The sequence below is a fragment of the Scomber scombrus genome, chromosome 19 (assembly GCF_963691925.1).
Source record: "Scomber scombrus chromosome 19, fScoSco1.1, whole genome shotgun sequence".
Taxonomy (NCBI): domain Eukaryota; kingdom Metazoa; phylum Chordata; class Actinopteri; order Scombriformes; family Scombridae; genus Scomber; species Scomber scombrus.
The window spans coordinates 20,264,243-20,324,239 of NC_084988.1; the positions used below are offsets into that span (position 1 = coordinate 20,264,243).

The 59,997-nt window shown below is 38.9% G+C and overlaps 5 protein-coding genes across 5 annotated transcripts; 1 reads left to right on the plus strand and 4 right to left on the minus strand.

The window, feature by feature from the left end:
• Positions 1-12,581: 12,581 nt before the first annotated feature.
• Positions 12,582-23,143, minus strand: eif4eb (eukaryotic translation initiation factor 4eb). The gene is made up of 7 exons (XM_062439762.1): positions 23,088-23,143; positions 20,904-21,007; positions 17,330-17,425; positions 17,130-17,193; positions 15,427-15,540; positions 13,336-13,475; positions 12,582-13,245 (listed from the first exon to the last, which is right to left on the minus strand). The coding sequence occupies exons 1-7, from the start codon at positions 23,103-23,105 to the stop codon at positions 13,131-13,133; spliced, it is 651 nt and encodes a 216-aa protein (XP_062295746.1). The 5' UTR covers positions 23,106-23,143; the 3' UTR covers positions 12,582-13,130.
• Positions 23,144-23,244: 101 nt separating this feature from the next.
• On the plus strand, positions 23,245-34,705 carry metap1 (methionyl aminopeptidase 1). Its single transcript, XM_062439763.1, has 11 exons — positions 23,245-23,361; positions 24,705-24,756; positions 25,001-25,110; positions 25,545-25,605; positions 29,522-29,613; positions 29,742-29,825; positions 30,583-30,721; positions 31,517-31,648; positions 32,010-32,153; positions 32,245-32,310; positions 32,823-34,705. Exons 1-11 carry the CDS (start codon positions 23,245-23,247, stop codon positions 32,987-32,989), a joined length of 1,164 nt encoding a protein of 387 aa, XP_062295747.1. The 3' UTR covers positions 32,990-34,705.
• A 3,951-nt stretch (positions 34,706-38,656) lies between these two features.
• On the minus strand, positions 38,657-44,664 carry LOC134001336 (alcohol dehydrogenase class-3 chain L). Its single transcript, XM_062440901.1, has 9 exons — positions 44,627-44,664; positions 43,898-43,999; positions 42,618-42,759; positions 42,440-42,527; positions 42,107-42,326; positions 40,415-40,675; positions 39,933-40,068; positions 39,040-39,178; positions 38,657-38,765 (listed from the first exon to the last, which is right to left on the minus strand). The coding sequence occupies exons 1-9, from the start codon at positions 44,642-44,644 to the stop codon at positions 38,741-38,743; spliced, it is 1,131 nt and encodes a 376-aa protein (XP_062296885.1). The 5' UTR covers positions 44,645-44,664; the 3' UTR covers positions 38,657-38,740.
• A 2,451-nt stretch (positions 44,665-47,115) lies between these two features.
• LOC134001337 (alcohol dehydrogenase 1-like) lies at positions 47,116-51,223 on the minus strand. Its single transcript, XM_062440902.1, has 9 exons — positions 51,139-51,223; positions 49,698-49,799; positions 49,288-49,429; positions 48,851-48,938; positions 48,497-48,716; positions 47,967-48,227; positions 47,730-47,862; positions 47,486-47,624; positions 47,116-47,386 (listed from the first exon to the last, which is right to left on the minus strand). The coding sequence occupies exons 1-9, from the start codon at positions 51,154-51,156 to the stop codon at positions 47,353-47,355; spliced, it is 1,137 nt and encodes a 378-aa protein (XP_062296886.1). The 5' UTR covers positions 51,157-51,223; the 3' UTR covers positions 47,116-47,352.
• A 3,700-nt stretch (positions 51,224-54,923) lies between these two features.
• LOC134001335 (alcohol dehydrogenase 1) lies at positions 54,924-59,060 on the minus strand. Its single transcript, XM_062440900.1, has 9 exons — positions 58,939-59,060; positions 57,558-57,659; positions 57,052-57,193; positions 56,784-56,871; positions 56,286-56,505; positions 55,749-56,009; positions 55,441-55,573; positions 55,149-55,287; positions 54,924-55,041 (listed from the first exon to the last, which is right to left on the minus strand). The coding sequence occupies exons 1-9, from the start codon at positions 58,954-58,956 to the stop codon at positions 55,008-55,010; spliced, it is 1,137 nt and encodes a 378-aa protein (XP_062296884.1). The 5' UTR covers positions 58,957-59,060; the 3' UTR covers positions 54,924-55,007.
• Between the last annotated feature and the right edge of the window lie 937 nt (positions 59,061-59,997).

The following is a 59,997-nucleotide window of genomic DNA, read 5'->3' on the forward strand; positions in this document are numbered from 1 at the left end:
GCTGAGGAAGAAATGAACTATAACCTAAAATATCTGTGGCTCTTTACACTTTTTATTGCTCCATAATTCATTACACTTCTAGTCCTCATGATACTAACATCAAATAACTCTTCTCTCAGTTTGATGCATTGTCCTTGTCTCAGCATTTTCTGTTGTAAAGCAACTTTAATTATATTAAGCTGTAAGGGTGGTATAACAAACTTTTAATTTGATGGATTGAACATCACTGTAACACCTCAATTAAAAAGGAATGAAAAACATAATTATCACATTAAATGAGAGGAATTAATCCTCCCATTAGCTTCTTTTTCTTTTCAAGGCAGTCCTTTGTATCAACATGCAGAGCTTAAATAAGGGTTAAATAAATAAATCACAGAAAACTGTTTATTCACAAAAGCTTTGACAGCATTGTAACAAACATGTTGCTCTTCTTAGAAACAATTCTGCAATCCAAAATTTTCAATTAAAACAGCATTTGTGTGTAGGCTAATGGGATGCATAAGAGGCTGATGATAAATACTTTTTGTATTTTTTTGGACATTATATCTATGTTTGGATTTATGATAAAAATGTGTCCATCTATTGAAGCCTGTAGTATATTCATTTAATCTGTGTTGAACTGCCTGTATGTCTGGAATATCTGTCATGGTAACATACTGGATAGATTTTTTTAACCTACAATTTTAAGTGTTTTTTTTTAAGTGCTTTTTTCTATTCAGATATTTTTTGGTTTATGAATTGGTTCTTTATTTGGATTGTATTGGACCCAGAAACTGATAAACCAGGCATACAACATTAAAAAAGCTCAATGATCAAGGTAGTACAAGGCAGGAGTCATGAACACACAGGCAGGTATAAGTGGAACAGAGGGGTGGAACGTCAAAGCTACAGAGCACAATGGGCGATCTTGCAAATTCCGAGAGAAAGGAGCTGGTGTACTGTATATACTGAGTGGCTAATGAGGGAATGAGGGGCACTTGAGCAGGTTGGTGTGGGATTCTGGAGACAGAAGATGGCGGGAGCATGCTGAGGGAAACTACTGGAGAGTTGGAGAATGACAGGAGAGGTTATTGACTGAGTGTTTTGCCCATCCCACTTAGGATTATAATATCTCAAACACCAGAAATACAACAAGGCATCTTTAGGTAAAACACAAGAAAAACACCACTCATAACCGTGTCAATCCATGAGCCAAACCAACAATAAACGCATCCTACTTACAAGTAGGCTATTGTGTGTATCCAAAGCCTGATATTTTGTATCCCTCTATGTGGTAGGCCTAGGTTGCAACAAAAAAACCACACTGTTGCACTGGGTGACATGTTCCTTCACCCCACAATGTGGTTATGGTAGTTTATTTAGAAATGGCTCCAAAGACTAATAACTGTGATCACATTTTCAATCTTAGGAGAGTTGTTCCTCGTATGGCAGAAACAATGCGAGAATATGGTTCTGTTAATTTGCTCTGCATATTTTTAATAGTACGTACTTTTTTTGAGCCATTGCTACCAAGTTTCGTCTGGATGTGCACTGCATAGTGTATATCTGAATGACAAATATAAATCTATCTATCTATAAGTAGATCAATTAATTGTTGGCTTAGCTCTGCACATGGAATTTGTTAACAATAATGAAAACATAGAAAATCACTAGCCTTAACTTTTAAATTTAACATCTCCCAGGCTTTCTCCAAGAAGCCAACCCCCTCTTTGTAAATCATTCACATTTTAAAAATCTATTTCTGTTATTATCTAACTATACAAAATATCACATGGGTCAATGTGAAAAGGACAATGAAAATACAACAGTCCATGTTAACAGCATTAACAACAAATTCACCTTGTGCACCAGCCAGGTGTTAATCAGCCCCTAATTAAAACTACAAAGAAAACCAGCAAGGCTAAGTCATAAGAAGTATCGAGGTAGTAGATGAATCAACAGAGCATAATTAAGCAAATAAATATTGCTTTCATTTTTCTTTTACAACCCATTTTGCTAATGATGTGGCAGTTATTAGTAAAAATATTCTCCTCATGCCTGCACCTTTTCAGACTGTAGGATGTTCTCCTGACTGCACATAACAGCGTTGGCGAGGTTGTAAAAATAAGCGGCTTGCATCTTGACATTTTGAATTGATAAATAATGAAATATTATTATTATCCAGAGTGATTAAAACATAGGGTACATGCCATTTCAATCTTCTGTTTTTGATATAACTCAAAAGGTCAGATGAGGAGACTGTAAACTTAATTTGAGAGCGACAGCCGTTTCATAAACGAGGAGCACACACTGCCAGACCTGGATGGCAGTAATTATGCCTTATGAAGTAAAAGTCACTTTTGCAATCATCTAATATGTCCTGAATTAATACCAATCTGTTTGCTTCACCCACTCTACTCAGCAAGCTCATTATTTAGAGGATGAGCCAGGGAAAAAATATTTATAACCATGGCAAGAGCTTCCAAAAATGGGTGAATTGAAAATGAAACACAAAGAAAAACCCAATATGCATTTGTCAGATTCCAAATCAAATTTGGCTAACTAATAGCATGCAATGTTGATGTTCATTGTGGACGTTGTGAGGAGAATATTCGATCATTAAATTTAGACTATTTATTCACCCTAATACACTAAATGCAATGAAAGTGTTCTGGTGCAACTTAAAAGTAAAGTAAGAAATACATCTAATTTGAAACATCTAAAGAAGCTGAGTGACAGGCTGCAGATCTGTCCCTCCTCTCAACACGACTTCACCGTCCCAGAGCCCGGCGGCAGTGGAGCCTCGGGTCACAAGCATCTGGCCTAGATCATAAATGTCGCCTGTACTCACGGAGAGGTTGTGCAGAAAGGCAGAAACAACAGGGACAGAAGGCACACCATTTGGTCTCAACTTCAAGGCTTTGAAGAAAACAATGCTGCCATCTTGACTTTATTATGACGAAGGTACTCTGCGTCGAGTGAGCCCGAGCTGGCACGACGCTCGGTATACATTGTTGAAATCGCACTCCTTTGATATTAACTGTTAGCTATGCTTAAGCACACCAGTGTTGTGGAAAGATGGGTATTGCTTGAGGCAATTTACGTTTTTATGTTCATTTAGGATTGTTATATAAACCCCTACGCCTTACACAGGCCTGTCTTGTGCTGGCTTATCTCTGGCTGATGCTTGACCAGCCTCCTGGTGATCTTGTGTACTACAGTCGGGTTGCATAAGGCTGGAGATGTTAGGTCATGTGACAGCTCAGCTTTAAACAAACAGAAGCATCTTCAGCTGATGTCTGCAGTCTGCCATGTTTGTTGTTGCTGTCCAGGGGTTGAGTCAGGTTGTGTATCGCCACTCTGGGCAGTCAGAAAGGTGCTTATAGGTCATGATCCAAACTAAATACACAACACAGAGATGGCTGGTTCAGTCTGGTTTATTATATATTCTCGGTAAAAAGTGAATGTTGTAGATTGTAGAAATTATTTTCATGGACTGGACCAGTCTTTTTAAAGGAATAGGTTTTTGGAAAGCTTATTTGCTTTCTTGCTGAGAGTTAGATGATCATATATGTACATTAATTATAGAGCTAGAGTCAGCAGGTGGTTAGCTAAGCTAATGTTAGCTGTACAGCTTTGCATAAAGCCTGGAAACAGCGAGGAACAACTAGCTTGGCTCAAAAAATATAATAGTCTGGCTATCAGCACATCTAAAAACTAGTTGACACATTATACATCACATCTTTAATACATAGAAACACCATAGACTGCACTCAGACAATAAGTCTTGCCAGGACGTAATTCTTCATAAAAACATGCTTGTACTATATGTTTCAGGTTTGGTTTTTGAATTAAAAAATATAACATGTTAATTAATGTAATTTAAAGGCGCCGATAGGCACTGATTTTTTTCCCCTCCTTGCAGGCAGCTTCCCTCTGCCTGCATTCTTTTTTTTTCTTTTAAAGATTAATTTTTGGGCTTTTGTAAGTAAAGTAGTTGGCAGAGAGGCAACAGGAAACAGGGAGAGAGAGGGGTATGATCTGCCTTTATGTGGCATACCCATGTGCTCCTGCTTGCATTCTTTAGGCAATGCTAAGCTAACTGTTTCCTGGCACTAGCTTCATTTAACTACTTTATATGTGTTTTTGTGTTTTCCAACGTGTTAAACTATTTGTGAGACACCATACATTTTGATTTTTTAATAAGATATAAGTGAGCTTTAGAGGGGCCGATAGTATTTTTTTTAACCATTAGATATGCTATGCCATGCTAACCTCTGCCTCTATTCTTCTTAAGCTAATATTGTCTCCAGGCTCTAGCACTTTATTTACAGTACAGATATGAGAGTGGCATCTATTTTGTCATTTACTTTTTTTGCAAGAAAGTCAGTATTTCTCAAAATGTCAAACTGTTCCTGTAAGGGAGACACTGAAACAATTCAGGTGTATGAAATGGTATAGACAATATATATTGTATTGTATTTCCTGCCATTGTATATAAATACAATATATAAATATACAATGGCAGGAAAAAAGAAGCAAAGCTGCATTCTTTTAACTGCACATTGAACAAAGATCTTTTTTTAAAAAGAAGCCCACATCTCTGTAAACATCTATACCACAACAACAACAACAACAACACACACACACACACACACACACACACACACACACACACACACACACACACACACACACACACACACACACACACACACACACACACACACACACAAAACTATATAATAGTGCACTGTAATGCTGAATTTACAATAACCCTTAGAGCTTAAAGTATGACTGTCTAGCTCACTGTGGTATAGGATTTTCCACTAACTGCACATTTTTAAGAATGAGCCCTGAGAAACAGATGCAGGGTCCTGGAAGGTAGATGATCTAGTGTCTGGTTAGTATAGGGTGCAGGAACATTTACCACTCAGTCACTGGTCAAGCATCGACAAGGAACAATGCAGCCTTCCATCCTTTTATCTGTGTACAAATTGGTCAGGAGAGAGCAGCAAAACCTGGTGACCTCCTGTTATAACAAGTGGATGTTCAACATGTGTAATGAAATGATTTTACCACCAATGCCTGGTTAATGAGGACATGGAGACAGTGATCAGAGGATGAGGAGTCAGACCACAGAGTAATAAACAAATCATTAATTGAATGACATCAGAGCAGCAACACTGAGCTCATAAAATATTCAAATTTAAAGTAGTAAGTAAGCCGGGATCAAATCTTTATAAATGTTTCGTTTACAAGTGAAATGTATTTACAAGGCAATAAGACGTGCATATGAGCATAATAAATAAAATAACTTATTTAGCCATCTTTCCCTATTGCAATACTGTACTACCGTGTTTATAATTACTTTAACTGTTCATTATCTTGAGTTACGCTCTCAATATTGTATAATTTCAGTGGTGGTGGTGTAACTCAAGCTAAATCCTGCACCAAATATGCCTGAGGAGCAATTAAACAAAAAAACAAAGCCAATTTATTGTGCACATTAAATCGAGACAAACTCAATCCTTTATACAGTCTTGCACAAATGTACTTGTTTGGGAATTACTGAGAGATAACAACCATGAAAATGTGACAAGTGGCTCCGAGGTGGGCGTTTGAATGGTTGGAAGCTGCGCCAGTTGATGAAAGCAAGCCAAGTGCACAAAAGCAGCAGAGTACTGGAGGCATTAAAAACAAGCAGCGCTAAAATGTCATTGTTGTCAATGAAATGGAGCTGCGTAAACTTATTGTATACATTCACTCAGGCATTATCAAAATCTAAGTATCTCAATACATTTGAAAGAAAACATTTCTTTCAAATCAGACTGTTATTTGTATTATGGATCAAACTTAAATTATTTTCCCCCTTCTATCCCAGTAAAGGGAAAAAGAACTCAGTGTAACATTACTATTGGGTTAAGGTTATGGCTTCCCTCTTTGTACCTCCATGTACTGGCAAAAGCACTCAATCACATATTGGTACTTGATAGAAAACAAGTACTGTCTCTTCAAAAAGGGAGGCTGTGTCTTGAAGGGTATCTGTGCTTTTACCGTTAAGGCTGCAATAATGCTGTTGATGCCTTTATAAGAGCATTTGTTGCCTAGAGGCTAGATAATCTGTGGAGAACATATATTTTCTGTGCTGTGTTTCTGCCTGCAGATATCACATTATTTCATGATTTATTACCAACTAATTTTAATATTTTTCTCTTTAGTTCAATAGTTTTGTCACAACTTTCTGTTTATTGTATCTTTGAATTGCTTTTCCCAAGGCTCTTTATATCTTTTAAGCCTACTGAGACATTAGCTTTGTCCTAATTCCATACTATATCCAAACCAAGCACAGTATTCACTATATGCTAATTATCATAGTATACGTTTTTGTTTTTTGCTGTTAGGAAAAATAATACATATGAGACTGCAAGTAGCATATTTTTATCTTTTGTGTACTTGATTGTACACATGTAAAAATCAACATTTTTTTTAATACTGACTCTTTGTCAATTCCCAGTGTTAACACTCAAAACTTTAATAAATGGTAAAGGAGCTGCATTTATTTAAGCACCTTTCAAGTCTTCCAATCACTTGCACTACAAAGTGCTTTGTACTGTATGCCAACATTCACAGTTCAATTTGCAGATGTAGATTAGTGGATGACATGCTATACCTCTGAGCCACAGCCACCCAATAGCCACTCATAGAGTTAGTACTGTATGTAGTGTAACTGGGATACAGCTATTGTATGTGAAAGGGAGCTGTGATAATAAACTTGATTTGAAATATATATTGTATGTAAAGGAACAGGCAACCTACTGTGAAGGACCTGAACTTTGACACCCAAGTGATGTCACTGATTGGTCAATTGTTCTACTCAGCTACATTAACTGTTTAAAGCTGCATTAATCAATATTGTTATCAATACTGTGTATAATCAAAATGTTAACAATGGATTAGATTACTTTGAAAGCAGTCGCTTATATTGACAAACTCAAAAAGACTTTTCACCAGACTGTAGTCTGGATCGATCGATCTAATTGTAATCATTAACCCTCTTTTCAGCTAAAAAAAACTCTGCTAAAGCCACTGTATACCACAGTCAGCAGAAAAGACAACACAGACCAAGTTAGAGACTAGCTGGTGAACGTAGTGGAGAATTTAGCGGCAAAATGAGCAGATATTTCAAAAAAATAGCAGAGCGGATAACAATCAGGACACCAGAATTAATTAGCGTTGCTCCGTGCCTGCATGATGCATACTGTTTAGGAAATTGATTACTACAATATTTATCATTACAACTGTATAAAGTGATAATATGTCAATGTTTGTCCAATGTGTTCAACTTGATTTGCTGCCCCCAAGTGGCAAGAAAAAATGACTTAATGCAGCTTTAAGTCTTTGGTTAGACAAAAAATCTGAGGATATCTGATGGTACTCCTTGGTACATATTCTTGGTTTATGTATTTGTGTAATGTGAAAGAATCATTACATCTACTGTAACTATCACTACAGTTACAACAAAGCAAAGTTTATTTAGTCACATTCACAATGAAGGCTTGTGCTTTGAAGCTGCAGCCATTTAACCAACAGCAGGGAGAACAGCCATGCTTATGATTGTTACATTTGCGGTAGATTTTGGGTGTGGCATAACCAAATGTGATGAAATTAAATAGTAGGAAAACATTCACCTCAATGAATCGAGACAACAAATTAAATGACTACTGAATCTCTCGAGCTTATTTGTCACAGATGAATGACGCAGGGAGTGCATAGGGGGCTATTATTAACAGGCAATTTAATACATAACTGCCAGTGAAAACACAATGAAACTTCACAAAAGGCTATGCTAATTATCGCCAGTTTGTGTGAGCCCTGCCAGTTGTGACCTCACCATCCTTTGAAAGTTAGATGAATGCACAGCTCAAATTAACGAGAAAATCGATTGATTGAATATCTTTAGGTTGTTTCAAAAGTGCCCGAACTCATTGACTGACTGACTTGTACTAGGAGGAATAACCTTTTAAGTTTTTTTTTGTCCTCACTTTTCCTGTGGTCCTGTGGATTCTCAGCCCAGCTGGTTTTAACTCCAGCCATCTAATGAAGGTTGCTGGGTGAATGTAATTAACAGCAATTGACCACCTAGTAAGATAGATAACCAGCAGCACTCTGGGTCCTGAGGACAGGATTGAGAACCACTGTTTTAAGGAAACAAATCACTGTGCTAATTAACACAATACACACTAAATGTCAATTTGGCAATTAGTAAAGTAAAGAAGAAAAGGGCAAAGTGGTTTGTATCAATGAAAAGTCAAATTCTTAACGTTACAAAATGATCAAGGAAAACAGATAGTGGGGAAAATAACAATGGGGGAATAGTTTAATATACTTTGGGACATCTTACTGAGAGTTAATGAGAAGATTGATAGCACTGTCATTTTTTGTGGTTTATAAGACATCGCTGGGGACTTTCTCTATTTTCAGTTTTCTCCAAAGGTTATTAAAACCACATGTTCCTTTTCCCAAAAAGAGTATGGGTACAGTAGTTTGTTCAGAAATGGCTCCACAGGCTAATAAAAGCTATCACGTTTTCAGTCTCTGGAGAGTAGTTCAGTGTGAGGCAGAAACAACTGCACACATGCAGGAACAAGTTTGTGCTACACAACCGCTTGACTTTATATTGAAGTTTTTTGAAATATACAATATAGCACAAAGTCAAGAGGTTGTTATATATAGCACAACAAGCTGGCCAAGCACAGTAAACCGAACAAAATTCTTGCGCAATCATGTCTGGCAAAACAACTCTCTGGTTACTGAAAACGGGCTGTCATTAGTCTTTGGAGCCAAGAAATTGTCAGGCACCTAAAAATAATAAGAATAATAGTTTTTGAATAGATTAAACAAATGAAATACGTGTTAATTAGAGATCTTAAGAAACTGTGGTTTTTTCCAACCTTTTGAACAGAGACTAGCTATTTCCCCCAGCCTGCAGTCTTTGTGCAAATTTACCTCCGTAGCTTCATATGTAACATAAATTGTGAGAGTTTGTATCAATTTTTTGATCTGACTTTTAGTAAAAAAGCGAATAAGTGTTCTCAAAAATGTGAAATTGCCCTTAATGAATATGGGGCCAGGTACTAAAATTTCAGGCTTTCAGAACTCACTTTTCATCCCCTTTCAACTGTTCAGAGTCAGTATTAAAGCAGGACACAAAGTTGGAAAGTTGCTTCTGGGACCAGAAATTCTTATGCAGCCCCTTGGATCTCACAGGCAGTTGAAAGTCAAGAGAAATAACTAGGTGGTAGTCCAAAGTAATCAATAAAATGTTAAAATCAATCCTACACTGCTCTGGGAGGCAGCTATGTGAAACAGTGGGATAATATGCTGTTTCTTCTTAGTTGGCTGTCGGGAGTTTACCGGCTCAGACAGGTGTACAGGGAGTTTGGATCAATACCAAAAAACCCCACGATGTGTGCAATGGACTGCTTTGCACTGCATGATTGTGCTCTGTGTTTATGTCCTGATGGCGTCTCGAGGGTCCTTCTATATATATGTTAAGTGTATATGTCCAGGCTTTAGATGTAATCCAATTATTTACGCTTAAGATCAAAGAGCAGGCTATCGCCTGTCTGATTACCCTTCATTCATTTAATCTGGGTTAACAAATCCTGCCATTGATCCTTACACCTTAGGAGAGAAATGATCATCAAGATGGACCCTGGGGAAATTGATCAGCTATCTACATAATGGTAAGCTGATAAAGCATTAAGCTCCACAAATGGCTGTGGCTTAGATCCCTTACTTGTAAGGGTATCACACAATATAATGTCCTAATTATAGCTGCAGGCAACATATACCATATATAACACACACATCTTTGATATTAAACTCCTGGTGTGCACCATTTCTATGAGTACTGTTCACCCACCGCTGAGAGTCAGTGCGTGAACCTTTACAGTCAAATCCACACATACTAAAGTTTTTGATGTTTTATACTGTTATTGTCTGAGATTCCCCCCTCACCTCTGTGCAAACATAATACATTTTTCACCTTATGTTGCTGGCTAAGTTAATTTCTTTCCCTCTGAATTGTGAGCTGCCATCATCAAAGCCCAAGATAGGAAATATCCTGGGAAGACAGACATGACCGCAGTGCAGTCCAGACAACAGTGAATTCTAAATCACTGCCTTTTAAGATGAAAGCCTGCAGGGTGTAGACTTAGGCCTGTAAACAAATCCATTCCTGTACTGCCTACTGGCCATGGGGTTGCAGCTCCTTCCGAGTGTTAAGTGATGGACAGCTGTGAAATGATTACCTGTTAAAAACCTGCCTGCCACACAATCAACGAGAATAGTCAGCGCAGTCCTGGATAAATACACCACAGTAATAATATTTTATGCTTGGCTATTTGCTGTTGTGTGTCATTTCACATTTCTAATAAAAGATCAGTGTTAAGGCTGTGAAACAGATTGCTTTAGCAGTATTTTTCTTTTTGAAGTGTATTCTGATTTGAGCCTCCATTATGTATTTCCCATGCTGGATTATGTTCCTCTGTTGGATTGCTTCGACCTGTTGTGCGGTATAGGAGGGTTTGGGATTTTGATAAGCGCCTCTGACTGGAAAACAAGGAAGCCCTGCGGCTACCGAGGCCGACTGGAGACTGAGAAACTGTGCTCAATTCAATTCACCACATTGATTGCATTCATTACTGCCAAGGTTAGTCTGTAACCCCATTTAATTAAGTGACCATGTCAGTGGCCTTGTGTTTACCTGTCTACACAGACTGGGACGTTTACTTTAACAACACACTAATTGGAAATATGATGTTGATGGGCAGTTTTCAATGAATGCAGGATGCAGACACATTTGCATTATTTATAATGTAGTAAAATAGTTACATTGCATGATAATAATTTTACAAATAATATAATGAAGAATATACTGTATTTTTTGCATTTCATTAGTAGTGTAAATGTAAAATTAAAAGATGAATCTATTGTTATTCATTCCCCATTCATACAAATCACAAGAAGGGGATGTAGTTGAGTTACGGACTTGTACAGACAGACCTGAGACATTTTAGCTGTGGACTGGGCATAAGGCTTTAATAACATTTATAGATGTTGACAGTCCTGCCAACATTACAAGAACTGAGCATCCAGATTACCCAACTGTATGTCTTGAATTCCAACTTTTAATTTGATCTAACAAATCTGAGCCGTGGGACTGTTGTGAAGAAGTGTTATTGATGAGCTTGATACTTCAGTCTTGACTATGAAAAAAAAAAAAAAAATCTCAAGGTCCATTTATTTGGTAGTTCTGGAGCAGATTATTATGAAATTGAAAATGTTCAGTTTATTTTATCATGGTGAACACCTTTAGGACCAGAAACTTTTCCAGCTGGCTTAAATAGTTCATGCTTGACCTTGGAAACAGATGAAGACTACTGCCTAAAATAAGCGAATAAGTGGACCTTAAGTAGTTTTGTTCTTTCATGAAGCATTTAGCTTTTTTTTTATGTCACATGTAACATTTATTCTTTTAACTCTTGATATATTCAGTTTTTGTAACACTGGTGCTGCTTTTTTGAATGTGTACTGTGGTTATTTGATTTTAAAGACACCTTTTTTCCTTTGACCACTATATTGTGTAAGTAGTATTTTTTTATACAGGTATTAATACAGTAGGTTAAATGTTTGAATTGTTGAGTTAATTTGCAATATTAAAATCGGTGCATTGTCGCTTGTAATTACAGATATTAAGCAACTGTTAAACCAGTTAAATGATCTGTATGGTTTCATGAGCTGAGTGATGATTTTCTGATTATTTGAAGGCACCTCCGCTGATGTTTGGCTAATTTGTGTTCATAGTTTACCGAGGTGTGTTCTTGAGAAGGATCCTACATGAGAGATCATCTGGCCTTTGAAGCTTGCTACCACAACTGTGTTGCATCTTGAGCAGAACCTAATGAAACTTCTACAGTCACTTCATGCTTCATCAGGTCAAGAAGGATCTCGTTGTAGATGCTTCGCCAGCTGGCTTAAAGAACGCTGATCCTTGAGACTGTGATGACATTTGTCATGTTGAAGTGACATTTTTAAAGCTGCCCTGGTGGCAATGAACTGAGAAGGAAAGCCATGTTGCCCAAAGTAACCTTTTCTTTCAAAGTTCTTTCTGTTCTGACATTTTAAGGGATCTCAGGATGGGGTTTGGGGTGGTGGATGGGTTTTGAATTTGGCACTTTCACACCAGCTAGGGCTAATAGTAAATCCTAAACTGCTTGGAAGCTGAGAGGTGGACTTTTCCTGAGATTAATCATGTCTCCTTTAGTATTTTATTTTACACGGTTGGAATGTCGACCACTGGCAGAAAATTATTAGATGGTGTACTATAAATATTTTTAAATGAGGTGAGTAACAGCCTGGATTTACGGTCATCCTCCGCTTTTTTGCCTTCCAATTCATGGCAGATTAAAGTCAAGTCACTATTAAATTGATATCCTACAATACAGCACTACTGCAAGTCAGTAGTAACCACTTAAATCAAGGAATGTACTAAATACAAGTTGCAAAACAAGAAAAATCCACAATTTAACAGCTAATAATTGCAAAACCAATGTTTTAATTATATTAACACTCAAATTAATATGAGTCATGAAATACTTTAAAAAGGCTGATTACGTGCAACAGTTCAAGGCAAAAAAAAAAGAAAGAAGCAGCATAAAATAAAGGCCTAGCAATCTAATATATATGCAGGCTAATTAATATAATAAATTAAAAGGGGTTTACTTTCATTAAGGATTACAGCAAACAAACGATGCTGTAGAAAATGGGAAATATACATTGTTTTTGCATTTCAGGATTGCTTGCCATTAAAAAAGAAAAAAAAAGAAAAGAAATTAACACAAATTTCTTTAGTAGAGTATGAACACTCTAAATATCAACCACTATTAATACCTCTCATTGTTAGTGTTTTTCGTGGGGTTTTCCCTGTAGTTCAAGTCCTGGGTAGGTTATGGAAACATTTGGCATGTAGTCTTGGATTAGGTTTGTCTTCCCGAATGCGTTCCGCAGTGTCTTTGCAGCAAAGTAAACATACGCACCAACAACAAATAAGACAAGAGGATGAAAGAGGCACATAGGGGTATTTCTCAAACGACAAATTTGTTCTTGGTGGTTGAACCGCTTTTGGTAGCTGTGTCTGCGTGAGATTGGTAGCCGATGGTCATCTTCAAGGGAAGGCCCAAACGCTCCTTGTAAACTTTCCTATTGACAGGGGAAAATGACACCGTAAGAGGATGCAGGGACATCATTAAAAACACATATACTCAAGCCAACACTGAAGGACTGCCTCACCCTATGTGTGTTACAGCTTCCCGGTTCTCGTAGTCTGACGTCCAGACAGCTATTTTGTCTCCTTTTGTGCGGATGTTGACCACGGCGCCACAGACTTGGTCGCTGTAGTCGTCAAAGGCCTCTCCAACTAAGCACAGGAGCTGGAGTGGTGATGAAGAGGAACAAAAACTATTAAACTATTGATTATTTTTCATTTTTGCTCAATTTGTCAATCATTTACTTGATTAATCAATTAGTTGTTTGCTCAATAAAATGTCAAAAAACTGTGAAAAAATGTCCATCATTGATCCCAAAGCCCAAGATGACGTCCTCAGATGTCTTTTTTTGTCCTGACCAATTCTCCAAAACTAAAAAAAAATCTGTTTACCATCAGAATACTGAATGAACCAGAAAATATTTTTATTTGAGAAGCAGGAATCTGAGAATCTTCACAAAAAAAATTGACTCCAAACAATGAATCAATAATCAGAATAGTTGGTGATTAATCTAACAGTTGGCGGCTAATTGATTAATCAACTAATCATTACAGCTCTTGATGCGATTATTTACTTGACATCTTGAATCCTGCACATTTTCATGAAGGACGAAGACCTTAGACATGAACATTTTCAGTGTGTGCTGCTATGGCGTAAAATTAATGTATTAAGTTTAAGATAAATGGAAGTAAAATATTAACTTTCTGTAGTTACAAAGAACATTGACTAATAATCCAAATCCCTAATAATCCAAAATCAGATTTGTCACGTCTGACATTCCCACCAGAACTTTTTAGTGTTTACATGATGACCAAAATGTTATTTTAACAAACAGTAGATTAGATAGAAATTATCAAATCAATTACATGAGACAAGAAATTAAAAGCTATATGCAGGATTTGGTCTGACAGAACAAATACAAAGATTTGGTTGATCAGGACCAAGGACTATACTACATAGCATGGTCCTGTGTGGACCTCACAATGAAATTATACTGTTAACTTTTTATGGGAATAATGTTGGAAACACTAACTCATTGGATGATAGGAAATGTTCTTTGCAAACTAAAAGCTGTAAAATCAACATCACGCTGCTGTAAAATAATTGACTCTGATAAGAATCTGGACTCTTTTCTGTCAGCATATACTGTAAAAACCATGAAAAAAATCAAAGATGTTGCAGGGGTTCTTTTGAGCGCTCGATGTGGCCACTGATGGCCTGAAGGAGTATAAATGAGATTACGTTTTATTCACTGGTATTGCTGGAAGGAAGGATAGGTGGTTCAAGACTCTGGAGACACTTCTCTGTCAGAATAAATCATGTTTTTCTTACTTTAAAGCTTTCTGACCTATAGGGTGCTAAGAGGATTCACCACCATGTGATGAGTTTGTGTTTTCAAAACTCTCCTGGTGAGACGTTTTATGAGCGGATCTTTGACTGTAATATCCAAGTTCTCAGCCAGTACCTATGCAGGACTGTAATTTGTTGGTCCTTGTTCAGGTCTGAGCATCACCTTTCATCCTTCATGACAACCTGGTATCGGAGCTGAAGAACTGTTCATTCAAAACTGTCCGTGGCCATTAAAAAAAATGTGAATGTCACTCCATTCCCGAGAGGTCAATGGCTACAGTATTGACAGCACAGTAAGTGCTGTTTGCTCACTGGCAAGTCATAGCTTGCTAAATGTCTGTGTATCACTGTCAGTGACCTTTAGAGCAGCAGGAGAGTACACCACAACTCTGCGTGATCTGCAGACTTAGCTGCAAGCAATCTCATTTTTAATTTTGCCCATTTGACTGTGTTTTGAACCCTCATCATCCGCTCTGTATACAGTCAGTAACATAGCAGATTTTCTCATGATAAAACCTCTGTGTCTTAAAAAGAACATTAAAGACCGTCTGATCACTCTGCATTTCAGTTGAGTTTTCAAAAAGATATGATAGGATGTAATCACCCCTTTCTACAGCGTGACTAATGTAATGATAGAGTGGTAGAACTAATTATGGATGCCAGCAGGTAATAAGTGTACTCCTTTGGGAAGGGGCTCGAGATATGATTAATGGTGTCACTTTGTTTGAGTAGGATACAAAGCACCGCAGGCCGCAGCCAAACCTACAGTTTCCAGCCAGAAGCGGTCCAGGTCTGATCTCCTCTGCTGCTTGTTGAGTGTGATCAGCCAGCGTCCGCCACGCTTGTTCCTCTCATCCTCCCACATGGGTTCGATGCCGTCCTGCAGCCGTGGTTCAAAATTGTCAATACACACATCCTAAACCATCGCAGCAAAACTTTAAAACAGCTTCTTAAAATAAATCAGGTTTCAGCATGATTTTAATATTTGCCTGTAAGAAATGCATCTTTTCTGGCTCTTCAATAATCCCGGCAAAAAAAAGTCTTGAAATCTGATTAGGAGTTGCAGCTGGAATGCTAAACAGGTACCAAAAACTCAACAGCATCAAGGGATGATTAAATATTTGGTAAACATATTTTTTTCCTCTCTGTTTATGCCTCAGAATTCAGATTTTTATTGCAGTGTTTGTTAAAATATTGCATTTTCCAAGATTTCTGATGAGTAAAATGCGAAAAATGTTAACTTTCTACAGGCGCTGATGAAGTAATTCCACAGATATAATTAAAAATAGGGCTGGTTAGCCTTTGACAGAGATGATCCAGCTAATGATTTCAATAAAAGTGCAATAATCAGAGGCTTCAGTCACATTTGATTACTGCCTCATTTCAAACGCAGTGTAATTAGTGGCTGCTAGCTGCCCCCTGCTATTCAACTTACTAAACTTCCACCCACGCTACCTATTTTCTATCATCACGTCTGGTGAAATGAGCTGAATCAAGTGCAGTTGGAAGTAGGCAGAGAAAAATCCTTGCATATATCTGTCCTTGTTTGCTGATCCTTTTGTTTTGACTTTTGCGTCAATGATTCAATCCAGTATTGTTCTTGCCGACACTTGTAGTGCTATATGACGTGGTGAAGCGGCAACCAATTATATGTTTTTGTTACATCATTTCAACTTGCTGTTCCGTTCTGTCTAAAAATTTTAATTTAAACTCATCTTTACCGTTTGGGTTCAGCAGCAACTCGGTGACAATGTAGCTTTGTCGCTCATAGTGTGGATTTGTGTTTTTCTTTTTTGATAAGCTGCTGATAAAAAGCTTACATTCAAATTTTAATTTGATGCCCTTTTCCTCAGTTGTAAATAAAATTTTGGATTCTATTTTGAGACCAAATGACTTTTTTTCCCTGTATTCACAGTGTAAATGACATTGGTTGCCACATGAGGCTCAGGCATTCATTTAGTTTGAATTATCTGATGTTTGGGTTTTTCTATACGGGTGCAACTAATGATCATTTTTATTATTGTTTAATCTGCAGACCTTCTCTTTGACTAATCAATTAATTGTGGGGAAAGGTGGAAAGCCCTTGTTCAGGTTATTTTGTCCAACCAACAGTGTAAAACTCAAAAGATATTCTGTTGACAATGACATAAAACAGAGAAAGCATGCCAATCCTCACACTTGATATGTATAATGTTACATATTTTTGTCAGATCTCATGTCAAACAGTGTTAATGAGACCTTTCACTTTTAAGGAATAATGTTCATAGTATTTTACATGGTTCCTTTATGAGTTATAGTGTGAGAGAGAAAACACTGTTCTTCTACATAGTGTTAAAATAACAATACAGTAATATGGCGTGTAAAATATTTAAAAAATGAACTCAGCACCAAATAGGATACTGACATGAATCAGTATCAAAACTACCTCTCTCTGTACATTTACATAAATGGTAAATAAATCAAACGTACCTTGAAAAGAGAGTAATCGCAGCCTGACATGAGGTTGCTTGACAACTGGATATGGTTGTAGAGGCTATAATAAAAGAGAGTACAGCATTAACAAAACAGGTTGATCTCATAGTATTCCAGTATACACTTGTATGATTTTACTGCTACAGTTCCTCCACGGAGGTTAAGGAAAAAAAAAAAGAGGATTTATTTCTTCTTACGCCCAGAAATCTTCAACCGTGTCAAATTTGGAGATGAGTCGCAGGTTGGCCTGCCATGTTTTGCTCTTGTCATTCTTGAAGAACCAGAGAGACCATCTGTCGGGGTGAAAAGCAGAAAAAGGAAGAATTTGCATAAATGTAACAAAAACCCCTAATTAAACACGAGGTAAACAAAAGCAACCGAAAGCCACTGAGCTTTCTGAGCAAAAGGGGGGGGGGGGGGGGGCACATATGGATGCACCTGGATGCTGCAGACGCAAACTGTTGTGTAAATCACGCCGTTGCTCTGGTGGTCCAATTAATTGTGAAGCTATGACATGCTTGTTCGTTGCTGAATCCTCTTATGGCTCAGCCACTGCCTTAAGCTCTTAAGGTTGAGGAATAATATAGGAAAATGTGACTGTTTAACTAATTATGAAGCAGCCAGTCTGTCAGTGGGTGTAGGTGCTGTTTTTAAAAGAGAGCACAGTCAAATAAATGCGAGAAAAAGGCACATTTGTGTAATCGTTGTTCGCTTGTCTAGTAAAACATTTAAATGTTTGATGATCTGCCTTTGATGGACCTCTTTAGGGTGCTTCTTTGCCTTCCAATGAATGCTGGGATACTCATGTACCCCGTGTCACTGCAAAGAAATATATGGGTCAAAAACAAAACAAAAAAAAAAGTGTAAAAAATCATGTCTGACATACTAATTTATCCAAACAAATGATAAATAATGAAGGCGTTCCACTAATTTTGTGGGAATATTTTTAACTTATGTTACACCTCACTGTCAGGCTGACCTATAAAGAAACTAAAAAAAGTGTTTAAGTTACAACTTTTCTTTTATCCGACTGGCTTTCTGTTGAGTTTGCCTTTTCTATTTGACCCTTTTGGATATAAACATCTTTGTGGAATTTAAATATATATTAAATATGCATTCAACGCCTATCTGTATTCAGCACCATCATGGAGCTGGAAGCTATGTGAGTATGGACGGAGCAGGATGCAGTGACACACTCCGGACAGGTCAGCAGACCATCACAAACAATCACAGTGTTTCTGTGGGGAAATAAAAAATCTCCAATCCAGCCGACTGCAAGTGTTTGAACTGTGAGACGCAATCCACTTTAATACTAAAGACATAAAACACACAGACAGACCAGAGCCACAGATCACACTGCTAACCTACAACTATTGGCACAATGTAATCAACGTTATTAACAGTATTTATATCATTACATTTATTGCTTTTGTACGAGCCTAGAATTAGAGAAATTAACAAAATGTAATCACAATTATTTTCTCACATTTTTACGAGTGTTGATATTTTGACAAATGAAGCTGAAAATAGATAAAATAACCAATCAATCTATCTAGTAAGTGAACATTTTTCCCCATCTACTTAGTTTTTTTGACATTTAGTTTTTATCTTGTGGAGTGCCCAGCCAGTTTTGTGAATTGCTCCTCTTTCTCCTTGAACACTGCAGTCATTGTATTTTTTTTGGTGAATGGTCAATTCATGTCTCGCTTTCCCTTCTGTAAGAGTGTGTTCAGTTGTATGGAGGAAGGGTCGTGTTCTCAGGCGATGCTGAGAGATCAAACAATAGTGAGATATAAAAGTCACCAATCTCCTCTTTGAAGCTGCTGATGCATATATTTCACCTCACTTCACATTGATATAGCTCCACATACTTCCATGTGGGAGCTGCCCAGCACAGCCAGTGGCTGATTATATACTGGTGTATGTGAATGTCATGTGTAGACACGACCAGTGTGTGCCAATTTTCTCTTCTGCCTTCTATGAGTAAAACTTTTAGAAAATAACTAGGATTTATTTTAATTACATTCTGATCCAACTTTTATTAATTAAAACCCAAACGATTCAACAGGCAAGCCGAAGCAATTCGTGCATTACTACTGACCAAAGTCCATTACATTAAAATGCTTACATAACTGTGACTTAAATTAAAAACAGAACATTAGACTAAGCTTGGAACATAATGATTATTTTCATTATTGATTAATTTGTTGAAATGTCGAAGGACGTGTTCACAATTTTTCAAGTCTATCTTAAAGCAACACCCAGGAGTCCAAATAAACCTTGAAACAGTTTTTTTTTCTTCCACACAATCATTCCTCCTGTTCATACTGACCATTATCAGACACCCTTTATGATGTACGTACAATGTAAGTGATAGAGGACAAAATCCACAGTCCTGCTTCTGTGCAAAAACTTGACCTGAAGCTAATATGAAGCTTCAGCTGTCCAAATGAGTCAAATCAAGTAGATATCTTTCAATTTTAGTTCATTGCCAAGTCCCTCTTTTTGTTACTATACTTCCACCACAGCTCAAAAAGGAAACACAAACATGGAATTTGATTCTAAAAAAACTGTAAATGTATCAGGTATCCTCTTGATATGTCTAACTCAGACTGCTGAATCCTAATATAAGCTTCACATCTACTTTTATATGCATTTTTGCACTAAATAACTGTTTTTTGGGCCTAATCACTTCCACTGAAAGCACATTTGAAGGAGATCTTCTATAGTCAGTATGAACAAGAGGAATGATTACAGCGAGGAAAACCTCTTTCACTGTTCATATCTGTACCTGACTGCTGTTTTTTAAGACAGACTTTTTTTTTGTAACCTATCCTTTAAGTAATAGTGAAAAGAGCAAAAGCTGACATCTTCAAATGTCAAGTTTTATCTGATCGTCAGTCCAGAACCTAAAGTTATAGAATTTACAATGATATAAAACAGAGATGATAGAAATAACAGTATAAACTCTATTCATCTGTGATTACTTTCTCCTCCCTCTCTGCCTGTTACCTGCTGTCTCTGTGGGTTCTGGAGGTGGGCGTGACGGAGTGTCATCAGCAACATTGGCTGCACCGGGGCCCTGTGTGCCAGTTCTCCTTCAAAACCACTTTCTGAGCTCAGTTGCTGTGTGCTCTCATTCCGTGACACACCAATTGATTTTTTGGTTGGCGTTTGGTTTGTGTTGCTGCATCTACACACTTCCCCACTGATGCACTCACCTTCACTGCTGATCTTACTGATTACACACACACCATTGTTACTTTAGGTTCCTCTCTTCTTTCTCTTTTTCAATAAACAGTTTGTTAATTGGCTTGGTTGTGTGCGTCTCCCTCTTTCGTCATGGCTGTGCGTCCCAGTATGTGACACCATCCATCACAGTTATGTAAAGGCAACAATATTGTTTTTTTTTTATAAAAGTGAAAGATGAAAACTTTCTATTTTACCTTTTGGTGTAAAAAAAAAAGTTGCTGATACAGCAGGTGTTAACATGCAGTAAACCTTCAATTTTGGCATGTTTTTCCGCTTGCTCACAAAACTAGTATGCAGTGCAGCAATTTCTATGATTCAAATGATTCATTGATGCCAGGTGAATGTCACTGTGCTGCTTCACATGGTGACCTTCTTGACACTGTAACTGCTAATGCCATTCTGATTAATTCAAATGTCAGATCAAATATGTGCGCTCAGAAGCTCGCCTTTATCAGATAGACACTCGCTGCGTTATATACATTTTTAATTGTGAGCGTGAAGAGAAGAGCAGTCTCTCACTTGTTCTGGAGGGGGTGTTTGATGTAGGCCTCTGGGCTCACAATCTCCTGTCCAGTCTCCTCAGCTCCATCTTCATCAGGCTGAGGTGGACTTGGGTTGGTTTCCTAAAAAAAGCAAACAAACAGTGGGGTAGAGATGTGATCGTATTTTCAAGTGTAGGTTTAATGGACATATTGTTGTCTAACCTGGGCTGGATTAACCATTTATTGCTTCATTCATGGTCAGAAATAACAGATACAACATGTATAAATCACTTGATTTTGCTTTTATTTATCATTATTCTTATTAATAAGAATCTGAATAATAAGTATAAGAAAACAGTTGAAATATAGCCACAGCTGTGCGTCTTTCAGCACCATGGAGGTGTGGAGAGCAGCTGAAAGAGAGAGGGAGACGCTGTTTATTTCAGTAATAACAGCATTACACCATTTTACTAACCCAGCCTCCTGTGTGGAATAAGTAAATCTTCGTATTTTTTGAGTTTAGTTAACTATTTTATTGTCTGTTTGACAAAGACCAAAAGGAAAATCAAGCCTTTGGAAATGTTCGATCTGCCGCTTCTGAGCATTTTCATCTGTGGATTGTGAAATGAAAATTAAATATATATTCTGTTTTCATCACTTTGGTTTTGTTTCTGTTACCATGACAGCCTACTCATTTCAATACATTATCTCAGTGTGCTATTCCTTATACCATGACATCACCTCACCTGGTGCCCTGTGATCTTTCAGCTGTTGAAGTGGTTGCTTGCAACTGTCATTACTAGGCTTGCCATATTTGGTATATGTGTGTAATGATCTTTTATAGACATAGTCTAATGGTTTTGCATATATTCCTCACACAGACCATTTATGATGCAGATAATATTTAGCATGACGTGTAGTATTGGATGTGAGATCAGTGTACGGGCTACATGGCATTTGTCGGCCCATGTCTATACATGGTGTCAGGCCCTTTCATTATGTCTAACATGTTTTCTGTATACGTGTTTTGAGCCTGTACTTCAGCATTACATTCATGTAAATCTACAGTCTGTACACACTCATGGTAAACTTCATTTTTCACGTCTACAGTGGGAGGAGGGGCCCTTCAAATATGGTCACCCTACACCACACTGTGTTAATCTGGGCCTGCCTGTAACGGTTACATGACATTAGCCTATATGTACAGTTGTTGATTAAGTTACATAAGCAACCTAACAGCTAGTTGGTGGTAACGTTACAATTAAATATTATCCAAAACTTAGACAGAACCCGGCTGACAAAAAACAACAACAATCTCACATGAATTTAGAAATGGATTCAATACAATTAAATGATCATTAAACATTTCACTAACGAAACCCGATATGAACATCTGGTACACATTTCACTGGGATGTAGCTCGCTCCGCTGCTAACATTAACGTGACTCGCTAGTGTTGTAACATTAAAGTTAACTTCTTAGTTAGCCTGGGCCGCATTTATTCTCAAAATGATTGCAACACCGCGCAAAATTTCTTTCTCACATTTGCTCTTTTAATAAAAAAGTTGGCGATAACATGACCTTAAAACCTTTCAACAGAAATATGGAGTCATATCATACAGTAAACAGTACGTAATGACACAACTATAAACTTTTAAAAACGCCCCTCTGGCTGTTTTAACACCAACTAACGCTAATTAGCTGAATTACGTTAAACTTATTGACTAAAATAGTTAACGTTGCATCGTAACTTAGAGGTCGACAGAGAGTAGCGTCAACTCATTTTTGACAGCTGCTAAAATAATGTTTGTATTTGGTGGGTTATTCTACATGCCGAATTTACTAATAGTCTATAACAAGTATACGTATGTTAAATTATCGTTTGTTAAATATAGTTTTTTTTACGGAGAAGCCGAGCTACGTAAAAATTGGTTAATTTCGGAGTGGAGCTTGGTTTGGTAACGGAACGTCGGTTAGCCATAACGTCAGCTTTAAACTTAGGAAGTCTCCACTCACAAGCTCTTTTCACGCTTAAAGACAAACTTTACACAACTCATAACAACCCGTGTTAATGTAACTACACTCAATTTCAATTTGAGGACTAATAATGAAACACGTCAATACAACTTTAAGGTGTGACCTCGCGCTGTAATTAAAACGACAAGCCCTCCCGAAATGTTTTTTATATATTTTTGGGTTTCTTTTCAGAGAAAGTGCTCACCGGTTCGGCGGTCGCCATCTTACAAATCTGTGTTAGGGCAGCTCTGTGTTGATTGGTCAGCGCTGTGCAACGTGACCGCCCCGCTGCGCACATGCGCTGTGAGCCGCCGCTGGCTGGCTGATCCGACGCCGACTCCACCCCTCCTGCAGACGGAGGCATGGCGAGCACCGAGGCGAGAAGGGAGTGTGAGACAGACGGCTGCAGCAAGGACGCCAAACTTCAGTGTCCCACATGTATAAAGCTTGATATTCAAGGCTCCTATTTCTGTTCACAGGTACTGCTCTTTATCTCCACTCGTCCGGTTTAAATGTCGGCTGTAGCCGCGCAGCAAGGCCCCCCGTGTCTCCTCACGAGGCTGCTAACTGTCAAGCTAGGCAGACATGTGTAGGTGCTTGGTAAACCGCTAATAACGTGTTTATTTAAAAAGGTGGCGTTTAAAGATCAGCTTGTATAGTGTGTTATACAGGTGGCTGAGGATGAATAACGCAGTCATTAATTGTAACTGATGCTAACTGTGTAGCAGTTAGGCCAAGTGAAAACATTTAGCTAGCTAACGGTTGGCTGATTAGCTGTAAAGTCACTGATATTACATCCTTGACCCAATTAAAAAGCACATAGAGCAACAACCGTGTATGAAATAATGTAAATCAACTGCTTTTTAATGTATCCTCATACAAAATTAACCTGCACATAACGTCTATGTAGTTATATAGTGCTGCTAAAGTTGTCGTTAGTCACTTGCTATCCTCTCTGACCAAGCACCATTCACAAATCATTCTGGTAAAGATGAATCAATAAGTCTGTTCAGTTAACCAGTGTTATAACTATTAGCATTGACAGACCGGTTGCCACTACATCTGCCTTCCATTAAAATATGCGGGTGGCTTGCAACAAGTAGTGTGAGGCACATCTGATAGCTGATATTGTCTTTGGATGCTGCCCTGGGGCTTAATTGTCTTGCAGCAGACACTGAAGTCTTTGCCACTAAAGTCCAACATTAAACTACACTAATAAACTCGTATGGTGTGATACTCTCTCTGCAGAAGAGCTGTTTTAAGTAGATCTGCCATACGTCCTTTTGAGTCAAAAGTTTTATAAATAGATTGGTCGGGTGGCAGATGAAGTGCTCTTGTGGTGCCATGGTATTTGACCCTAGAGGCCTTTGATGTGATTGCAATTTTGGCTGTGCTACTGGACCTCGTTCTATATATTTCTAGTCTCTTACTGCTGTTAATCATTCCATTGAGGAAAGTATACCAATAAAAATAACAGCAAAGTGCAGTGAACATACCGCCAGAAACGTATCAATGAATAGTTTGCTTTTTGAATTTTAACATGCATTTTTACACAATTTTCTGACATTTTATAGATAATCTCATTCATTAAGATATCACACTTGATCCATTGATAATGACAATGATGGTTAGTTGCATCCTGAAATAAGTTTGAATGGCTTGTGTATCAGAACAGTGTCCATGATGATTAATGACATTGTTACACATTAAGTCAAGTGTACTTTGGAGCGCAATTTGCACTGCATCAGTAACGGTTAGGTATGTGCGTCTCTCGCTAGACCTCCCCTTTAAAACTTTTTATGTGTTTTTTTTTCATCTCCAGGAATGTTTCAAAGGGAGCTGGGCATCTCACAAGCTGCTTCACAAAAAAGCAAGTAGGTATCACCCATCACTGTTAGTTATATATTTAGATACATAGATGTCATGTTGTGTGGTAGAATTGCTCACAGTGTATAGTATAGATGGACAAGTTGAAATTTTAGAATCCGATAACTGTACTAGAAATGTGGTTAAGTTAGAGCTTATTTTATGCAAGTGAGGTGTAGCTGATACCCTCCATTACTGTGAAGTGTCACAGTGGTGCCAGATGCTTGACACTATTGGGTTGTGTTTCATTAGAGGACGACAAGAACCAGAATGAGACTAAGAACTGTGTGGAGAACGACATCAACACAGACCCATGGCCAGGCTACCGCTACACAGGAAAACTACGCCCTTACTACCCACTGGTAATACAAAATAATATATTTCACATATTATTTCATGTTATTATCAATATGAATAATTGATGCTACTCTTTGTTTCCAATTAGTTGTATTGTTCAAATTTTCCCAGTTTGCTTATATTTACCACTAACAGCTGTAATTGTGTGGAAATGAATCTTTTTGCACAGATGAGCTTTTGGTGAGGTCACACGTTGGTAATGAAGAGTTACAGCACATCATAAATACTAGATGCCACTACATACATTTCAAACTTTGTAAAAAAAAAAACAAAACATGGTATATACTGCTACCTGTTGCTTCATATTATGAATGTGTCAGAGGAATTTTGAAACACTGAACTGCCTCCAAAAAGAAGGCAGAACACCACACAATAAGAAATAATGTCCACATATCGATATGCTGTACATGCTTATCTCTCTTCTTGGTCCCTGATGTAGACTCCCATGAGGCCCGTGTCTGGGGACATCCAAAGACCTGACTATGCTGATCATCCCAGAGGTAACCAAGCTTCATTCACAAGGAAGCACATTAACAGTTGATCATATTGGCTCATCGTCCATTTGGAAATCATATTGATCCTTTTTAAGACCTGCTACACTATTGTAGTCTTGTGTAGGAACATCATACATTTAACTATTTGAAGGCTGTGTTCATGGAAGCACAGCCTGGGTTGTGATGTTCAGTTTGTCTCTTCAACACTTTCCCCCTGCTGGACAGATTTTAATGAAAGTTGTGTATATTAATAAATCAATTTACTATCAAACCGTACTGTGCTCATAACCATAAAATGCACTGAGCAGATTCATGCTCTCATTACGATCAGTCTTTTTAGATTTGAACGCTCCCATGAGCTTTTCCAGCGCCAACCTCAGATCAAATTACAGTTTTATCACCGGTTCTGTCGAGGCTCTAATTATAGCAGAAACCTGCAATATTTAGTTTATTTTGTCCAGTTGGTTCATATGGTGGGATGTAACAGCGAGGGGCCGCATGCAGAGCTTTAAGCTGCCGGTCTAATCATTAAGTATGAATTATGTCGTGTGGCAATGATTGATGAGCATTATAAACAATTTCCACCACCCAGCTCCAAAGTGGTGACGGCCGAGAGACTTAATGCCTAAAATCTAGCAGAAAAAACTGAAGAGGGACGTGCACATTGGAGCAGTATGTGTCTTAACAGTGGAATATGAGGAGATGAGGGTTATGATACAATTGTAAATGAGAACCAATGAAATGTTTCTCCTGTTAGTTGACAGGAAAGGTTACAAGGTTAAGCAGTGTCACATGGGCTGCTTTTGTTTTTTAAGTTTTAGGTTCTCTTGAGGGAAAGAAATGCAACAACTCATTCGCAACATGGTAATTGGTAAAGCAGTACTTGGGTTTAGATGAGCTTGCAGAGGAAGTGTTAATTAACAGGCAATCTTCAGAAATACACACAAGGAATGACTGTATACAGGGGAAGAGTACACAACGTGTAAGATAAATATTAAATGTTTAAAAAAAGACATGTTACTTTATATAAATGCAGTAGGTAATGTTCAAGTTCCTCAGGTATTTTCAAAACCACGTAAACAGTCATGAGCAGTTTTTTCCACTAAGTAGCAGGGCAGTGCACCCAAAAGCTGCGTCACAGTTTTTCGCTAGAAGGAAATAAGAACTCTGTAATGATGGCATTGCACAGTTTGTTTCCCCCTGATTTCCTCACTGCTGGTGCATCTGGCGGGGCAGCAGAACCGTCCCAGGGGAAGCACCCGGCGCTGGAGGGCCAGTCACTGAGTAGAAGCTGGGTTTCTGCCAGTCTCATTCCATCTTGTTGGTGACCTCTTTCCATTCTTTTAATGACGGGGAAGTTTAAAAGTCATAATGTAGAAATGTGAAAGAAAATCAATGCTTGTACCAAAACTACACTCGCCTACCAAACGGGATAATAAAGACAAGATTTATCTTGGTTTCCAAAGCAGTGCTGTCTTTTTAGTGACATATATTCAAAGTGTTCTGGTTTGTAAAACAAAGCAGAAACTACAACCAAGACCTTACAGTTTCTTAAAAGTTCGGGTTATAAGAAGCTCCAGGTTAGGAATAGTTAAGGTCCTCTAGTGGAACCTCTGAGATCCTTGGATTGTGAAATTACTGCAACATACCAGTTATCCACTGATGGCAGAGATTTGATAACGCACAAGTGGTCATCGAGAGCCGCCTCCTGTTGAAGGCCAGTCTCAGTGTGTTGCATTAGTCTGGACAATGCGCTCATCCATGCATGCAGCTCAGAGATAAACTGATATGTGTGCGTACGTGGCTGAAAGCTGCACAGTGCTGCAGGCTGAGGTGTCTGCTCTCAGTCGGATCAGCAGCACCAGTCTCCCTCACTCGATGTAAATTCCTCATTTTCCCTTCTCATATTTCAACGTGTAAGAAGTGTTTAATTTTCTGTAGGCACCTCGCTCCTGATGACATTTCCATCAGCAGCTGCTTTGGCCTGTTTAAACAGCCAAGCAGTATGTCACTGTGCTGACAGCTCTGCTGACATACTCTGGTTTTTATGCTTTATTTATGTCACTTATCAGACCCCCGTAATTGTAACCTGGTCTATTTACATCTATTTCTACGGGCAAGTCATTCATAGTGCAACCATGGCAACCTCTACATCCTTGTCATCTGACTGCATAGATCCATACTCAGGTAGTCATGGTTACAGTCTCCTTTCATTCTAATGTGATGCCTTTTCAGTAACCAAAGCACTATTGTTACAGGCGGATTTCTTTTTCCTTGACATAGCACTGCTACGTGAAATCCAGCATTGTTTTAAAAAAATGATCAAATATTGATTATTCCACATAAACCGACCGTGACGTTATGAAGACATCATGTTGTTCACACTGTTTGATTTTTCTCATCCTTTGTTTCTTTTTTTGAGCAGCGGCCTCAGAGCGTAAGTAAGTGTAATTGATTGTTGCACTCACGCTGTAGACTCTTTGGGTCAGAAGGAGGGCTTTATTTGACTTGTGCACAAACCTGTCTAAAGTCCGTGTTGCCTGGCAACCATTCGTGATCATCCAGCAATCATCTTGAGTTAATAAATTATAGATCAACGAATTGTTGATGACTCCAGTGCTTTGACCACATTTAAATACCGGTCTAATGCGCTTCTCAGTTAGTAACAATTTTATCTTATTGAATCTACAGTTGAATTACACCTAGTTATTTATACAACAACACACAGCCCTGCTCTGCTCTCCTGAGTCATCATTGTGAGTGTCAGCGTCATTTGCCTCTGCTCAGGTGTTCAAGCTGTAGTTTAGTCTTAGATCTTCATACTAATGAGAGATGCCTTTAGGAATAATGTAAATAAAACATGAAACAATAAAACACTACAAATAAGTAGTTATATTAATAAAAAGATGGTTTAAAAAAATTTAAAGTATGAAATGTGAAATATGATAGAGTTAAAGGGCCAGACATGAGTTTTAATGAGGGATTTACATTACACTATATGACAGTGCTGACATTTTATGCTTCAAAAAATTCCACAGATGCAACATGAAAGCAATCCTTTACTTTTTCAGGTCATTTTGAGATAGGTTTGGTTTATTCAGATTCTAAAAAAAGTCTTTCTTTTGTCACTGGTTAGAAATAAATAATTGATCTTGTATACATTTAACGTTGATGTAACCTGTGTTGATTTGGTCTCTTCTGTGTGTTTTTTGTTGTGTTTATTAGACAGATGTGATGCAAAATGCTCATATTGCACCAGATACTCTGTAGCCAAATCTCATGAGAAATCAGTGAACAGCTTCAGTAGTGTAAAATTTGACACAATGAAGATTAAACTGTACAAGTAGCAATACTAACAAAACCAGTGACTGTGTATTATCATTTAGATTTTGTTAATTAGTCGGCTCATCTCAGTCTTAGACTTTAGACATGGTTTACGCTGAGTATAGACTCTGCTATAGATAGATGGATAGAGATAGTTGATTCATTAGCGCAAAAATACTGAAGTTCCTCACATCACCTGTGCTTATGGTATAAAGCTTATTCTAAAATATCTGTTTGACCCTTTGAAGCTCCCAGGATTCGGACACCTCAGAAGGTAAAAGTCAACACGTATGCTCGACATAAAATCAATCATTTTATAGCAAAATTGTGGTAGAGACACGATTATTGTACTTTATTCCTTCTCACAGCCAGATAACTTGTTGAACAGCTGCTTTTGATGGAAAACTGGAATCGATTAGGAGAAAGTAAATCCAGCTCTGACGCTGCACAGCTCACGCTGGGTCTGAAAAAATTGATAGACTGACAGCAGCAGTTGTTTTTTTTTTCACAGAGTCCCACTTTGATTCGGCTCATCAGCAGCAGCAGCGTGTATTATTGTTAATAACTCCAGTCGTCTGTCATTATCTCCTTCCCACAGGAATGTCCGAGTCCGAGCAGTTCCTGAAGGGGACGTCACAGATCAAGATCCTTTGTCCCGAAGACATCGAAAGCATGAGAGTAGTGAGCAAGGTAAAATCCAGCTCGTCTTTTTTTTTTTTTTTTGTCAGATGTCACGACTGTTTTTATCAAAGCGTTGCCATGTTGGCGTTTTAATTTTCCATTGATCGCATTCTGGGTTTTTTGTGTCACTTTTGCAGCTGGCACGAGAAGTCCTAGACATCGCAGCCGAGATGGTGAAAACGGGGATTACTACAGAAGAAATCGACCACGCAGTGCATCTGGTACACACACACACACACACACACACACACACACAGAGGTTTTATAGCTTCTGTGCTTTCTAATAACACAAATATGCAGCTTCAATTCAATTTAATTAGAGATTTTGTGAAAATACTCATAAATGGAAAATTGTGTCTTCTCCCAAAATCATTATTTAAAAAACTCTATTTTATAGCTGTTGTGGAGCCGCTGCTAATAAATAATGAAAGAGTGCGTTGCTGCATGTAAACGGAGCCCCCTGCTGTGGAGTTTCAGTCTTAACTTCAGTTCATTATTTTCATATCCTGACATGGAAGCAGGTGATGTGCACATACACACCATAATAACAACAATAATAATAATAATATTTTCTTTATTTCTACAGCACTTATCAAAACTAAGTTAGAAAGCGCTTCACGTAGAAACACATAAAACCACGGCTATAAAAGTATATAAAAAAGTACATAAAACAGAATAAAAAGTAGAGCCAGGTGAAATCAGGGAAGGCGGTGTCATAAAAAGTACATTTTGTGCCTAGATTTAACAGAAGCCACTGACTCAACCTGCCTCATTACCTCGGGCAGGCTGTTCCTGAGCCTCAGGGCTCTTATTTCAAAAGCTCTGCCCCCCTCTCCTCCCTCCTCCTTAGTCTTTAGCTGAGAGTCAGCACGACAAACCAAACTGACCTGTTGAGCAGCTGCATGAGGGGTCACTCATCTTCGTTCCACGTCAGCCACTCTGCTAACCATTTATCACTACATGCTTTTGTCTGTTCAGGCTTGTATAGAAAGGAACTGCTACCCCTCTCCTCTAAACTACTACAACTTCCCCAAATCCTGCTGCACGTCTGTCAACGAGGTCATCTGCCACGGCATCCCGGACAGAAGACTACTACAAGACGGAGATATACTCAACGGTACGCTCACTGTGTGCGCCACACATGATTCACAGCCCACAATTTCTGCTTAAAACTGTTTATGTAAATCATATCTTGGTACTTTTTTAATGTTTTTGATTAACAGAATCCACTTAAACAAACCCAACATTGACCTTTACTTAAGACAGATTCTTAAAGACCCAATTCGTCTCCATTTGTGTCACCATTTCAAAGTCAAACCAAGTCTTTTAAGATATATCTCGGCTAAGTTTGGATGTAGGCAAATGTTTTATTACAGAGAGTAGAGGGGGCGGGGGGCGATTTCTCTTCCGTGACAAATGGTTTGTACTAGCATCCTGAAATGGTGTCAGCAGGAGTTTGGCCAATTTTAGCCTCTTTATGAATATTTCTGCTAAGGAGGACGTCTTCCATCCACCACTCCCCCTCGGAGCGTCTGATGGAGTACTTGCCAGCAACTCATCTCTCGCTGCGTGGCCCGACAAGACAAATTGTTTCATTAACCTTTACCAGTGGGGCTTTGCTAGTCAAATCCTCCGCTCTCCATCTTTCTGCTTAAGTGGGTGAAAAGTCCCAGTTTGGCCCCACTAGCAATTCCAATTTCATCAGCAGTTTTTTGGGTTGTTTTGCTCATTGCAAAACGGCTCCAATTTTTATTAAAACTGATGCTCACTCACTGCGCACGTCAATAAATGTTTATTCATAACAGAAGCCTCTTTTTCAGAAACAGAAGCCTGTTTTCGAAACATAACACAATCCATTTTGCCGTGTAGCACAATAGCGCTAACACACTCCTCCCTTTTCTCGCTCACGCAGTGGACATCACCGTCTACCACAACGGTTTCCACGGCGACCTTAACGAAACTTTCTACGTCGGAGATGTTGAGGAAGGAGCGAAGAAGCTGGTTGAGACCACATACGAATGCCTTATGCAAGCCATCGACTCTGGTAGGAGCTCAACCTTCATGATGCTGCACACACACAGAATGCTACACTAGTGTGGAGACCGGAATAACCAGACCTTTACTTTAGACTGAATAACTGATATAAGCTTATTTCATATGTGTTGGTATCTGCATTTGTATTTCTGACCTGGTTCCAAGGAGGTTTTAATATCAACTTTAAAGGTAACATGGATAAAAAGTGCTCAGATAATTGACATTTAAACATTTTGAAAGAAACAATGTCTCCTTCAGTATACATCTGGTTACTTTTCTTTATTCAATGAGAGCCTTTTTAAAAATTGTTTTTTTATGTGTTTTTTATGCTTTCTTCTCTCTTCTTGGCTTCCCCTTCTTTTTTCCTACAGTGAAGCCTGGCGTCCGCTACAGAGAACTAGGTAACATCATCCAGAAGCACGCGCAGGCCAACGGTTTCTCGGTGGTGAGGAGCTACTGCGGACACGGCATCCACAGACTGTTCCACACCGCTCCCAACGTGCCACATTATGCCAGTGAGTAGCCACGCACCTGCCAGGAAAGATACAGCTCCATTTGTAAAGCGCTGTGTGTAACAGGGTGATTTATGTTTTCATTCATTTCCAGAAAACAAAGCAGTTGGAGTTATGAAGCCTGGCCATGTGTTCACCATTGAGCCCATGATATGTGAAGGTGAGTGTTATCAGTGTCTATAAGAAGAATGAGTATAAATCACCAAAGGAGTGAAATGATGAAGATAAATAGAACTTATTTAAACAATTATCTACAATTAAAAGACAAAAGGTTACTGTCACTTTAAGACAAAGAAAAGCAGCAAATCTTCACAGTTTAGGAGCTGAAAATAAGGGAATGTTTGATATTTTGCTTGGAAAAGAAGGTAATGCATTATTAAAAGATTAGCAGGTTATTTTTCTGTTCATTGACTGATAAATTGACTTATCACTTCAGCTCTAGAGTCAGAGCTGAAACCTTAAACTCATCTTTGCACTCAAGCCTTGACTTAAGGAATTCGAACTGGTTGTAAAACTGGCACACGGGAGGTGAAATGATCTCTCGTACTTCAGACTCATTCATGCATTAAAATCGTTCCAGGTATCCGGTGAGCCGGTGCCAGACTTTCTACAACACAGTTTAATTGATAGCGTGTAAGTCAAAGCCGCGCGTGTGTGTGTTTAATATGTCAGGTGGCTGGCAGGACGAGACGTGGCCCGACGGCTGGACGGCGGTGACCAGAGACGGGAAACGCTCGGCTCAGTTCGAACACACCCTGCTGGTGACGGAGACCGGATGCGAGATCCTCACCCGCCGCCTCGAGGACAACGGTCGCGCTCATTTCCTGAGTCAAGTGTAGGCTGGAACCGGAACGAACCAAGGGACTGGACTTTTCCAGACACACTGACGCTCAGCACGGCTGGGTCTCACACACACACACACACACACACACACACACACACACACACACACACACACACACACACACACACACACACACACACACACACACACACACACACACACACATACACACGTCTCAAAACAAGAGGCACCACTCCTTTAGAGCTCAGTTTAACTGTGGCTCTCATTGTTCTTTGAATTAAATATCGGTCCCATTAAATGGAAGTACTTGAATGTGTCTTATATCAAATGTGGATTGCTTTATTGGTGAAGTGATAGGAAGTATTAAAATATTTATAAAATTGGGTTTTTCTTAGTCATCAGGCCCTGGTCTGACCTCTGGGGTCATCGTGTCACCCAGAGCTTTTACTGGCTGGCTAGTAGTTGTCTGTGGTGTGTGGAGCTCAGGGTAAATTCAACTAGCTTCTTTTCTCTCAGCCTCTGCTAACTAAATCAGACGTTATGAATTTACCAGAGATGTACTTGAAAAGAAGAAGCAGTACTAGAGACAAAAGAGGCTTCCAGGAAACGGGGTCGACAGGTCGCCCAATCTCACCAAGTAGCAACTCAGAACTTGTGTTACAGGTTCAGAAAATAACACCAGGCTGGGGGAAAAAACAAGAAGTTCAGATTTCAGGCAACAAAAAAGCATCCTTTCGCAGCCATGTTGGTTATCTTCAGTTCTTATTGCAGCAGAAGCAATTAGGGAAGTTTCTCAACGGTTATTCTGATTAATACCAAATATAAAGCTGCAGCCTAGCCTGGAGACGATTTTAGTTTAGCATAAAGACTGGAAACAGCTAGACTGGCTCTGAACCCTACTGAACTGACTGGCACACCAGAACCTCTAAAGCTCCCAAATGAATATGTAACATCAAGTACGAAAATGACATTGTGGTTTTTAGGGTGGTTGCGTGAGCTCAACCAAGAAATGAACACCCTGACCCATAAAAATTCATTAAAAACAACACATTAATTAGTTGGAAGCTGTTTCTCCTTATTTCCAGTCTTATGCTAAACTAATTTAACATCTTTTTGGCTGTAGCTTCATACTTAATGTTGAGCTCTACATGTATTTTCTGTTCTGGTTTTGATTACTTGAAAGGCAAATAATCATTTTGCCACAAGTCAATGCTTCAGGTCATGCTAAGCTGTTGCCTACCTAATAATCATAGCACCAGGTCAACTATCATGTTTCCAGTAGAAGCATTCTATCCCAATTGTTATACCCTGAAGCTATTAATAGTGCTCAGCCAGATTTCCAGTTGAGGACGTCAGCCCCCGTTGGTTGCTAGGAGACTTGTGATGCAACAGCAGAGCATCCACGTACTGAAACTCTAAATGAGAAAATAACAACATTGAGCACAAAGCCGTTCAAGCACTTGAACTTTTAAAAATCTGCTCTCTTTCGGTGTCTCATGTTTCAAATAGCTCCCGGTGTAGCAAATTGAGCCTTAAACACGTCAATGTAGGAGTTAAAACTTGCCAGATGTATCAAGTTAAACTGATGTTTCCCCCTTTATCTCGACGGTCACCATTTACCTTGATGTGGGGATTCTCCTGGTGTGAGCAGCATTCATTATTTCTACATTTTTCAGAGGACTAATGTGATCACAGTTTCTCTGCCATCTTTGTATTTCTTGGAGTAATAAATGACTCTTCTGTAGATGTGTGTGTGTGTGTGCGTGAGTTTGTCCTTGAATTGACTGCTGATGAAAATCCTGAATATTGCTTAATTCATCAGCCTTTTATTTCTAGAAATGGGCACCTGTCACCCTTTAATTCCTTTTTTAAACTCACTGGAATGACAGTAATAGTGTAATGTTAACAGTATCTGAAATGTGATTTTTGACACCATTTGTTTACTCCTGAAGTACACTAGTTAAATTCAGAAGCTAAATAGAGATACTCTACGCTTCTATTAACAGAATAAATGGTTTTTAGGTACACAAACATTCAATTTCAAGTTTTGTTTTTAAACTAGTGCCACTAAATGCCAGTGAAGCATTTAGTCTGCAGTGACTAACATAAGCTAATTGATGGCAAATATCTGAAAAAGTAACCTGAAGCAGTGAAGTGCAATCACAATCATCATTTTGCCTTGTATGAATGTACGTAGGACTTACTGTAGGTTTCTTCAAATAGTAAAAATCATAGTCTAGACTTCATGATCTGTATATTTACAGAAATACAGCATTAAATACAATACAAAGAGTCAAAGTTTTTACAGCATTTCTAATACTTTTCCTATTTTTTTGTTATTGCTATTCCAAAAATCTTGAAGAAATGACCACTGACCTTGTTTTTGATGAAAATACCTCTACCTTTGAAAGAATTTATTGTAAAATGTACTATTTTTTATCACATCAACAGAATTCATAACAAACAGCAAGACTCAGCAACATAACAAAAAGCACAACACAAAATTGCCCAAGAAAGTCCAACCCCATCCCATATATCCTTGTCTGAGAAAACTTTTAGCTTTTAGTCCCATCATCAGTCTACCATTAGTCACAGTTCAGTGTCCCTTCTCAAAGGCTTTCATTCCAGAGGACAATGTCTGATCCGGAGAGGCTATTCCAGTAAAAGCCTCCACAAGTTTATGAATTCCTGAACATTTCCTTTGAGTACAGAGTTAGTTATTTCATGCAGAAACACGTGAAAAACTTCTCTACACCACACAGTGGCAGTAGGAGCAGTGTCCTTAATCCATTTCAACACAACACATTTTACCAAAAGTAGCAATTTATCAAGTAGTTTATGTTTCAGAAAAGAAAGTGAGACACTTTCAGCAGGTAGACTAAACAAAAAGAGGTCTGGTTCTTTCTTAATTGTGATTTTAAAAACATTACTATCTTCTTTAGCTGTAAAATCCCAAAAAAGATGAAAATAATTCCCCTTTTCTGACATTTAATACACAGAGATGATAGATTATGATCCATTTTACTTCCAATAATAAGAATTTTATATTGACAATACTGTAAATTGTTGATTGTTGAAAATTGTTCTCATACAGTCTTCATCTTCAGTTCTGTTATTGTGAATGGAACCGAGACATAAATAATGTTATGTGTTATGCTACTGAAATGTGTAGAAACAGAAATAGTTTGAAGTGAATTAACCCCATTAAAATGAAAGAACCACAGTCTATACATACAGTGGGGGAAATAAGTATTCAACACATTACCTTATTTTTCAATTACATGAAAAATCATAATTCCAATCACTAAATCAACCAATTAAGAAAAACAATAAATCCATAAAAGTTATGTGCATTCAATTGGAATGACGGGAAAAGGGCATTGAACATGCAGTAAAAAAAACAACAACCAAATAAACAAAGCACTACACAGTGATTCCACTAATTAGTCCTCTTAACTGCTAATTAGAATCAGCTGGGTTAGTGCATGTGGCTATTAGTACTTCCATGTTTAAAAAGGGTTAGCCATCTGTGAATGCATTATCTGTTACCAAGCCGTCACACAGGAACTATCTCATGACGGGTAGAGGCAAAGAGCTCTCCCAAAACCTGACTGTTGAGCATCAGAATCTAAATTGTTGAAGGGAAAATGAATGAAGTCATGTGTAGCCAGGCAGCAAAATGTGACTGTCGTTATTACTGCCACCAGATGGCACTGTTTCAATTAGGATAACCCCGCTGTGAGGGCGAAAGATTTTGGTGGGAAGCAATCTTGTTTTCCGTAACATTGCCACGCAATGTTTTTCAGGCATTGTGGACTGTTTTTGAAGGTAAACACTTGTAAAATGTGACTGTTAGTATGGAATATCAAGTGATAACATTAAAAGTAATGGATACCTATAGTTCGTAAGATAGTGTACACTAACATGTCTATATTTGTTTGGTGTTGGCCGATATGCAGATATTGGCAAGAGCATGGTCTTGAGAGGAACCTGATGTAGCCTACTTGGTGTAATGTCTCACCACCACTCTTGGTTGTGCTTCTAGACAGATGCACAAGTTAGTATGTATTAAAGTTTACACATTCATTGTAAAATTACAAGACCTGTGAATGTATGATTGTGAATTTGTGTGCTCTTTGTGTTTATAGGGATGAGCCACAGTTATTTTTGCACTCTTTTGTATTAACATACTTATCTCTGCAGTCTTTGGTAGTGGGTGTTTTAGCACCAGTAGTTTATGATTATTAAGACTATTACCATACAGAATACAGTGAAGAGCCCAGGTGTTACTCCTGAAGCAGGAGCGAGTCCTCTGATGATACTGATTGTGTTTATCTACAAGAACTGCATATACAGCAGAGAACCTTCTGTGTGTTTTGTTTGAAAGCTTTATTTTATTTTTTTCTACCTCGTCTGAACACCAAACTCTCCTGTTCAGAATAAAGACCCCAAAAAGTTATTTCTGGCCTGTGCCGGTTTCATTTTGCCGGGCTACACAAGTATCAGGATATACTTGAAAAGGATCTGCTGCCATCCATCAGGACAATGACAATGAGACGCAGGTGGACCATCCAACAGGACAATGATCCAAAACATACTGCAAAGGAGACTCTCAACTGGTTCCAGAGAAAGAAAATAATGGCCCAGTCACCCAACTTGAACCCAACAGACCATTTGTGGAAAGAGCTGATGATGAGGATTCACCAGCAGGCCCCCCCGGACTCTTGAACATTTGAAGACTCTCGGCTTAGAAGAATGGGCCAAAATCCCCCCTAGACACTGATAGATTAGTTTCTTTGTACAGGAGGTGTCTTGAAGTTGTCATTGCAAACAAAGGCTAATCCACAAAATATTAAATACATTTCAGTAAGTGTGTTCAGTACTTTTTTCCTATGTCATCCCAACTCAATGCACATAACTCTTTTATTGATTTGAATGTTGTGATTTCTTTAGCTGTGTTGCCTTATTGAGTTAATACCTATGTCTGGTCTTAATTGCATAAGAATAGCTATATTGCCCTTTTTATTGTGTCTTGCACCAGAATCCTTCATTGGCTTGCCTCAAAGACTTCAGGCTGGTCTGTATCACCACGGAAATACTGCAGAAGTCGAGCATGAACAGTGCTAAACATGCTCAACATGTCTATTAACATGTTTCACTTAACCAGGAATGGCATAGTTGAGAATGAGGCGTCGGACTAATTTTCTCAAGTCAGTTACAGTTTGAGTCAATGTTTTGAAAATGAAAGTGAAGAATTATTCAAGTTTGGAGATTCTTAGATTTACAATTAGGAGTGTGTCTAACCCCTATGAACCAATCACATCATTTTCCTTTACAAAATAGCAGAGTACTCAAACCCTACAGATAGAAAAACACAATTTTTGCAAGTGTTTAAGCAGGTTAGACTTCTATCTGCATCTTTTTGCAACTTCATCATGCCTTGATGTCCGTGATGCTAAAAATAAACTCCTCTAGCAGTCCCTATCATTTAGCAAACTGCCAACACTAGTGCCAATTGGTTGTTTGTGGTTGTACTTATTATTCATTCAGTTTAGATCAAAGAATATTTCTGAATAATCTTGTTTTGGTTTATCCGTTTCCGTCTCACAATGTTCTGTGCATGCATATGTGTTCCTTCAGGGGGGAAATGCTGATCAAAGAGGTTTCTGACTGTGCATTGTTCAAATAAAACAGACTTGAACAGGGAGCTGAAAGATTATTTATTAAATTGTGCAGAGTAAACATGGAGTGAGATTGTGGTTTCTATGTGCTCCACTGTGTGCGTCTAGAACTGGAGGACGACGCGAATGCTGAAAGAGAGGCATGGGATTAGATTGAGGACACAGCATCACATTTAAGGCTTTAAATACTGTACTGATACAATTGACTGTCATCTACTGAAGGACGGTCTCTCAGGGAGTAAATTATTTGAAAAAAGAAATTCTGCATCACACTATTCATCACATCTCAGCTTTGTCCTCAATAGAGGGCAGCAGGGACGCCTTCTGAGGCCTTCAGTAGACAAAACCCAGAGAGACACCCGAGCAACAAGCACATTAACATAAACTTCAAAATCTGTCTTACCATTTTCCAGCATGCATGAGATCAAACCCATCAGTGATCTTCTCAAAGGGCAGAGTGTGAGTCACAAATTCATCCACTTTCAGTTTCTTATTCATATACTCCTCCACCAGTCTGGGAACACTGTCGACACTCTTGTAACCTGGGAAAAGTGTAAACGGATTTATGAAGTAGAAGAGAGGAGTGATGTGTGCTTCATCAGTGTTTTTTTCCAACAAAAGAAACACTGGCATGGCAGTACTTCAATGACACTCAATCATTACTCAGAGTATCAAAAAAAGTGAATCAAAGAACATGTTATGCAAATCTGATAAGCACTGTTTGTCTGTGTAAATGAGCATTATGTGAAGAACGTGAATCATCTTTCATTCAATACAGACCCATTTAGCAAATGGTTAAATATGAGAAAGCAAACAAGGCGTTGTGCTCCAACTAAATCTACACCCACATATATTTAAGCCTGACTCACAAAACATTTATTGTATAAAATGAATGATTAGTTCTTTACATCACTGTACAGCTTGTGCTCATAACGTATCCTTGCATGAAAGCTGGGTGCTCTCTCTGTTGCACAGGTTTCACTCAACAGTTACTTTCATCTCAATCACACCCACCTTTTGAAAAACAGTACAATGATGAAATATGTATTCTTCTTGGATCACAGGTTAGACTGTATTTGATTTAGGTACCTCCTCAAATCATCTCAAAGCAAACTGTGCTCACTACATATGGCTTGTTGCCAATTCATTAACTAGCTCATGGGGGAATGTTGGGTCTCTTTAAATTAAAGAGTACAGTCTAGACCTGTTCTATGTGAAAAATGCCTTGAGGTGACTTTTGTTGTGATTTGGCGCTATATAAATAAAGATTGATTGATTGATTGATTAATTGATTACCTCCAAAGGCAGTGCCCTTCCAGGTGCGGCCGGTCACCAGCTGGAATGGTCGGGTGGCAATCTCTTTCCCAGCTGCTGCCACACCGATGATGACGCTGGTGCCCCATCCTTTATGGCAGGCCTCCAGGGCTGCCCTCTGTCACCAAGAGACAACATAAGAGCAGTAACAGGTCAGTCTGATCCAAACAGCACCACAACCTCAGCACAGTATTTATGGTTATAGTTTATCTTAAATGTACTCTTTTTAAAATGTATATCAAAGGGTCATAGAATTTGGGTGAGGGTTGGGGGTTTTTCTCACTCTAGCAAGAATTTAATTGTTGTAAAAACACTAAACCAACCCCCATTTTCATAAAGCCATGTCAGCTGAGCTATAATTGTGAGCCATGAAAGATCATGACGTTTAGCATGGTTCATTCAGTATGCACTGGAGCGGGTCAATAATATTGGATTATTATTTATATGACCGTAATCCTACTCACCATGATTGCCACATTGCCCACACATTCAAAGGAGTAGTCAACGCCTCCATCTGTCATCTCTACGAGGACCTCTTGGATTGGTTTGCTGTGGTCCTTAGGGTTCACCACGTCTGTGGCACCAAACTCACGAGCCGTTTTAAACTTGTCGGGGTTGAGATCAATTCCAATAATTTTGGTGGCCCCGGCTACTTTACAGCCCATGATTGCTGCGAGACCCAGTGCTCCCAGACCAAACACAGCACAGGTTGACCCAGCCTCCACCTGCAGGGTGAAGAACAGGAGAGGAAAGAACAGCTCAGCACGTCTTTGCTGCTACATGTATTTTGCAGGTGCATTCTTCTTCAAGCTGACTGTCATGAGGTAAATACTGCAGGTACATGCAAGCTCATACTAATAAATAGGCGTACAAAATTTATAGTCAAAATTATAACATATGCCACAATACCAAAAAAAGACTGCAGCCATGCTAGCAGCTCTGTCAAGCTGTTCTTTAATAGTAACAGCAGTGCTTTAAGCTTTGACAGCATGTTCACATGCCCACCCCGACAATAGTGACATGCTAAACAATGTTTACCATGATTCAGCATCTTACTTTATCCAGTTAGAGTACTAAGATTTGCTAATGAACACAAAATATAGGGTAGTTGAAGCTGATGTAAGAAGAGAATTTTGGAAAAATGTACTTTTGGACTTTGATCATGCTTTATTAAAGCTTGGGGATTATCAAAATGAAATAAAAAATTCAGGAGGACACTATTGTCATTGTCAAGTTTCATGACAACCAAGCAGTTATCAAGAGATTTCATTCAAAACCACAAATGTCAATCTCATGGTGCCACTAGAGGAAAATTCAATTGATCACCAAAGCCATTTAGATACATCAAACAAGGAACATTTCATGGCAATCTATCCCATAGTAGTTGAGATTTTTGGACCAATCCAAACCAACCGAGTGACATGGCCATTGCTCATCTTGAGCTGCATTCTTAAAGTGGCTAAAAAGTACACCAAAGGAATCAAAAATAGTGCCATATTAGGAGGATTAGAGTTTTTCCCTGTCTTCCATATATATATCCTGCGGAATAAAGTGTGAGTTGTGCAGAGAATGATAGGATTAATGATTGATTTTGGACCAAAGATCAATGACCCAGAGCAAAGGTGATTTTGTTTTTTCCAGCATAACTAAAATATCCACCTATCATGTGACTGAAAGGCTATGCTAGGTAGGACAGTTGTATACAAGTACAAAATAACCTCTGCTTTCTAATAACATGCTAACTTTCACTCAGACACAAGGGAAACAGAAAGAAAGAACACCAAGAGCTAGATATATACATCCCAGTAATTAACCCAAATGCAAAACCTCTGCGAATCCCTGAGCCATGAGATTTAAATCATGGGTAATATTGCCCAATGGCATGTCCGGACTACATAAATGGAGGACTTTGGTGCTAAGAAAGTGTGCTGTCCAACATTTTCCATTCACATTTAATTAATCATTCTCTTTTGATTTAGTTTTATGACTTTCAATCATTAGACACTTATCTTGGGTACAATAATCTATCACAACAAGATGAACAAGCCTATTTAGAACAGTGCTAATAAAGCAGTATACAGTATGTAGGCTAACACTTGTGACTGGCTGTGTTGACTGATTGTGGCACAGTGACATTGGCGAGGAGGCTGACTCACCTTGGCAGTGTTCAAAGCTGCTCCATAGCCGGTCGTAATACCACAGCCCAGCAGACACACCTTGTCCAGAGGGGCTTTGTGGTCCACTTTGGCCAGGGAGATTTCAGCCACCACTGTGTACTCAGAGAATGTGCTGCAGCCCATGAAGTGGAAGAGGCTCTTGCCCTTGCAGGAGAAACGGGTGGTCCCATCTGGCATCAAGCCTTTGCCCTGAGTGAGCCTGGGGAACATCACACAAGCACAAATTTAGCTGCTCTGATGTGCACACACAAAGCAAGATTGATTTTTAATTTAACAGCTGAACTGCAAAGCTGCACAGAGTAGGACATTTACCTGATCTTTTGACACAAGTTGGTTTTGGGGTTCTTACAGAACTTGCACTCTCTGCACTGCGGGACATACAAGGGTATGACAGTGTCACCTGAAATACAAGCACACTGATATATTTGAACACTTGCACTGCAGTAATCTTTTGGGGTATGTCAGAGAAGAGAAGAGAGGAGAAGATAACCTGGTTTAAACTTGATGACTCCCTCCCCGACACTCTCCACAATACCAGCACCCTCATGGCCCAGCACTGCAGGGAAGACTCCCTCAGGGTCGGAGCCACTCAGTGTGTAGGAGTCAGTGTGACAGATCCCTGTGGCCACAACCTGAAAGATAGGATTGCAATCTGATGCATGTTCAATCCATTTAACACTAAAGTCTTATTTTAGGATGAAAATCTGCTAAAATATGTGGAATCAAACAGTGGCAGAGAGTAACTAAATACATTTAGTCAAGTACTGTACTTGACTACAATTTTGAAGTACTTGTACTTTACTTGAGTATTTCCATTTGATGCTGCTTTATACTTCCACTCCTCTACATTTCAATGGGAAATATTGTGCTTTTCTACTCCAATACAATTATTTGACAGCTTTAGTCACTTTTCAGATGAAGATTTGACACAATGGATAATATAACAAGCTTTTAAAATACAACACATTGTTAAAGATGAAACCAGTGGTTGAAAGAGGTGTGTAGTCAGGGTAACATTTTAGATGTCAAGTAGTGAGTTCTCCCATGATTTCATTCCAATAAATGTTCAAATGATCCAATATATCAAACATCAAAGATTAGAGAAAAAACTGATTTGTGTATGAGAACTTTTTTGTTTCTTCTTTCCTCTCCCATTAATCATCTCACCACCCCTCACATTTATCTGGCGACCCTTTGGAGGAGCCCCACCCCTCAATTGGGAACCACTGGACTAAACTCTTGTACTCTTACATTATCTGTTTTTATTATAAGGCACTTTGTAACTTTATTTGTGCAAGCAGCTATTTAATACTTGTATACTTTAAGTAGGATTATTCACGCAGGACCTTTACGTGGAGTATTTTTAAACAGCTGTATTGGTACTTTCCCTGAAGCAAAGGTTATTAATGCTTCTTCTATCACTGGAAACAAATCAGCTCAATTAGAAGTATCATTATTTTGCAAGAATACAGTACAGGGATTCGCTTTTTAAATAATATAAGGAGTAATAACGAATGGTGCAAAGTCCACTGTGCTGTTGAACTGTGTACACTAAATGACTAAATTAACTACAGATAAGCATTTAACAGGAGCTGATAAGTGTACGGTTAAGGCTATAAACAGTATACAGGATCTAAGATATACTGTTATCAGCATGGTTGTTTTTTTTTTACAACCGCCATTGTTACAGCCCTGCATTTATCTGATTGCCACACCTTTGTCTTGTACACACCATCAAATTCTAAATGTAAATTGCAAACAAATCGTTACCTTGAGGCGAACCTCCCCAGCTTTAGGAGGCGCCACCTCCACCTCCTCCATTGCGAGGGGTTTCCCGGCCTCCCATGCTACCGCAGCTCTGCAGCGGATGACCTAAAACAGCCAACAGATTCAGTTGGCCTGTGATCACTCAACACAACAACTCTCTGGGCATTTAACTCATTCAGTGCCATAGAGGAAGTAGCACGGTTAAAAGGGTGGAGGAAGACAAAATACAACTTTCCCCCTTTTACTATAGAATGTAGAAAACAAGATCAGTTCTTAGATGTAGTTCTCAAAAGGGTGGATATAACAGAACTATAAAAACCTGTCTTTAAGAAAGATTTTCCCTACTTGTGCAGTCATGTTGCAACTAGCTAGTCTTAACTAGGACTTAGAAAATGAGTCATTGGAGACCTTTTGCGTGTGCCTTGGAAGACACACAGTATTTTCTGTCCATTTCAGATTGCGAAACAGTGCAACAGAGGGATTGCTTCTCTTTTTACAGATGTTAAATGATAACTAATGACCTAATAAACAGCAGATTCAAGCCCCTCTTCCACATCCTTCTTCCTGAACTGTAAACATCCCCCTTTTGTATAAACACTTGACAGAGCAGAGGACAAGTCCTGACAACTCTAGCAGTGTTCTTGTGCGTAGAACAGCTCAAATTCATTGAAACATGTAGAGAAGTTCATTATTCTAATGCGAATCCATGTGATGAGAAGTCAGCGTGCTTACCTTCCCTGTTGTTGCCATGCTGTGTCACAATCAGACTGTCAAGGTTAAGCAAGAGTGCAAGTCTTATCGTTGTTTAGACCAATCACAAAGAATGGACCTGCCTCTGTGGGCTGTGCCTAAACACTAGCTGTTAAACTTTCCACAAGGTTCATTTCCTCTTTCATGTGTTTTAACAGAGGTGCAGAAGAGCGTCGGGAAACAGAAATATATATAGTTATAAAAGATCTATAAATATGTTATTATATAAGACCTATGTAAAACAACCAGTTCAGAATTGATCAACCAGTGTAGATGGGCTGAAGACAGATTGTATAGTTAAAAAAAAACTTTATTGGATGGCTACTGATAAATAAATCAATAAACTGAGATTAAACAAGGCCAAAGCCGGGGGAGCTGAGAGTCAGTTGGATAGGGTGAAATAGGACATCTGTGGCTGGGTGTGCTCAACTTCTCTTCCCCGTGTGTGGCAAAGCCAAAACCGTCTCGCCAAGTACTGCGGTGCTGTTGTTGGTCACAGTTTCGTCGCTGGCCGGTCGCTGCATCAGTGTCGCACTGTATTCTATTCTCTGGCGGCAGCAGCTCTCCAGACATCGACTCAGCCGTTTCATGTAGTGAAAACCAGCAGCAGATTGAGCACACCCACACTCTGCACACAACAGGAGACAAGCGAACTGACTGAGCCATTTACAATAATCATTATTTTCCACCCAAACTATGCACACAACGGATTACAAAGAACAGCCTACATAAACATTCAGATTCTATAACTGCACATGAAAAAAAAGCAAATTTAAGACCTACCTTTTTAATTTGGCTTTCAATTGAATTTTATTTATTAATTAAACTGCCTTTTATTTTCAATTTTAGCCTGTTTTACTATTCTGTTAATTCTATTTGGTCGTTTTCTTCTTCATAACCCACCTTTCATGTCTGTTTTACTTTATTACTTTTACTGTTTTTGTCACAGCCACCCTGTCAAATTTGCATTTACCCCAACTCTGCTCCACTCGGCCAGTCAGCCACACCCACCTCATCAGCCAACTCTGTTCACCTGGACTTTCAACTGCACCCTATCAGTAATCAAGCCACTTTATATGATTCTCCTGACCACTCACTCATTGCCAGATTATTCTTTGTTTCTATGCAAGATTCTCCAGCGCTGACCATCGGTTTGACTTTTCGGTTCCGACTCTGCTCAGACCTGACCATCCTGCCACGTCTCTGCCCTGGTAAACACCTCAGCCTTCCGTCCTCGACTACGAGTTCAGCTGTACCTGATTTCTGTCTGCCTGTCCCCGTGGCTGCCTGGCGTTCATGTGCTTTGATTTTGCCGTGTGAATTTCCATCAGTCCTGCTTTGTTATTACTGTTTGTCTTCGGGGTTGTATCTGGTTCTGATCTTCCGTTTTATGAACTGTACCTAGATGCTATTCTCCTGTTCTCCACCACACCTGCCATAGACGTATAATACATCTTAAACTATACCTGTGGTGTGTATGTGCTGCTGTTGGGTCCTACCACCTCCACCCCATTACACTTTTATTCATAACATCTCCTATTTTACTCACTTTATTCTATAGTGACTTCTTTTTATATAATTTAATTTTTAATGTTTAATCCTATACCTCTGGTGTTTCCTCATTGCAGATTCTTGAGTTATGATGGCGTTCCATGAGTTCATGTGTTTAATTATTATTTTGTTCTGAATATGCAAAGCACTTTGTGTTACATCGCATTGTGCTTTGCAAGTCTGTACTTGCAAACAAGAGATGACTGTGTGTGTGTGTGGCTGGTCAAGTAACTGCAGATTGGAGGTCACACCCAAGCACACCTGTCAGCCCATCACCATGCAATTCCCCCTAAACCACATGTGAATGCCACACCCACATTACGTGCTCAAACATTCTGCACTCAAAATCAGAACGATACAGGTCTACCGTGTTACATCTACAATATACCCACCTACTGCTGAAAGCTCCCTTTGGTCAACAGGTTTTCCAATCCACAACTCCAACCACAAGCTTCTGAACCTCTACAAGGGCACTAAGCTTACCCAGGTGTTGCCTCCAACCCCAGTTACACAGAACAAAACCCAAACCATAATATGCAAATAAGGGAACCTTCTTATGACCCACCCTCCGTAGTTGGTCGTGTGCCTCCCAGGTGGCAAACGACCAACTCCTTCCCAGATTGGTCCCTCCACTCAGAGTGCCAGGGAAACCCCATACAACAGGAGGATTATCACTGTCAATATCAACAATGAGAAGATTTTGGCAGTGACATATACACACACACACAACAAAACCAGAACTTAAACAAAGACCCCATATCTGTTTAGATAATTTAAACACTTTGACATGATTATCTGTTTTATTTGAACACTAAAGATGATTCTCACAAACAATCTGCACATTCTCCACTGAAAAGTATTCATGAATTGTTCAGGGTTAGGCATGCATATTGTGCATAATTTGTAATATGTCTTTATTATGTGCATTGTGTAATTCAGTATAATGAAGTATAACATGCTTGAGTTACTTTGGGGTCATTAAAACACAGCTATAGTTTTATTTTTAAAATATTTTTTCTGGCAGACACCTTTTTATTAGCAGTAGAGAGACAAGAAATCACGGGACAGAGGGGTGATGTGACATGCAGCGAGGGTCCTCCGGCCGGGAAACGAACCCGGGGTCCGCTGCGTATGTGGCGCGCCCCACAGTTATAGTTTTAATGTGGAGAAACACTCAGGACGGTACGAATGCTGTGGAGCAAAAACAAAAGGGAAGTTAGCAGAACTGCACCTATTAATACTTGAATTATTAGTACAGAAAAAATAAGTGTAAATAGAGTGTAAATCTACCATTTGCTGTGCTTCATCAGTTCAACAGCATCATTGACCTGGGCCAAGGTCATCTTATGAGTGATGAACTCATCCAGCTTCACCTTCTTGTCCAGGTAAGCTTGAACCATCTTGGGCACGGCATCCTTACTCTTAAAGCCTGAGCCACAAAGCACACAACATCACTAAGTAAGAGCATAAAGAGTCTTAACATAGTAATACCAGAATACAAAAAAATTGCAGAACATAAGCCTGCAGCCATTACCACCAAACAGACAGCCTGTCCAAGTCCGCCCAGCGATGAGCTGAACAGGTCGGGAAGCAAAATCGTGCAAGTTTGTCCAGCCAACTATCACGCTGACACCCCAGCCTTTCACACAGGACTCCAAGGCACTGCGCTAGATTAGGAAAACAGCACAGAGTAGGTGGGCTTGTAATAAAGGTGATCGTTTTAATAGCTGGGTAAAGTCTTTATTATATTTCTAAATTAAATTTTTCTCACCATGAGTTCCACATTCCCAACACATTCCAGGGAGTAGTCCACTCCTCCATCAGTCATCTCAGCCAGCACTTGGCTAATGGGTTTGCTGTGGTCCTTGGGGTTCACAAACTCAGTGGCACCAAACACCTTGGCTTTCTCAAACTTTTCTGGGTTGACATCGACAGCAATAATCCTTTTGGCTCCTGCAGCCTTGCAGCCCATGACTGCAGCCAAACCCACAGCTCCCAGACCAAATACAGCACATGTAGAGCCTGGTTCCACCTGCAGAGACAAAGGCTCTGGTCAACATGGCATTTTAGGTTTGTCTTCTTAGTCCTCCGTTTTGTAATAATGAATGCAAAGGCTTTCTTTGGCAAAATGAGTAAAAGGAAGGAAAACATTTGTTTTGATGTCACAAATATGGCTAGTTTTACAGCCACTAAACTGATCCACAAAATGTTACTTTATGTTACTCCAATAATTTTGATCAAGGTATGGGGCTTCAATGACCCATGTTAGGCTGTTCCTAACACTTAAACATACTCACACACCTTAGCAGTGTTAACTGCGGCTCCATATCCTGTGCAGACCCCACATCCAAGGAGGCAGACTTTGTCCAGAGGGGCAACAGGGTCTATCTTCGCCACAGCAATCTGGTTAACCACAGTGTACTCAGAGAATGTACTGGTTCCCGAAAACTGCATCGGCTTCTTGCCCTTACAGGTTAACCTGGAGTCTGGTTCTTCCATTCCATCACTACGAACAATGGCCCTTTGCAAGAAAAAATTGTTGAGGTAATAACCCAACCTTAAATAAGACTTGAATTAACTCTTGTATTATTAGATGGTTCCAGATCTAGACTTTGTGTGCTGTGGTATTGTAATGCGAGTGCTTATTTAGCTCACCATGTGTTGTCACACTGGTTGGTCTTTGGACTCTTACAGAAGTGACATTCTCTACACTGGGAGAGAAACAGAGGGATCACCTTGTCTCCTGAAAGAAAGAAAAAAATCATTAAATTTAAGGCCAACTTGTAGTGAAAAAAATAGTTTAGTTCCCCAACAAACTCCCCTAATTCCCCATATTGTTGTTTAACATTTCTTTTAATACATAGATTAATGAGATATAATCCATTGATAGTGAGCTTTAGAGGTGGTGGTCAACATATTTCAAACTATGGACAGAGCCAGGCTAGCTGTTTACGCTCTTTATGCTAAGCTAAAAACATCCCAAATTTAGCTTCATACTTATTGTCCAAACATGAAAGTGGTATTCCTCTTCTTATCTCAGAAAGAGAACCAATAAACGTAAGTGCCAAAATGTTGAACCATTTGAAACTCGCCTGACTGAAATTCGGTGACTCCAGGCCCGACACTTTCTACAATGCCAGCTGCCTCGTGGCCGAGGACAACTGGGAAGCCATCATTACTCTCACTCCCCAAAAGGTGGTACAGATCCGAGCGGCACAATGCGGTGGACACAATCTGCACCAAAGACAATGAAAACATTTAGGATTGAAGGTTCAGGCTGATGTTGTGTTAACTCTCAGTGGAATTGGCACTACTAGCACATTGTATTGCACAATTGCAATGTCAATGTCATATTAAACCTCTGCAAAATTTCAGTCCCAGAATATAAAGGTGAATGATGTCACTTTGACTGTATGTATAGGGAATACATGGACCACATTCACAAGTGCAGTAAGATACCAATCACAGTGCAGTGTGTGTCTTGATAGTGGATGTTTCTTACCTTGATGCGGACCTCGTTGGCCTGAGGCGGGGCTACCTCAATCTCCTCAATCACCAACGGCTTGTTAGGCTCCCAGGCCACTGCTGCCTTGCACTTGATGACCTAGAAGGCAGTAACAAACCACATGAACTTCCCCAGCACTGGGTTTGACGATAACAATGGGGGTTGGGGGGTGTGTCTGTTAAATCATACTCGATGGAATTTTTTTTTAAAGTGTCACAGTGTCACAAAGTGGTCTCAATCTCTCTCACTGAAAAAGCTGCTCCTATGAAAAGGAGCATTGTTGACACAAACATGAATTTAATTAGGATATTAGAATAAATAATAAACCACAGAATTTATCAGTTGTTAGATTTTATATAGATTTGATAAATGGTGGTTTGCCTTGAATTTGTTTGTCTTTTCTTATTCCATTGTGGAAGAATGACTGAATTGTTTGGCTTACACTATTTTCTTTTTCTTTTTTTTCTTTGTTATTGTATGTTACATAGGTAAAATTCAAACATATATGACAAAAATTATTGCCCACATGTTGGATTATACCTACCTTATCAGCTGTGGCCATTTTTGGAGCAACGATTAATGGGAACAAGCAAGACAGGAGTGGGGAGAAAACAGCAAAAGATCTTGTATAAAACTGTTTGGCAGACATTCAGATGGGTAGGAACATTTTTTCCTGGTAGAACATTGATGTTATCATTGGTTAATAATCTCTTCCTTCAGTTCCTTGTTGAGATCTGTTGCCTATCCAAATCTAGAAAAACCGGGCGGACCAGAGTTAAGACAAACAAGCAAGAACCACCATAACTGAGTGAAAATCAGCTCTTTTTTTTTTTTTTTACACCAAACTATAAATCAATCAGTTGTTAGATTTGAATTTGTTTGTCTTTTTTCTTCCAAAGTATGATTGAATTATTTGGCTCCCACTATTTTCTTTTTTTCTTTGTTATTGTTTGCTCATTAGCTTCTCATCTTTGCCAACAGTTGCGTAAACACTGACTGGAAAGTTTCAATATGTGTAGCAAATCAAACATGAGATTACTGAGGCAAAAGAGAGAGGCAGAGACAGAAAGAGGGGATATTTGAAGGTTTAAAGTGCAGAACTTTTACATTGAAATGAACATCCGTTACATTCGAGCCCTGGCCAAAATATGCTTATTCAAAGTACTATTAGGTATCAACTTGGTATGACATTCATCATACTCCAACCATATCAGTACTGCATACGCAAATACACAATACATGATCACATAATAATCGCACAATATACATTAAAGTTATGTTAATGTGATATTGTTACATTGCTATTTTTGTCTTTTGATGTGTGTCACATACACAACACAGGTGTTTTAAAGATATGTTACATAGGAAATATTCAGACATATATGACAAAAACATTACAGACATTGATATAATAGCCTAGGTGTTGGATTATACCTACCTTACCAGCTGTGGCCATTTTTGGAGCACAGATTAATGGGAACAAGCAAGACAAGAGTTGAGAGAGGATTGCAGCTGCCAGACAAGAGTCGGGAGGAAACAGCAAAATATCTTGTATAAAACTGTTTGGCAGACATTCAGAAGGGCAGGAACTTGTTTTTGGTAGAACATTGGGGCTATCATTGGTTACTGATCTGTTTCTTCAGTTCCTGGTTGCCATCTGTTGCCAAACTATTTTCTTGAATAAACAATAATTTTCAAGTCAAAACCAGCAATCAATACTTTAAAGGGATCGATTTAAAGTTTGGCAAATATGCTAATTTTTGCTAATTTAGATGAGAAGCTCGATATCACTCCCCCCCCCCCCCCCCCCCCCCCCCCCCCCCCCCCCCCAAATCTCACTAATTGATATCTCATTTAATTTAATCTGCAAAAAAACTCACTTTTTCACATTCATATTTCATGGAGCATTTTATCAGCAGTTGCTAGGCAACCATCACATCCTGCAGGAATTCAGTGCTCCCAGGCAAGGAATAGTCTTGTCCTTTTTGCACATATAACATGTTAACAAGTGAGCAGTAGAGGTGCTTATTGGACGTATGTATGTGTGACATGTAAAAAATAATTTGGCAGCCCCTTTTTCCCCTCCTCAGTTTAGGTTCACCAACATCAGTGATGCCAGTAAGTGAGATCTTACCTACTACTTGGACTAAGGAAGCTGCTTCTGTGTCTCATTCTGATGACAGCAGCCACACTGAACTGTAAGAAGACCTTCTTCAGGACCTTCTTCCTACTGTCTTGCTACTGCCCCAGACACATCTGACCAATGAGTGGTGTGGACATTCTCTCCTGGGTTTTACTGATGCATTTTGATTTCAATCACATTTTTTCTATGTGAAAAGAAACCACACCAAGGGGAAAACACAACAGGTTTACCCACTCATCCATTGATTCGGACCAGAGCAAATAAACTATACATTTAAAAACATCCTTAGAACCTTTAAAAGAATGTGATGCATTTGTGGGCCTGGTAGAGGCTCCCTGAGATGGAAACTCATGAAACCACCAGCCTATGGCAACTTCCTGTTCATATAAGTCATCTGGATGAGGAACAGCAGCAGGTTGTTAGAGACATGCTGTATGAGAAATCTCAACATTTACACGGGATGATATTGGATGAATCGCCAGTTTACACATGTCAATCACTGCAAGAAAACAGTCCAGTACAATACCTATGCCTCTGTTCTTAAACCACTTCACGACTTGTTTGCAAGGGGATGGACTGCTAAATCCATCTGCCTTATGCTGCCTTATGCAAGAAGGAAGGTATCCGACTTTGCATTGACTTTTAAATCAAAAGACAATCCCAGACAGGCACCCCTACCTTGCATACAAGACCTCTTTGACACCTTAGGAGGTTACTGGTGGCTTTTGATCCTTGACCACTATTGAACCGTTTGGCTTTATGATGAATTACATTACATTAATAATGTTTCCAAAGAGAAAAGAAAAGAAGAGAACTCTGGAGCTTTTTCGTGGCTGAGCACTACAGGGAAGACTCCCTCAATAAAGGCCTATGACCTGACCCATGCTGAATCCATTTAGAACTTACTCATGCTACTATCTGACATTGACAAAGATAAATGGGGGGAACTCAATTACAGACATTTAAAAGGTAAGCCCCTCTTACACAATGTAAATGGAAATATTTTCACATGACCAGGAATAGCTAAGAGTATGCGTTATATTCTAAATGATGCAAAACTGACTAAAGTACAGGGCATTTTAGAGGAGTTGGTCATTACACACTGTAAATGATTAAGTTAATCATTTACAGTAATAAAACTACATTAACTTATCTTTGCTGTCATTTTTACTAGAGATAGACAGAGTTTTATAACTTCCACAATCGCATGATTACCTTGACCCTTTATAGGGCACTCGTTGAACTTGGTAATTCGAAATTTCAACCCTAGAGAGTTATTGGGGGAATTACATGAAAAACATCACAGAGAGGCATGGGGAGGCTATTTTGGATGTTTTTAGGTTGATGTCTGGTTTTAATTATGTTTGATGTGTTATTCTCTGTAAGGTGACCTTGGGTGACTTGAAAGGCGCCATTAAATAAAATGTATTATTATTATTATTATTATTATTATTATTATTATTATTATTATTATTATTATTATTTGTGAATGTTAACTACTCTTGAGGTGAACCTCCACCTCCTTCATCACAAGGGGTTTCCTGCCTCTCATGCTACTGTAGCTTTGCACTGGATCACCTCTAATACAAGAATTTCAGCTAGCTTGGCATTGCTCAAAATAATAGCTCTGCACACTTGTGAAAAGTGAAGAGTAGCCAAACGTAATTAAGATGTGAAGACTAATATTAAACCAACATTAAATAGTTTTTAAAGAAGAAAGTGAAGTGTAATATTTTCACTATAAAGTTTGTCAGCTGTCATTAAGTACATGCTAACTCGATATCAACTCAAGCTGGTGTTAAGCGGGTATAACCATGTTCATCATCTTAGTTTAGCGGTTTAGCATGCTAACATTTGCCAGTTAGCACAAAACCCAACACAGAGGCTAAAGGGAATGTCATTAATTTTTCAGGTAATTGGTCAGAAACCAAAGTTTTGGACAAATGAGAAATTTCAACTGCTTGTGGTGTTAGTCAGAGGAGCACCAATATTATTAGCATTCATCATCTGGGAACCATAACTGTCTGTACCAATGTTTGCAGGAAGATGTTGAGATATTTCACAGGGCAAATTAAATATTTTAACTGCTACTGACGCTTGCACAAACAGTAAGGCCCAGCCTTTGGGGAACATAAATCTCTGTATAAAATGTCAGGGCAATCCACTTAGTAGTTGAGTCATCAGATTTGGATTCAAATATTTCTAACTTCTGACTGGTGCATGTAAATATGAGCCCTGCACACATTAAACCAGTGAGAAGAGCACAGACAACAACAAAAAAAACATACATGGCAGAAACCAGTGTATTTTCAGGGGACCCTGTTGTGTTTACAGGAACATGCAACTGAGATGGACTCTGATACTTTGGATTTTTGATTAAAGACACTACACTCCCCCACCAGTCGGTGGCTCTGTAATACTATGAATAGGATAAAGACTGCTGCAAGAATGACAGTAGAGAACAAGAGAGCCAAGAGTCTGGTGTGGGAAGCCATGTATACTACTGATGTTAGCTGTGGATGGAGTTAAGTTGGTCAAAAGTTCATTAGTCTCCTGTGATGCACTCACCAACATAACAGACTCACCATCACTCATAGTAAGAAGAACTGAGAATAGAGAAAAGGGTTTTTCAGAGCCTTTTAAACAAAAAAGGTTTTATTGGGTTGCTCCTGCTGCTCCTTAAATATTGTCTCCTTCAAAATGAAATCTTGGCCGAGAATGCAGAGGCACTTCTGGGGACAAATCTTGGAGCTTATCACAGCAGAATACAACACTGTCTGCCACGTTGAGCAACCAGTGATATAACTCGGGCTGCTCTGGGTAAATATGTGCTAAAACTGATTGACTGTCAAGAACCCTTTTGTCACACTTAACAAAATGCAGAACAATTTAGTAACATGACAGACAAGTCAGTAAACACATAAATGGTTTGGCTATGACATCTAAAACAACAAAGCCAGACCACAAAAAAGGAAGCCAACCATTTTATCTGTTTAGTCCATTTATTGTATATTATTATTTTTGAATGAACACTGCAGATTACTCCCACAATCAAATCTGCACATTTTCCACTGAATATTGTTAAGCATGTTTATTGTACATTACTTGGAAGATCTCTTTATTATGTGCATTACTTTGGGGTCATTTAAAGCAACACGATGGTCTTATTGTGGAGAAACACTCATGACTGTCCGGATGCTGTGGAGCAAAAACAAAACAGAAGTAAATAAACTTGCTCTTATTAACTCTTCATCTATTAAGTTAATAAGTAAATCATGAATAGTGGACAAAGTTTAGAAATCTACCATTTGCCGTGCTTCATCAGTTCAATGGCATCATTGACCTGGTTCAAGGTCATCTTGTGAGTGATGAACTCATCCAGCTTTACCTTCTTTTCCAGGTAGGCTTTAACCATCTCGGGCACGCCGTCCTTACTCTTAAAGCCTGAGCCACAGAGAATATACACATAATGTGAGAGTGCCTATAAATCTTACTCCAGGTTGAATGATTACATCTACAGGCTTTGGGTTATAGGACAGGGTTAGTTAGTGTAATCAGTCAACGGTGATTGTCAAATTTGACTGATGGGTGCCTCACCTCCAAACAGGGAGCCCTTCCATGTGCGTCCAGCGATGAGCTGAATGGGTCGGAAAGCAACGTCATCCATGTCTGTCCAGCCAACCAGTACGCTGACACCCCAGCCCTTCACACAGGACTCCAAGGCACTGCGCTAGATGAGGAGAAAATTCAATGAGTCAGTGGGTGCATAGCCTTAAGGTTTGAAACTGAAGATTGTAGTTTTAATGCTTCTTCACTTCACTTCATGGGAAAGAATCTTCAATATAATAAACTGTCTTGTACCAGATTACATCAAATATCTATGAAAACCTTTCTATCTCCCTTACCATGACTCCCACATTCCCAACACATTCCAGGGAGTAGTCCACTCCTCCATTGGTCATCTCAGCCAGCACTTGGCTAATGGGTTTGCTGTGGTCCTTGGGGTTCACAAACTCAGTGGCACCAAACACCTTGGCTTTCTCAAACTTGTCTGGGTTGACATCGACAGCAATAATCCTCTTGGCTCCTGCAGCCTTGCAGCCCATGACTGCAGCCAAACCCACAGCTCCCAGACCAAACACAGCACATGTGGAGCCCGGTTCCACCTGCAGAGACAAATGCTCTGGTCAACATTTTAGGTTTAATTTCCTGACTGCACAATGGATTAACAAACACTAGCTCTCCCTGGTTACTGTGTATGCTTCACCTCAGATGTCTGACCTAAGAAATTATTGCAGAGTAGTGTGGGAGGTTTCTATTATAGCAGTTAAAACCTTCAGTGAAACCTGCCTCAGATTTGTAATCCAGTAATATTGCTTTATTGTGGATGTCAGCCATTAACAATACATGTTAGACAATCCCCAATGGCCAAACATACACACCTTAGCAGTGTTAACTGCGGCTCCGTATCCTGTGCAGACCCCACAGCCGAGGAGACAGACTTTGTCCAGAGGGGCAGCAGGGTCGATCTTCGCCACGGACATCTGGTTCATCACAGTGTACTGGGAAAAGGTGCTGGTTCCCATGAACTGTAGCACCTTCTTGCCCTTACAGGTAAACCTGGAGTCTGCTCCTGCCATCACATCTAGGCGATCAGAGGCCCTGAAGAAGATCATTTATTGAAGTAAAAATAAAACCCAAGAAGAAATTTGTGCATTGTGACTGTCCTATTAGAGGGTGCAATGGATATTTGTGAACACAATCAAATCCAAAGAGCACCTACAGTAAAGTTGCTCCACTGATAAAGACACATGGATAAAATCCATAAGATAAAAACTATCAAATAAGCCTGTAACTTTATAAACACATTCTGGTTGCATGAAATCATAAGATGAAAAGGAAGAGATGAATGGCTGAAGATGAACATTGACTGAGCTCACCATCCACTCTCACACTGGTTGGTCTTAGGGCTCTTACAGAAGCGACATTCTCTACATTGCCATATGAACAGAGGGATAACCTTGTCTCCTGAAAGACAAAAACAATGTTGTCAAATGACTGCCAAATACATTTTAGGCTAGTATACAAACTAACAAACCAATCAAATGTGAAACAGAGTTGTAGCCATAAATATCCCTTGGTCTAACAGGGAAAGAAACACAAGCAATTACACAAATTAAACGTTTGAAGTTGTAAGGTTTAACTGACCTGGCTGAAATTCTGTGACTCCAGGCCCAACACTCTCTACGATGCCGGCTCCCTCGTGGCCAAGGACTGCTGGGAAGCCGTCTTTATGCATACCTTCAAACAGGTGGTACAGGTCTGTGTGGCAAACCCCGCTCGCCACAATCTACAGCATATACAGTCTTAATACAATGTAGGCTTTTCTGGTTACATGTACACACAGAAACATGATTATCCCATTACAGTCATGTGTGTGGCTACATAATGAATTTTATTCCAATGTTTGTTCGCCTTTTAAGTTATGTGGTCATGTGTGGTTCTTGCCCACATAGACTTTACAGCCAAAAGCATGAACTAAAAGAGGGTCAAATGTAGGGGTTCACTCTCTTCGGGGTAGTCGAGTCCAAATAATGTGCTGTAACCTCTCACTACTATAAACTACATTCCTTCACTAATTCTTACTCCCAAGTGTAGCACACTACAGTCCTGTGTATGTACATGGGCGTGTCTTGATAGTGGATGTCTCTTACCTTGATGCGTATTTCGTTTGCCTGGGGCGGAGCTACCTCAATCTCCTCAATCACCAAAGGCTTGTTGGGCTCCCAGGCCACTGCTGCCTTGCACTTGATAACCTAGAGGGCAGACAAACCACATGAAAAAACATAAGCATGAGATCTCAGGAAGGCTGCCGCTTTTCACATTTTTCACAGGATGAGTTTCCCCAGAGGTACTGTGACAGTTTGCTGAACAGTCTTCAAGCACTGACTCAAGTAGCATGTGTAATTTGAATTGAATTTACCCTACATCAACCTGGCACGGGTTGAGAGATTTCAAAAATCTCATAGTATTTGTTATATTATGAAAGAAAAAACAAATCTCTCAAACTTTTGAACTCATCTTAATGTACTCAATTCTTCTGCATCTCACACTGAACGAACAAAGAGAGGGGTAAAGCAACATGCTACATTAGTCAAAACCATAAAATAATGTCCTTGGTGCTAATTTCAAGGGAACTTTTGAGATGAAATATAACGTGTTAAAAGTATTGACATTTTAACCTGCGGCCTACACCTTTTTTCAAACTGCAGGAAAAAAAGTTGGATTATTGTGCTGTTTTGAGCTTTTCTATTTAAGTATCTATCTGTTTTTGTCTGCATATAAAAAATAAATTCTAAATTTGAACAGTGGAGTACAATTTAACAGTAGAATTGTTTCAATGCCTGAATGCCAGAGGCTCCTGGAAAAAAGTAAACATTCATTGAGAAGTGTTTAAAGAGGTTAAAGTCCACACATAACTTCAGTTAACATGATTTTTATTGAAATGTAATGAAAGAGGACTTTGCACCACTGAGTGAACCACTGAGTAAATCAGTTGATAAATCAAATTGTTTTTCCATTGACATTTTTAGATTATGTCACTGTTTTTTCCACTGCAGAACTAGAAAAAAACTCTTGGACTTCCACCATTATCTTTTTGGCCTACTGGCCTCTCATTTTTGCCAATATCCACATTAACACAGAACAGTCTAGCTTCAAACTAATGTGCCAAGTCCAAACAGAACATGTAATATTTCAATTAGGCAGAGGAGACAAAAAGAGAAAAAACATTGATTTTTATTATTTTACATTTTTATGGCAAAAATAATTATGCTAAATTGGTTTCAGTGAAGTGATTCATGCATATGCAACAATGTACATTAAAACATTGCACAATGAGCAATGAAACACTTTTCTATAGTATGGTCAGGTATCAGGTAAATTTACTAATATCAATGCAAAATACTTTAATATGCAATTTGCTAAAATGTTTTTGATGTTGGTTTTATTACCTAGAATATTTTTAACTTTTATACTTAATAAAAAGCCTTCACATTTGAAAATATGCATACTCACATATTGCATGATACCTACCTTACCAGCTGTTGCCATTTTGCTGCAAAAATGAAACAGGAGTTCAGAGAGAATAAGCCGTGGGCACCCGAGAGTGAGGAGGAGAGAAGTCTGACTTGAGGTTTAAATATTGCTGCAATGAAAAGCAGTTACGCAATCATCTGGATGGGCAGGCACCTCAAATAACTTTCAGTCCACATTAGTCACTTTCAATAAATGTGAAAAACAATCATTAGGAGCCATGTTATCAGTTACTGATTAGTGAGCATTACTAATCAATTCAAATTAGTGCCTTGAGATAACTTTAGTGCCTTGAGATAACTTGTATTGTGATTTGGTGTTATATAAATAAAACTGAATTCAGTTCAATTGATTCTCTGAGCTGGACAACAGATGTGCAGCTGTGTTGGCACGAACAAACGGCACTAACAAGCAGCAACCACTACAGATATGACTATAAATCACATTTTTAAGGTGGAACATTTTTTTGGTAAAATACTCACACACAATTTTGAAAACCAACACCAAAGCACATTAAACTTTAAATTAGTTTTTGAGACAAACGACAAACAAAATGTCGATGTTATGGGTTTTGGAAATCTTAAGGCTCCTCTATCAGAAGATAAGAACATTAAACCGCAAGCTAAGAGAATAACAGGCAAATTAAGCAAATGATTGATATGGAGGATTAATCATGTAGTCAACAAATAAAAATGTCAGCTATGATGGAGCTCAAGGGTCATCCTGTGGATGATCACTATGACACAAATGATTTCACAGGTAGACTTACTGTCACCTTGTTGGGAGATCGAAATATTTAATGATGTTATCGGTGCTATGCCATGTGAGCATCTGTAATGCACACAAAATATAGAGAAAAATCATTTGTAATTTTGAGGATGAATTGGTGGCTTTTGCACTCTCTGTTGCTCTCTCTGTTTATTAAGACCAATGTTGGCACAGAAATGTGAAGAACAGGTTGACGTTTATACATTGTCTTATATACAAAGGTAGCTTGTATAACCTATAAAGCATTCCTTATTATTTGGAATAAGGAGTGGCATTTGGCATGAGATTTGT

What these genes read in the sequence shown, in the direction of transcription:
- eif4eb (XM_062439762.1), bottom strand. An exon ending in ACGGTTGAAGATTTCTGGGC is followed by an intron (nt 17,194 to 17,329) that starts GTAAGAAGAAAT and finishes CTTTTATTATAG; the next exon opens with CCTCTACAACCATATCCAGT. An exon ending in GAAGCTGTAACACACATAGG is followed by an intron (nt 13,246 to 13,335) that starts GTGAGGCAGTCC and finishes CCCTGTCAATAG; the next exon opens with GAAAGTTTACAAGGAGCGTT.
- metap1 (XM_062439763.1), top strand. Translation starts at nt 23,245, where the DNA reads ATGGCGAGCACCGAGGCGAGAAGGGAGTGTGAGACAGACGGCTGCAGC. An exon ending in TACGCCCTTACTACCCACTG is followed by an intron (nt 25,111 to 25,544) that starts GTAATACAAAAT and finishes TCCCTGATGTAG; the next exon opens with ACTCCCATGAGGCCCGTGTC. An exon ending in CTATGCTGATCATCCCAGAG is followed by an intron (nt 25,606 to 29,521) that starts GTAACCAAGCTT and finishes TCCTTCCCACAG; the next exon opens with GAATGTCCGAGTCCGAGCAG.
- LOC134001336 (XM_062440901.1), bottom strand. An exon ending in AGTCATCAAGTTTAAACCAG is followed by an intron (nt 42,528 to 42,617) that starts GTTATCTTCTCC and finishes CTTGTATTTCAG; the next exon opens with GTGACACTGTCATACCCTTG. An exon ending in AACTTGTGTCAAAAGATCAG is followed by an intron (nt 42,327 to 42,439) that starts GTAAATGTCCTA and finishes GATGTTCCCCAG; the next exon opens with GCTCACTCAGGGCAAAGGCT.
- LOC134001337 (XM_062440902.1), bottom strand. An exon ending in CCAACGAGGTCCGCATCAAG is followed by an intron (nt 49,430 to 49,697) that starts GTAAGAAACATC and finishes TCTTTGGTGCAG; the next exon opens with ATTGTGTCCACCGCATTGTG. An exon ending in GACAGGCTGTCTGTTTGGTG is followed by an intron (nt 47,625 to 47,729) that starts GTAATGGCTGCA and finishes TTTGTGGCTCAG; the next exon opens with GCTTTAAGAGTAAGGATGCC.
- LOC134001335 (XM_062440900.1), bottom strand. An exon ending in CAAACGAAATACGCATCAAG is followed by an intron (nt 57,194 to 57,557) that starts GTAAGAGACATC and finishes TATATGCTGTAG; the next exon opens with ATTGTGGCGAGCGGGGTTTG. An exon ending in AGTCACAGAATTTCAGCCAG is followed by an intron (nt 56,872 to 57,051) that starts GTCAGTTAAACC and finishes TTTGTCTTTCAG; the next exon opens with GAGACAAGGTTATCCCTCTG.